General features: G+C 24.9%; 1 protein-coding gene across 1 annotated transcript; it reads left to right on the plus strand.

Moving 5' to 3' along the window:
• The first annotated feature begins 42,362 nt into the window (after nt 1–42,362).
• On the plus strand, nt 42,363–57,933 carry LOC145840164 (gamma-aminobutyric acid receptor subunit beta-1-like). The gene is made up of 12 exons (XM_082947319.1): nt 42,363–42,451; nt 42,722–42,846; nt 45,173–45,240; nt 45,538–45,678; nt 46,832–46,941; nt 49,229–49,311; nt 49,904–50,038; nt 53,252–53,404; nt 53,904–54,124; nt 54,498–54,641; nt 55,550–55,691; nt 57,602–57,933. The coding sequence occupies exons 1-12, from the start codon at nt 42,363–42,365 to the stop codon at nt 57,931–57,933; spliced, it is 1,743 nt and encodes a 580-aa protein (XP_082803445.1).
• The last annotated feature ends 14,156 nt before the right edge of the window (nt 57,934–72,089 follow it).

Here is a 72,089-nt window from a genome sequence, read left to right on the forward strand (position 1 = left end):
TGGTTTGCTCTTTTGTGTAGTATTTTATGGGCACTATTTTATGTGTAGAATTGCTTCAATCAACTATATTAAATGGGTAGTATTTAGATGTTGCTGCAACTAAATGAAAAATAAAATATTTTCTAAGCCTTATATAAATATTCTGGATAGTTTTTGTAGTTTTAAATTTATATACAAACAAATAAAAAATAACTTGAATACACAAAAAACAATAATTTGATTTATTTGTACATTTATTTGAATTGTATTTTGTAAACTAACAGAAGTAGTGGATAGACTTATTAAAAGATTATGGATAGTTTTTTTATGTAATTTTTAATAAAAAAAAGCTTGAATACACTTAAACCAATTGTTTGATTTAAAAATAGACAGTATCTTATTTTTACTTAATTGCAGCAACATCTAAATACTACCCATAATTTAAATGAAATCACATAAGTTAATTGAAGAAATTCTACACATAAAAGAGTGCCAATAAAATAGTACACATAAGGCCAAACCACTACTTCTATAAGTTTCCTAAATGTAAATTACATATATACAACTATAAATCAAACAATTGGTTTATGTGTGTTAAATTTTAGTTTTGTTTATAAAATCTTAAATAAAGAAATATCCAAAATATCTATAATATGCCAAGCCATTACTTCTGGTAGTATAAAAAATATAAATTACATAAATATACTTTTAAATCAAACAATTGGTTTAAGTGTAATCAAGATTTTTTTTCTTTATTAAACCTTAAATAGAAAAATTATCCATAATCTTTTAATAAGTCTAGCCACTACTTCTGTTAGTTTACAAAATACAATTTAAATAAATGTACAAAAAATCAAACTATTGGTTTATGTGTATTCAAGTTTTTTTTATTTGTTTGTTTATAAAGTTATAACTACAAAAACTATCAATAATATTTATATAAGGCCTGGACTGTATTTTATTTTTATTTAATTACAGCAACATCTAAATACTACCTATAATTTAAATGAAGTCATATAAAACTATGGGCTTAATTGATTGAAGCAATTCTACACATAAAATAGTGCCCATAAAATAGTACACATAAGAGCAAACCACTACTTTTATAAGTTTACTAAATATAAATTACATATATACAACTACAAATCAAACAATTGGTTTATGTGTGTTCAATTTTTATTTTTTTATTTTGTTTATAAAATCTTAAATAAATAAAAATTTCAAAATATTTATAATATGCCAAGCCATTGCTTCTGTTAATATAAAAAGTATAAATTACATAAATATAATTTTAAATCAAACAATTGGTTTAAGTGTATTCAAGTTTTTTTTTCTTTATTAAATCTTAAATGAAAAAAATATCCATAATCTTTTAATAAGTCTAGCCTATACTTCTGTTAGTTTACAAAAAATAATTTAAATAAATGTACAAATAAATCAAACTATTGGTTTATGTGTATTCAAGTTATTTTTTATATGTTTGTTTATAAATTTAAAACTCAAAAACTATCCATAATATTTATATAAGGCCTGGACAGTATTTTATTTTTCATTTAATTGCAGCAACATGTAAATACTACACATAATGTTAATGACATCACATCAAATTATAGGCAGAATTGATTGCAGCAATTCTACACATAAAATACTACATATAAAATGACCTATCCTTAATTTTTAATCAACTTAAAACTACCCTGATTTTTTATTTAATAACACTATACTGGCCTAAGTCATCCTAAATACGACTAAAAACTATCTTGAGTTACACTGAGATTTGATAAAGTTTATTCATTCTAAGTTATCTAACTTTTAATCAACCCTAAGTTAATGTTGATGCTTCAAGCTCTGCCGGCTACAATTGATTATATTGAAGTGATGTTAAACTTTTATATACTGTTGTTATTTCATTATCATTCAAAAAATATTTTAAATTCTAAAACCATTTAATTTAACATCAAACAAAGTTTTTGATTAAGCAATTTATTTAGTGAATCTATTTTCATTTATTTTATGTTAGACTCCAGAAAAGACTACAGGACTAAACTTTGAAAAAAAAAAGTTAAGTTTTACCTTAACATAAAAAAACACTAAAAGTTGAGTTTATTAATTTTTTTGAAGCACATGGGTTATATTAAATCAGATTTTAAAGTTCTTATACCTCCCTGAAAACTGAAAAAGATATTAAAACTGTTAGATTTTTAATTTTTTTTTAATTTTATTTAATTAAAAAATTTATGTTTATTTGACATTTATTTTATTGATAAAGTTAATGCCTGAATTTGTACTTTATAAAAATATTTTACAACGTATATAAGTATAAAAATATAAATTATTTCACCCATTATAAAAAGATTTTTTTATTAAAAAGAATTGGAACTTTAATATAACATAAAAAATTCTAAGGACTCTACAACAATGTTTAATTTTTTAATGTCTTACATTTAAGTTTTAAACAATTATTAGAGTTTTAGCTATCATTTCTATAAAATTAGCTGGTATTCACTGATTACGTTAGATGACATACTTTCTGTATCATTTAAATAAATTAAAACCATTGTCATTTCAAATCTTTGTTTGGAAAAAAAAATGGAATTTTTTTTTTTTGAAAATTAAATTATACTTAATTATTTAACAGACTTTTAAATCTTTGGTCAGTTTTATAATTAACAGAATTGTAATTTTAAAGTTGTAAAAACTACTATTACAGAACAAATTTATCCTGAGTTGTCTTAAAAATGTGTCAACCTTGCCTAAAAACTGTCCTGAGTGACCTAAAGTGTCCTGAGCAAATCTGTTTTTTTTTAAATCTTAACATAAATCTTGAATATTTTTTTCAATATAGAAACTTACAGTATCAATAAAAATTAAGTTTAAAAATAATCAGCTTTAAAATAACGCATCATTGAATATGAAACAACAATATCTCATTCCTGGATTGGAAAAAAAGGACTAGGAATTTTAATAACTTTTTAAAATACCATGTTTTTTATTTAATGTCACCATACGTGCCTTAGTGATCCTGAATATTATTAAAAAAACTAGCCTGATTTACCCTGAGATTCAAAAAAGTCAATTTATCCTAGTTATCTAACTTTTAATCAACATTATTTTAATGGTGTTGCTTTATGCTCTACCAGCTACAACTGATTGTATTGTAATAATATTAAACTTTTATATCCTGTTTTTATTCTAATAATCACTATTTAAAAAATAGTAAAAATCCACAAGAATTTATTTTAACATAGGTGTAATATTTGATAAAATTATTTATATAGTGAATCTGTTTTCAGATTTTTCCTTTTTTTAATGTTAGACTTCAGAAAAGACTACAGGAAATCAATCTTAAAGTCAAAAGCTAATCTTTATGTAAATTGAAAAAAACATTAAAAGTTGGGTTAGTTCATTTTTGTAAATCTAATGGTGATAAATATTTAATCATATTGCAAAGTTCTAATAGCTCCCTTAATACTGACCATAGTATAACTGTTGTTACATTTCAAAATATTTTTTCAGTTTAACTAAACTTAAAAAAATTATTTCATTTTATCATGCTAATATATAACTAAGGTTTATGTAAAAATCGTTGCTGTTTTTAATGAATCGCTAACTGTTATATTTGAAAATATTAAAAGAAAATTTCATTCAATAAACGAAATGTTTTTAAGTTTAAGAAGACTGAAATTTTTATTTAGTAGAATCTGTTTTGTTCACAAATTTTTTTCATAAGAAATTCAAAATGTATACTTGATTATATCTGTTTCTTTATAGAGCTTTCTAGAACTTCTATGTACAATATGGCTGTAGAAATTTACAAAATGTTCTAGATGCATCTATAAGTTCAGCATTCTTTTTTTATCAGGGCCAAAAATTAAGAAAAAATGAAGCTACTAACAATTTTTAAATACTTTAAATCAGTAATCGTCAAAGTTAACAAATTGTAAATTGACCCAGTGTACACCAGTTTTGTTTTGGTTGAACGAAATTTACAAGAAACTGGTAAGAATTTATTTTGGTACAAAAAATTTAATTTAGGATGCAGAACTTTTTCAAATTGCGCTAATAAAACTCTAAAATTAAATTCAAATTGTTAATTTAAACAATGAAATATAACATTGAAGCTATTTATAACCCTAATAATCTTTTCAAGACCATTTTGTATAAAAACAACCACTTTTGTACTAATAATTACGAGTCCTTTTGTTGATGTGACGGATCTCCCTGAACACTTGCTGATTCAGCATAAAATAATATAAAAATTTTATGTTCTATTTAGTTTTTAGTATGTTTGAGTAAGGTGGGTTAGGTTTAACAGTAAAAATATTAAATATAGAAAAAAATTGGTGATTCAGCAAATATTAGGGAAAACACCTCTGCTTTAAAATCGAATCCGATAACACCTTCATTGTAAATAAATCAATAACATTGGATCTAATTTCCTGGAAAAGTCTCCCAAAGAGTATTGATCACATATTACAAAACCTTTTTTTATTAAAAAACACACGTTAAGTAGGTTTTAAATATTTTTATACTTATTAAAATAGTATTTTACCTTAAACTTGAATTTAAACCTAAAATATACTCAATAACTTGTACTTTTGCAAACCTGAAATAAATTGAGAAAGCCAGGAAATAATTCCTTAAAACCATTTGGCAACCCTTGGTCACTTAACACAGTCGGAATAACTTAAAGTTTGAGAGTTTAAAAAATAATAGTATGACTCCGGCCAGTCTGATTTTGTTCAGATTTATAAAATTTAGTTCTTTAAGTTTTAATATTTGAATACTACAGAACCAATATTTTTAAAACATCTATTACTTATTTGTTATTTTATTTAAAATTTTGAAAGGAATTTTAGAAGTTCAGGTTTACAGGAGCTTTCATTCAGATGAGTTTTTTTGACCAAAAGAACGGCAATCTTTTATTTTCAAAATTTCTTGGTACGCAGAACCGCCAGCCGTATCTGAATCGGCTAGCCATCTAGCGCTTACTTATTTTTTATTCAAAATAACTTATTCCCAATTATGTTTTTAATATTTCCAAAACAGTAAATTTATATATAAATGTAAACTTGTTTTTTATTTTTTGATATAAAATTAAAAACTGTTAAAAAAGCAACTATGAATTTTTTTGAATTAGTTGTAACTTAAATGTTTAAAACCCGTTATTGAAATAGACCTGATTTTTTTGAAATTTTGTCTCCGATATTTTTAAATACATAAAATGTGTTTAAAAATTAAACTTATTGTTTTCAATTTTAAATACAATTAAACTGGTTGAAAAAGTTTAAAAGTTTTAGTGTAGTTTTGAAACTCAATAGTTTGTATACCGTAATTAGAGTAGACAAGCGGATTGCCTGTATGGCCCAGCAGTTTGACTACACGAATGCGTACCTACATCCCAAGTTCGAGTCCCGGTGGCCGCTCCCTATGGGGACGACTATGCAAGTTTATAAAAATGCGATAAGCGGCTAGCACTCCTGTCAGCCCGACTTGTATTAGATTTTAAGTCTTTTCAGACGGAGATGGTAATTCCATCGGGCCGTGAGCTTGGCACGCAGGACCGGCAGCCAAAACCAAATCGGCTGACCGTCCAGCGCATACTGGTTTTGTATTTTGAATTTTTTTTTCATGTCTTCAAGAATTGACAAAAAGAACATTATTAAGTATAAACTTGTATTTTATAATATGGTATACACTGAAACTGGTTAAAAAAATAAAGAGATTTTTTTTTACATTATTTCTTAATACTGGAATATAATTTTTTGGAGTATTATATATAAGTCGACCCTAACTTTTCCCAATTATGTGTTCAATATTTTATAATACAAGAAACTAAACTTGATAATAATCAACTTAACTTTTAGCAAAACGTCTCTCAGTCCGGATTGAAACATTCCAAGATAAATCTATTTCTTTGCATTTCCTTATTATATTCTATATATTTTTCGGCCATCATCAACAAAGCTGTGATATTCGCGCCATCAACATCAAAGACGAAACCGGTCTTAGATTGACTTAGCTGTTTTGTTGGTCGTGTGTGAAGTTTGTTATTTGTTGTTCATGGCGCAAACATCTTAAATTTGTTGATGATGGCCGAAATTAATATTGGTTAAAATTGATCAAAGAAGCACAGACTATAGTTCCACGAAAGCTGATGCTGTCAGCGACGTTGGGCTGTGAATGGTTTAGCTGTGTCAATTTTTTCAACATTACTTACAAACGGTCACTTCAGTACTTTATACTTAAACCCGCTCGGTAAGATCTCTTTTGTGGTTTCTCTTGACAATGCCTGCCTGATGAGTCCGGATAAGGACGAAACCGGTCGTAGGTTGTTGTTGTTTGTGATGTAGTGAAGTTCATTTTTCATCTTCTTACAATTAAGAAAAAACAAGTTTATAACCATAAATATTTTGTATTCTTGGAGAAAATAATTTGTCTCTGAAAATATTCTTCAATGGTCATGCACTTTATTAGTGTTAGTAAATAAGCTTTAAAACTAAATAGTAATATTTCACTTTAGATCTTGTAGATAAAAAAAAAACATATTTGAACATATTTTTAAAACTGCATATATTCTTAATTCTTTTTATTTGTACTGCTAAAAAATGTTTTTAATTTGTTTTCTATATTAATAAGTTTTTAATCTCATAAACTTCACAGTTTACCGCCACAACAAACCTATTATGACTGCTGTACTTATTATATTTTACTTTTTCCCTTTAAAGCAATAGTTGATAAATTATTAAGGTTGATTGTTTAGTAAGCACAACTTTTTTTTATATTTATATGAAAAATTTAGTTTTTTAATTTGTATTTATTTAATATGCATTTTACACTCGCTGGACTAGCTTTATTGATAGCAAGTTTATTTTAGTAACATAGTACACAAAGTTAAATTGTATAAACTATTTGAAAATTACTCTGAGCAGTTAAATAATTTATGGATATGTTAAAAAGTCTTATATTTTATTAACTGATTTTCAAACTATTTATAATTACTAAATTCTTTTTTAAACTGTTTATGTAAGTTTTATTTGTTTTTAAAACAAACGACACCAAGAATTTTACATAAAGAATGTTCAATACAATGTGCTAAAAATAGTATATGTCTTATCTGCATAAATATTTTCACGCATGACAATGAATCAACAATTTTCAAATTACTTATTAGCTTAATTTAAAAAGAAATGTCTCAACTACTATGTGCAATCATCACGACAAATTGGACACTGAAAACTTTTTTTCAAAACTTCAACTGCACAGCTTTTGCATAAGAAATGATTGCAAGGCAACTTGCAAACTTTCTGATTGTTAACGTAATCATCGAAACAAACTGGGCAAGAAATTTCATCTTCAAAGCCTTTGATAGGTCCATTAAACTTAAAGGAAATCTTTTTTATATGCATGTTGGATACTTTTCTTGTTCCATAACTTAGTGTTCTTTACTGGATATAAGACTTAATATCTTTGTAGTTTGAACATTTCGGTTCCATTTCGTTCTTGTCTACCAGTAAATGCTTTTTCAAAAAACGTTCCACATGTTTGTTTGTAATTGCTTCTTTTTTAAAAGTCTTCTGTAAAGTTTTAATAACCTCTTCTTTTTCTGTGTGAGCAACGTAAACTGCTTTTTCTAAAAATTTTATATCTTTGTTTGCTAGTATGTCAAACTTAACAAAATCACTTCTTTTTAAAAACTGTTCTAAACCATTGGAAATATCTAATTTCAATCTATGCAAAACCGTGTCTCCTACGGACAAAAGTTTAACTTTTGTAACTTTAAAAGCATTTTTGTGGGAAACTAAAAATTCAAACAGTTCTTTTTTAATAACATCATATTTTCTCAATTCTCTTTGTTTGTCACTTGTATCAGCCCTGAGAGTTTGCAGAAGAAAGAAAATGTATTCGTGGATAATTCCAGCAAAAGCATCTTGTAAAGGTTCAATGTTCAGGTTGTCCTCTTTCTTTTCTAAAGACAAATTTTTGCGCTGGAAAAGGCCTAATTTCTTTAATTTACTTTTCATTTTTATTTTTTAAAGCCGTATATATGCTGTTTGAAAAAAAAAAAATATGACAGTTATACAACAAAAAATTGCTTTTATAGTATGTTATTAATCTGGTCAAACTTTTTGATTTTAAATTGAAAATTACATTACTTAAGATAAGTGTAAGCTTCAGAAATGCTTTATTTCTGGCTTAAAAAATTATAAAAATGTTTGAAGTAAAGAATTAGCTTATATATGAAATACAAAATAAAAGTCGTAATTATTAAAGTAATGCTTATTTATAATAAACTTATATACTTTTTACTTATCTAATCTTATATAAATCTTTGTTTTTTATATCGTTAAAGTTGTTAGCACTTTCTAAAAATAATACATTAACGTTTGTTTAAAATACGAAGGTTTTATACACTAGAAAGGTGTAACTAGAAAGTTGAAAAGTTTAAAACTATAAGAATAATTTTAATCTTATAAATGCATTGTGAAGAAAAAACAGTTTAATTCTAGAATTTATATTGATATATAAGATTTAATCGAAAGTTTAAAAAACTTTTGATATACAACAAACATAAATCATTTATTAAATGTACATTACAAGTAAATTAAAATTTATTAAAGGTTTCTTGAAGCTGCTTACCAAATCTACTACTTTGTTTGATTTGAATTTTCTAAGCAAAGCTACAAAAATTATCGTAGATTTTGTATGCTAAACACCAAATCCTCATATAACTAAACAGATAAAAAAAGTTTAAGTATAAAAACTTAACATCAGTTGTTTCATATTTGCAAAAAAATATATAGTGAGAAGCTATATCACAAGACCGTGATTTAAGAAACTGATAATTTTAGAGCATTAAGTTTAAACTTTAGGTTTAATGAAAATTAGTTAGTGTGTAGAAGGTGTGTAACTACTTTCTTATTCAAATTTATTTCCACATTGTAAATTTTGAGGAATACAACAAGAAAAAAAAAAAAAGTTATAAATTATCATAAAAAAATAGTACCAATTTAGTTAAAATAACGGCTGTCCATTTTGTGACATGAAATAAGAAGTTTTGAATAATATATATTAAATTTGACATTAAATCTAACAGAAATATTCTCAAAAATTTTTAAACAAAACTCTCTAGTTATTTATTATATTAATCCAAATGATTAAAACAGTAAGTAGTCATAATGAAATACTAAACAAAAGATTAAACAAACATTCAAACCTGCATATAAAGTAGAAATCATTTTATATATCAACAATGAAATGAAGTATAATATAAAGTTTTGGGGCAAAAGAAAATTTTTAAAATGTAAAATAACATTAAAAAAAAAGTATAAACTTTTAGCAAACAGTCGGAAATGCTTTTGAACAGCCAATTGAAAATAGTGGGGTAAAAATTATTTTAGTTAAACTACAAAATCTGATATAATATTTTACTACAATATATTTTGGCTGATGTAGGAGTTTCAATTAGTTTTATGTTACGTTTAGATTCAATATAAGTTATCAGAAGACTATGAAATTTTATGCATAGATCTTAAAGGTAGTAAAAAGAAAACAATGCAGATCATTATTAGCAACAAAGATTAAAAAAAAAAACACTAAAGTCATTCTTTATATTAAATTATATTACTTTATTTGTCTACAAAATAATTTCTTATACAGCAAGTATATAATTAAGAAAATTTTAGATAGGAATAAAATCCATTAGAAAAATAACTTGAAAGGTTGCAACTTTTTAAGGCAAAAAAGCCAGGCTGACAACAAAAAGATATATGAGCCTCAATCACCATTAGCTTAATTTAAACCTGATTAGCTAATAATAGTGTTAGCAAAAAACTAAAAAAGACAGCAGTAAAGTCTAAATATTTACAAAATTAAAAAAAAATCATTTAAATCACTATTAGAGAGAACGGTTCAAGATTTAGAGCTTAAAAATTCTAAGCTGCGACAAAGAAGAACGAGAAATTAAAAAGACTGAGTCAGTTAGTTTTTTTTTCAACTAGATTTTGCAAGCATGATGCTTTCAAAAAAATATTTTTTTAACTGTGCGTTTTTGAGTAGCCTCAGTTTTCAAGCAACCCTGTTATTATAATAAATTTAATTAGCTTGATAAACGGTATAGTTTTAATTTTTTTTTTTTAACCAATTTGTTGTCAAGAATGTTTTTCTTTTTAACCTTAACACAACTTTTATATTTAATTTAGTAGAATATAGTGAATATAAATTAAACTTTAATACTGAGGATGGACTAACCAGTTTTAATAACACTTCTATAAAGCATTTAGTATAAAAGGTAAATAAATGTTTTGTGAATAGTTTAAGTTTCCTTATTATTATTTAAAAAACTTCTAAATAAAACAGATCAATACTTAAAATTACTTTTTGTACAGAGTTGAGTGTAGTAAAAAAAACTTATGTTAAGCAAACTAAATAATATAAGTATAGAATCTTTTTAGAAATAACAGGGTTTTTAAAATCTATAATAGTTAGTAAATTAGGTGTAGTAAATAAACAAGTTAAGTATTTAATTATATATTTAAATAAAAACTTTCTAAATTTTATGTACTTTTTTGTTGAATCAGCATTGTGAGATATATCAACAATCTACCATGTCAATTTTATAAAAGTATTAATTTTTTAATTCTTTATTCGAAAAAAAATGTATATCCTAAACCAAAAAAAACATTGGGATACTGATATTAACAACACAAAGTTGTTTCTTAAATTCTTTTTAGTAAACTGCAACTATGGTGTTACAACCTTTGATAGTGTTTAAAGCAGGGTTTACCAAAGTTTACCAAGTGGCCTCCTTGGAGGCCATGAGCAGTAAAGGAGCCACTGTGGGCCATGAGGTCATAATTTGAAACTTAAACAGGATATTCTTGAATTGTTGATGACGAGCAAAAAAAAAAAGATCTAAGGGATTTTTAATGGCAGTTCTTAGAGTAATATTTTTGAAGAGAGCATTAAGATTTTATTTATTTGAATAAAGGGGCCATTTGAAATAAAGTTTGGGAAACCTTGATTCTAAAGAACTAAAACAAAATAATCAACTTAATTACAAACTTTTCTAACTAAAACTCTACTTTAAAGAAATTAGGATAGTTTAAATTTCTTCAGTTGTCAATTTATTTGTTGACCTCAAAGTAATAAATGAGAATATTAAATGAGAATGATCAAGCTATTTACATGTTTTAAACATTATTTTAATATGTTAAAATAATAACTTTAAAACTTCCTAATATATTAAACAATTTAAGATATTACTGAAAGCAGTCAAACAAAAGCACTTTAACTTTTAAAAAAATTATTAAAGTTCGTGTGAACTTATACAATAAGTTTAATTTTGATCAGGTAAAGAATTTTTGTTGAAATAAAACTAACGTGAAGCTTGCTTAAATTAAACTTGTTTTTTAATAACTTCTATACATAAATAAAAAAAACTTTCGGTCAATAATAAAAAAATCTAATTTATGAAAATTGTTTTACTATCTATATAAATACACAAAATCAATTTGTCTGGCATTGTAGTTATCAGATGTTTTGGTAATATTGAAACTCAAGTTCTTATAGGAACTTCTAAGTGGACCTAGACATAACCCAAAAGTTAATCTAAAAGTATTAAAATAATGAATTTCTTGTATGATTCAATTGCATAACAAGAAAAATAAAATTTTCAGAAAATGATACTTGAAAAATGTTTAACATATTGGATTTGTGCAGCTACAAACAGTTTGTTTTTTTTCTGTTGTACAGGTGTCTAAACTTTTACAAACACAAAGTTTTGTTCAAATAGATTACAGTAGCCTTTCAGTTAGGTACACACTTCATCAGTACTCACTAACGGTTTGCCACTTTTCTACTTTGTAGCCAATAAAAGCTGAAAATCTTTTTTTCAAATAAGCTAAAATCATACCTAAAATTTAGTAATACAAAAGTACTATATTTTAAAAAAGTGACTTTTATAATATAAAATTAAATATTCCTTTTAATTTAAACACCATTTTAGAAAAACTGAAATATCACTTGAAACAGTAATGGTAAAACTTATAAAATTTGACATTAAAATTTGTAGCCTGATATTGCAAGGGTGAAAAGTAAAAAATCTTACCTATTATGATTTTAAAAAATTACTTTGTTAAACATTTTAAGATCTAAATCCTGTGATCAACACATACAGAAAAAGTATCTAAATTTAAACAGTAATGCAATTAAGTTATCATCAAATGATATTTTATGTGTTGCCTGATGGTGTATGGACCTAGTGTTAGTTTTGTAAACTCTCTGATTTGAACTTTAAAAGATACAAGCTCAGTGGTTGACACTTATACAAAAAATAAATGCTTATAAGATACTAATTCAAATGAAGTTTTAAGAAATTTTAGAATTTTAAATTTCTACTAAATTAATGTCGTAGTCAAGTTGTTAAAATGACATGGTCAATCTTAAAAGGCAATCTTAGCTTTTACTGCATATTTATTGTCGACTTTACAACGTTCAATTCAAATTTCAATCGTTATTTAGTTTAAAAAATAAAACTTAGTTAGCTTCACAAAACAAATGTGCAATAAATTAAATGTAATCTAATTCTAGTACTTACATTAAACATTTTACTTTAAAGTTGAACTGACTACTTCATAAATGTTTAACTACATTGAGTAGCATTTTGTAATAAAAACCTTAAGCAATGTAGTAAAGAAATTTCTTTATAAAAGTAAAACATAACAATATTGTTGATTTTTTGACATAAAAATAAAATTTTTATTTAAGTTTATCCAGCTGACTTCAGAAGCAGCCCTATCTAAAAGTTAAACTTTGTAATTCTAATATCTCTATTTAATAAATTCAATATTCATAGTTCAAAATTTAGCGAAAAACCAAAACTAAGTCTATAAACAAGATTTTTTTTTCTTGTAATCGCACAGGAAACAGGAGAACAATCAAAATACTGATGTTTAATAAAATTACATATTTTTAATTTTAGGATAAGATTTTAGTAAGTTTTAATATATTGGAAAAAGGTTACTAGTTTGAAAACGTTTGATTCTTTGTAAATTAAAGAATTATTTAATATTTAGTTTTTTCATACTAGTTAATATAAACTAACTTTTAAGAGTTTTATGGTTTTTTACACATTACATTTTGAGTTTTAATGATTTTTATAATCTGGCAACTTTTAAATATAAAAAAACTCAACTATACTAATATATACTATTTATCGTATGTTAAATAAGATAAACTTATGTATTTTTATTAATAGGTTTTAATACGCTAACATAATCTACGTCTTAATAAATAATAATTTGTTGGTGTTAACAATTTCTCCATAACTCAGCACGGATTGACTTTCTATGATTGATTTGATTATATATATAATATGCCTAATTTTAATAGTAAATGCAAATAATAATGCTTGGTTAAGTTTTATTACAATTTAGATACAACTTCATATAACGTAAAAAACTAATATCTACTTAACTCCCGTGTTTAAGACGGTTATGAAGAAGTAAGTTATATTTCTAATTTCTTATATGATTACGAGTTTTTAAATTAAATATGTAGTAAAGAAGAGATAAACATGTTTACAAACTAAAAAATAAATCTATTTTGTTCTTGAGTCAAATACCATAAAATAAAAAGTTGGTTTTTAAAGTCTGACAGCAAGATGTGAAGATAAACAACCGTATTTATCTTAAAACAATTAAAATGTTTTTAAATCAACTGATTTTTTTAACTAACTAGCAAAAAAAAGTATGAAGATGATGAAACAATAAAATTTTCCAAGTTTATTTACAGAACGATACAGCACCATATGAAATTACTGTCAGAAATACATAGTTGTTTTTAATAAACAACAACTTAGTTGATAATCATTTATATCAAACTATTATTGAACAAACACACATAGCATGTTTAGTATTTATGGTGCATACGAGTTTGAAATTAATGAACATGTTATATAGTGAAGTTATTTAAGGAAACTATGCTTTTATGCTTTTTAACATTAAGCATTTTTGTGCTGAAAAATTAAAAGATTTTATACATTATTTATAATGAGTTCTATCTAAAATAGGTGTTTAATGACTATTGAAAGTATAGGAAAACTTACAAAACAAAAAAGACTTATAAATATAAAGAACTACTAAAAATTAAAAAGTTATTACACTTAAAAAATAGAAACAATGCCATAGCATAACATGTTTTATTACGCTTCTGGAAATTTAGATTTACAAAATTTACAAATTTAGCTTTTTAATTAGCTTTAGTAATCACTATCATTAGAACAATCAATCAAACTTGGCAGTCTTCCGTCTTCACTAATATTCTTACTGCTCAGTTCTTCACGCGTCTTTTCAAGTTGACTTTCGTTAGAAAATTCGACATTCATATTTTCTTCAACAGATTTCTTTCTCTTTTCAGCCTCATTGAAGGTAGAAGACTCCTTAGTTTTTTCACAAAACGTTTGTTTGGCATAAAGCTTTTTAGAGCTTCCATTCGCTAAAGTTGTAGAGCCTTTAGTTGAAGAGGACTCACCATGATCGAAAAGTATTCTTCTCGAGTAGGAGTTCCCTTCAATTGACCGGCTTCTGATAATATAACTACTAGAAGGTGGAGGTCCGAAAATATTTTCGTACTCCTCCGCAGACCCAACGTTCTTTGTTTTTCTGAATTTAGCTTTTATTCCCTTTGCCAGTTTCCACCTGTACTTTATGTTGTATTCCCTCATCAAGTCCATATTTTCCTTATTTATTATGACGTCATTGACTCTCTGCAAACATATTGTTTATCAAGGCAACTATTTAGTAAAAACTATAATTTAGATATTAATTGCTCTTAAAACCTTGAATGTTAACTTTTATACATATTTAAAAAGTGTTTATCCTATTTCTATTTAGAAACTAAAAATTTAGCCACTTGACTTCAGACAATATTATTTTATTTAGCGAAAACGGCCGAATTAGTTTGAACAAGTTTAATAAATCAGACTTTAAATAAGATTGTATTTTTTTCATATTGAAATTATTAAGCTAATATTTAATTGTTTTAATCTAATTTATCACTAGTTTTCAAAAAGAATAGGTTAGTTAGTTTAAGACTTTAGTACAAAATTTTTTGTTGTACGTAAAAAGCTATTTAAAGACCAATTGAGTTACTGCTGGTACAATGTAATAGATTTAACGAAAACATAAAAAAAATCTTTAAGAATACTTTTTAATTATATAAAAGTACAAACAAGCTACTTACGAACTCTCGTTCTGCAACAAAAAAACATTTACACAAAAATTTATAATATGACATTGATTGAAATTATTTAAAATAGATTTCAAATTATTATCATATTAATTGACTTATTATAAAATTAAACAATAGTAATTGTTTACATAATTATTTAAAACTAGTCGTAGTAATTCATCAATTACACAAGTTTAAATTTTTTTCGCATAAAGGCTATGTTAAGAACTAATTTGTTTAAGCTATAAAGAAGTTATAACGATAGTAATCTAGTTGATAGTTTGTATTAAGTTTTTATTTTTTTAAATGCAAAGATTAAAAAAAGACTCGTTCGCCTTTCTTTAATTGCTTTTAACTGTTTCTGAAAAGTTGATTTTTTTTGCTACAAAGTAGAACTAATCCCTCATGTAATACAATTCTGTAACAGTACTACCTTTTTTACACTACAATAAAATTTCAAGAATAATAAATAAACATAAAAAATAAACTCTTTAACTTTCAAGGAAATTTGAAATAACAAAGAATAAATTAAAACAAATTTTAACTAAAAAATATATGTTTTTATAGTACAACTAATTAATATAATTTTCATTTGTATAAAATTAAATGCTAAAAACGAACAAAACACAATATCACTTTTTAACTACCTGAGTATGTGGTTGTACTCTCTTGGACTTCTCCGCCTTATCGGAGCTTTTGAATACTTTACAAGTCATTTTGTTCAATTACTTAAAATTTCACTAATAATAATTTTTTAATTATTATGCCAATTTTTTTTACATGATTAATTCAATACATGTAAATCATATTTTATAAGTATATAGTTGTTATATGCCTTTCTAAGGACTGAATATTCATTTAATTCCTTTTTTTCTATATTTTCAAGTCAAATATTAATAATATGATTATTGTTATCATTTCGATATAGTAAAGGTAAATAATTCATTAGTTGTTAATTTAAAATAATACAACTTGTTACGTATAACTTTTACTTTAAAAACTGTTTTATGCAGAACATGTAAATTAACTATATCTACCTTAAACCTTATCACCTAAGCTAAATGGTTAACAAAGCAACTTTTGCTCATATGTATCAATCATTTTACCAACTGTTAGAACTTAAACAATTGTACATTTTTTACTGAAATGTCCTTTTACGAAAAATCACAGAATTTTTAAAAACTTGTTTTGCTGTACAGTTTTCTAAGTTAAGTTTTTGTTTGCCTTGAGACTATTTTTTATGTAGTATTTGGGACTTTCGTTTTTTTACATTAATTTAACCGTGGGATTTGCTATTAAGCTAAAATTATTTTATAAAAACGTATTAAGACGGTTCTGTTGAAAGATATTTTTGGAAGTGTATGAAAACTACTAATACCTCTTAACTATTCTGGTTTTCCATAGAAAATAATAGTCTACTATTAATTTTATTTTAAACGCACAGCGAGTTCTCAAACCTAAGAGTTAAATTTTTATCTAAAATATTTAGTTTTTTAGCTCAACGGTTGAAGTAATTACACAGTTGTCCAAAATTAACTAAAGAAACTTATTTTAACATAGATTAAAAAATGTCTAACTTATTATTAGATTTGCTTATTATTTAGTTTCTTTTGTTATTTTTTTTTTAATTAAAAAACCGTTTTATCATCGCATTAATTTTAAATGATAATAAGATAAATTTCAATAAATTCAAATAAATCATAAACAATTCAAAATTTAAGACTATCATACTACAAACTACTACGTTTTAAACCATGTAAATATCTTAGTTTTTAAATGAGAAAATATATATCGATTATTACGAAAACTTGTCAGAAAAAGGTAATATAGAAAACAAAATTATTAATTTGAAACAGATCAAAACCATAACAAATCTATACAGGGGTAAGGAGAAAATCAGTTGTTATTATTCATGTTATTTTCATTTTTTAAATTAGTTTTCAACAATAAAATAAAGGTGAATACAAAAATTTTGAAATTTCCTTTACTTCACCTAAAATGATTAGTATAACTTGGAAGTTTTATTCACAATAAAAAATCAACCAACTAGGGTATGAATACATTTGTTTAATTACAATACATAAATTTGCACTAGGACATAGAAATTTATATTAACTTTTTGTCTTATTCAGTTACACTTATTATATAACATTATAGTGTTATTTTTTATTCAACTAACAAATCACCGTAAGGGCAAAGTTAGAAAATACTTTTTTTTCTCATTAAATTCATTTTATTTTCAATTTTGTCATGGAAGACATCAATTTCAAAACGGGACATATTTATCCTTAATTACATTTTTCTAGTTTAAAAACTGTATAATATTTGATAATTTTAAATCTAGAAAAAAATGGTGGTCTGTAACATCTTTAAATTATTTTCACCTCGACGGCTATTTTTTTATGTCAAAATATTTTTCAATACCAAAAATTTCCTTTTGTTAACGGGATAAAATATGTGTATATTTTTATAAGGTTGTAAAAGATATTAAACAGGATTCAATAGTAAACTAAAACAAAAGTAAAACTTTAGTCATTTATTGGTTTTACTTTTGTATTATTTTAAACTGAAATTAGGGTATTAAAAGGTGATTCATGAAATTCGTTAAACCGTATTCTTTAAAAACAAAGAGTAAGCGTTCATTTAATAATTTCATTTCTGTAGTCAGTATTTTTTATTTAAGTACGTTGACCTAGGTATTTAACAATTGTTGAACAATAAAAAAATTCGTGATATACTTTATTTTTGTACACTAAAACCTAAAATTTTTATTAAAAATTTAGTTTTATTGTTAAAAAAACTATGTTAAAACATTTTATTTATTCTTCTGAAGTTTTTAATAAGTTTTTGTTTTCTATACTCTTTTTTATAATCGCTTAAAGAAATTTAATAACTAATCTCCCTTCCTTACTACTAACATTACTTAGGTATTTTACCAATTAAATAATTATGTTCTTTTACGCCGACTTATTAGCTGCTTGATAGCCAAATTCCCCCGAGGGCCAATTCTCCTATTTTTAGAAACTTTTGTTTGAAAAGTACTTTTTACTTCTCTTACATGAAGCTTTAAAGTTTTAACGTCCATAAATAAACATCTACTTAACAAATTTATTTTATTTGATAACTTTTGTTAATTTTCAAAAGTCTGATTCAAAAAAAGTATATTAAGACACTTTCTTTAAGTCACAATAAAAGATGTCTGTATTTCATGTATCATTTAGTTTTAATACTTATCATATTTTGGTAAACAATGAAAACACTTTTCCGGTATTAATTTATTAATTCTGTTTATACCTTATTAAATTATTATAGTTTTCCAATAGTTTTTAATAATAATTCAAAGTTGTTTTATTTTGCATTATGTTCGTTGTATATGTGTACAGTTGTAAACTGCTTGTATGAGCAGGAATAAACTAAAAAACAAGAACCATATTGATTTAATTTTAATTAATCACATGAAAAACTACGAATTATTCTATATACATTTTTTTGCTGAGAAAAATACTTATGCTTACCATATTTCTGTTATTGTAATTATAGTTTTGTTTGTTTTTTAACATATATGTAATTGCATTATATCATCTATATGCATTCGCATTCACATTACATGTTTATCTAAGCAATTTTTTGTAACTGAGCTATATTTAAATTTCTTAAGAATACAAACTTTTACTAAAATAGAGTAAAATGTTTTGTGCAAATCGAGAAATTATTTAAAAAAAACCTATAGAAGTATAAAATATTTTTAATGTAGATTAAGCACATTAAATTACAGCAGCCGTTACTTACCATATAATTTAACTTTTATTTAATTTAACTGACAATCAGCAGAGTACTTCATTAAGATATCATTATATCAAACAAACTTTAAAAACAATAAGTTTCTTACAAGTATGTACCTAGTGTAGTTTCAGTAGCTTAAATAAAACCTTATAAACTTTCATAATTTGTTTTTGTAATTTATTTTTTTGAGTTTAGCATACAATGGTCAATATTAAGATGACAATTGTATTTATTGATTTGAATTAACATACGATTTCTATTGTTTGAACACAGACTTAGATGTCTATAAGTTATTTTAAATTTTATAACAGTAGACATTTTAGATGACCACTTGTATTTTATGTCTAAAACATGAAATACCTTTTATAATATATACATGTTAACGGTCAATATATATATAAATATAATATATAATATATACAATATTTTTTATACTTACTCTAACAGCTGTTTATTTTTGAACTGATATAACAAAAGACTATCACACGAATCTTTATTATTTCACTGCTTAAATTCACAAAATTATTCTACAACTTAAAAATAATGACAGTAACAATATTACGTTAAAAAAAAAATTAAAATTTATATACTTTACAAAACAAAGTAAATAATACAAAAATATATACTAAATATTTTCAAACCCGAAAAAACTAAAAGTTTTTCAAAAATATATTACGAGTAAATCTTTACAAACTTTTAATTTATCACTTGAATCTTTTTTCTAGCAGTACCCAGTGGGCAGCTGGCAAAGCACGCTTCGCACGTATGGTGTTCCACAACTGATATCGTTTAAGCCGTTCGTGTTGTAGTTATAATGAACGCAATCTTCATTGTATGAGTTGTCTGGCTGCCCGCTGCCCCACGAAAACATCAAGTTTGTAGCAGGTCGCCCGTTTTCAAACTTCCAACTTCCTTCGTACGCTTCATCGTTGACTCCCACCCAAAATCTGGATCCATAACTGTTCACGACTTTCCGTATTTTACTGTAAAATTGTATTTTGCATAAAACAACGCAGTTTAAAGATTATGTACGTTGTTTTTTGTAGAGAGGTTTATTTAAAATACTAAAAACTGGTAATCATTTTTTTTTTGTAAACAACATTAAATTTTTATGAATGTATATCTAAAATACACTTGTTTATATTTTGTTTTAAATTTATAGTTATTAGAGTTTAACTGTTATTTTTGGCTATTGCACCTCTAATTTTTACACTATCTATAAATAAGTATTGATTATTTATAATTTTTTAAATGAGAAATTAATTCAAGGGTCAATTAAATATTTAGAACTAAACTATTCTACAAACCTATGGTAACTTAAACCGTCGTTTCCAAGTAATCTTGAAACAATTTCTCCTCCCATACTATTGCAGTATCTCTTTGACCCATGGAAGCTACTAGACGTTCTAAAAATCTGAAACCGAAAGCAGTCATCTGTTTGATAATTTGGTTAAAGTTAATAACAATTTTTTAAGGTTTTTAGATTCAATGGAACAATATCAATTCTAAAAAACTAATAAGAATCGTGGACTTTGTTAAATATTATTAGTTTTGTTATTTTACCACTATTCTGTGTATACTAAAAACTTCTTAAGTATTAAAACGTCTAGTAAAATATGTATAAAAATAACATATATTTTTTTCCAACAAAGTAAGTATAGCTTTCATCACTGTGTTTAAAAAAAGAACAAAGAAATATTATATATAGTTTTGTTTTATTAAAGGTGTATGCGTTTGAATAACATATTTATCTTAAAATGAATTTTAACTAGTCAAATATAATAAAAACTGTAAAAACTTATTTGACAGTTTTCTCCACCGTATCCATATTCACACTGACAAGTGTATTCCTTGTCAGTTGTTGTACAGACTCCATCGTTTAAACACGGATTTGAGTCCTGGCAATATTCTGAAAATAAAAGTAACTTTTACAAAAATGATTTAAAAACAAAGATTTCTAATACTTGAACTGTTTATTGTATTAAGCAAAACATTTACACTTAATACGTTTTAAACAATTACCATATTGACAAAGATCACCATAGTATTTCGGTACACAAGAGCATTTATAGCTGGTACTATTTTCTGTAGAAATGCATTCTCCTCCATTCAAACAAGGATTTGAGTCTCTGCAGTATTCTAAAATATTAATAATAATATATAAGTGTAAACAATCGAAACTTTATTATTTGATAAAATTTTCAAGAAGTGTTTTTTTAGTTTTGAATACTTCTACTAGTTTTCTAAAACGACTTAGAAAAAAGTACCGTGTTCACATTGTTCTCCATAAAATTTTGGCAAACAAGTACATTTATAACCAGTACCATCTTCAGTTGGATTACATTCTCCGTTATTTAAACAAGGCTCATCGTCGATACAGTGTTCTAAAAATGTTGAAGTATAATAATTTTAACTTAAACTAGCATCCCTGTGACTGACTTAAAATAAGGACAAACTAGGAAAAAAATGATAAAAGTGTTGTGTTATTCTAGAGACAAAAAATAAATATATCTTTAGTATTAATACATATATATAGGAAACAATGTGATTACAAAATTTCCCTAGAGCCCACTTGAAGAACTTTTAATAAATTTATTAAGAAAAGTGGATTTAACAAAACAAACTTTCTATAAAAATAATAAATTTTCTGGTACTGTTCAATATCTAATATTTATACTGAAAAATATTTAATAATCACTTCATAAAGTTTTTTGTTTTAATTTGTACAGTTTTTGTATCATTGTTTAGTAAAGTGCTGTTCATCTCAAACTGTACTTCCTGAAGATTAAAGATAATTTTGTTATTTTTAGAAACGTATGTTTTTTTTTAAATCGAGTTTTCTTAATATTATATATTTATATATATATAATTTTGAACATAAAATTTTACAATTTTTTCCGGTGCATAACTTAATTAAAAAATATAACAGAATACATTTCATTTTCAAAAAATCTATTTTACTACTTTTATAGTAAGGCTTATCAGAAATAGTTTCCTACTAAACTGGAATGAATACAAATTGAAATAAAATCATACCAAACTAGACTTTTTAAATCCTTATACTAGTAATTTTAAAGTAATTAGTTTCATGTTAAATTTTATTTTCAAGTATAGTTTTAATTTTAATTTTTATCGCTTGTTTATGTAGATTGTTTTTATTCTAACGAGTTTTATTAGTATACCAAATGTGTTTAGTATTAGCACTTATTTAATTTTTAACTTTTGATTATTACGTAATTTTATATCTTAAAACTTTAAACTTCAGTATGATTTTATTCCAATTTGTATTCATTCCAATTTAGTAAGAAACTATTTCTGATGAGCCGTACTACGGAAGTACTAGAATAAGTTAAAAGAAAATGAAATGTACTCTGTTATATTTTTCAAATATATATAAAAGTTTATTACTAGAAGTAAAAACTTGCAAAACTCAAGTTTCGTGCTTACTTACTTCTAAACTGCAAAACAAGTAAATATATAATCTATTCGCCTTTTCAATGGGCTCTGTAGAAAGTGATTAAGTTTAAATAATTACCTTATTTTCTAAATATATATATTTATTTATTTATTTGTATAGAATAAAGATTTTATATAAAAGTTCTGGTCGATAGTACTCGACAAATTAAATTCAGATTATCGTTCAATAAACTGTACCTTTACTACGTCACAATTATTATAAAAAATTTTAAATCTAAATTCCTGTTCACTATTATAATAAACTGTAACTTACTGACGATCACATGATATTTTACATTTCATGTGTGAAACAGCTGTATAAATTATAGTTTTTATATAATTAAATAAATATATATATAGATATACAATTAAAAAAATAGCTTGTAACACTACTTGGTGTTTTTTTTTTATTTGCACATACGTTTTTCACAGTTTTCGCCGAAGTAAGAAGCTTGACAGGAACAATTGTAAAACTTTTCAGAACTGAGATCTTTATTGCATTTTCCATTGTTTTTACAAGGTAGTTGTGAGCAAATCTCTGAAATTTTTAACTCAATTAAGTTAAACTTAGTGAATTCGATATGATCAATCGTCTGAATACTAAAGAACAATTTTGTTTTTAGTTGCATTTTTGCATACTTTTTTAGAAAGTTTAAAAACCATATCAATCAGTTTTTGTTATAAATACTAAGAAATCCTTTTAATGAATAGAGTTTTGTTATTTTTTTGAAGGTTTTTCTTAGTTATAAAGTAAAGTTTTACAATATTGGTTGGTTAATTTTTGTAAATAAAGTCAAAGAGAAAGTGATTGAATATATTAAACTAATTTAGAGAAATTTTATATTTTTATTGTATAAGTGAATTACTAATTATTATTTAACATTACATATATTCTATTTTTTTCTCACCTATACAATTAAAAGGCTGGGTATTAAAAGATGGTAAAATTTTTCCTCGCAGACACCTTCGATTTAATAAACCATCGCTTACGTACCCGTCATTACACTTGTATTCTATAACTTCATTATGACGTAATAACTTAGTTGAATTTTCGCTGTCTTCTGTTACGTTGAATGATCCGTGGTCTATTCGTTCAATTTCACATTCTAGAAATTATCAGATATTTTATATTTTTATGATTTGACTAACTTTTTTTTGAACAAAAAGTAAATCTGTTGCAAAAGTGCAGTCATTTTCAGCTTGAGTACGCATTTGCTATAAAGAAAACTTTTAAACATTTTAATTTAAAAATTTAGTTTTGCTTTTCCAGTTTTATGGACTCATTTGTAGTATGTGCAAAGTGCATACTAAAGCTGCAGATCACTGTATTTATAAAAACTGTTAACTAACAGTTAAATTCTGTTTTTAAAAAAAAAACTTTGTTATGTTTAAAAAGAAAATAAGTTATTTACTATGCTACATTAAAAACTCTACAAATGTCTTAACAGTTGACTTATTAGCTTCACGTTTGTATAACAAGAAGTGCGACATATATTTACTTACTTCACATTAAACTTCATAGTCAAAAATTCTACTAAAATAAGCACAAATACTTTATTTTTTTATTATTAAATTAAGTTTACACTAACACAAGACTCACTAGAAAGTTCATCGATAAGTTTAGAATTACTTTGTACCAGTTCAGACAATTTTTCCACTAAAACCGATTTTTTTTCTATCAAATCAGATTGTTCTAGAATTTTCGTTTCCAACATCTCAATTTTTTTTGCATGTTTTGAAATCACGTGTTTGTTATTTTCTCCTTTCGCTCCCGGACTTCCGACATCTCCTTTCTCTCCCTTTTCTCCCATTTTACCTCTTGACAAGTAATTAGGACCTGCAGGTTCAGAGGCTGTTTGTTCGTCATCACATACAATTCTGCACTGACTAAGACTGTTTTGCTGACTCAGCACAAAATTGAGCGAGTTAACAAAAACCAAAGCTAATACAATTGCTGAAAGTTTCATCATTTACGTAAGAGATTATACTCAATAATTGCAGTAATGACTTGTTTATATACAATCTGTTTCATGGTCGAGTAGGCACTTTTATAATGTGTAGTAAATCCAGCGTTCGTGATGTGGTCTATAGATATAATTTTAAGCTGTATACGTTATTAAAACCATGTGGTATTTCAAAAGATGTTAACAAAATTACTTACGTAAAGGTTAAGATACATTACCTAATGTCTGATTTTTTATTTTTGGAATTCAAACAAAAATTACTTTTTGTTATATTTGTTGTTTACATGAAAAAATAAACGGTAAATTATTACTTTTATGTAGCAAAAAATCGCAACGCTTAAACGTTTTACATGACTTAAAGGAAACATATACTGCATAGGTAAGATAAGAACCAATTTAAGAAAATAAATAAACGTTAAGTTTAAACCAGAACAAAATATTACAATGTACTATTTAAAAGTACCTACTTTTTAAATGTGTATTTATATTAATCAAGTTTTTCGGTATGCTGTTAAATAAAAAATTGTTTTTGAGTTGTGTTTCGATTTTTGAAATTAGTTTGTAACTTTAGAAAACAAACAGCTTATAATTTTACTTAAATTTTGTATTCAAAAAACATTAATTTTTATATTTATATTGGATAACTAACATAATGTATATTTTAAAACTTAGTTTAACTTTGTTTAAATTTGTAAAAATTAACTTTAAAAGCAACAATTTAAACTATCTGAAAAATTGTGCTCATTAGTCTTGGTTCTGTTGTTTTAAAACATTTTTGTTTTAGTTTTGAAACTGTTTAACTGTAAAAGATAGTTGATTAAAGTAAAGTTTAAAAATTTTTAGTATTACTTGAAATAAAAAATGTTCTTAACGACTATACAATTTTTAAAAACTTAACAGTTTTACATTGATTCAAAATTCCACTAACTTTTTATTATAATTTTTAATAGTAGTCTCGAATTAAAAAGTATTTTAATCAAAAATCTTAAAATTCAAACAAGTTATGACGTCTAAAACGATGTGTGAAAATTAGTTTGATTTTTTTTTAACATTTAAATATAAACACAAAGTATAGTTTAAGTGCTTACTTTACGGTTTAATATTTCAAAGTAATGTAATTTGTTTTAAAACACTTTATATTTTTAAAAACTAGAATATCAATATCTGACTGTTTTAAATTTATAATTCAATTAGGGCGGTTGAAATTATCTTTAAACGCTTATGTTTGTAATGTTCTAGTGCGAGAAGAATAAAAACTTAACTTTCATTGGTTTAATTCAATGTCTAGAACTCTAGACATTACATAATGAAGACTTTTTTCTAGCCCGTAGAACACCTTTGTCATCTATATTAAAGTTGTAGTTGACTGAATATAAAGCTGAAATATTTTAATGTTTTATTAAACTACTATTAAATTTTTACCAAATAAATAAAATAAACTAGAATAATATATGATAACAAAACTTCGAACAACAAAATGCATGTTGAGTAAACTAAAAAGTGCAGTAATCTTTGCTAGGGTTAGAAAAAATATAAAAGACTACAAATAATATTTCAAAATTAAAATAAAATTTTTACAGCAAAAGAGTATTTTTTAAGATGTTACTACAAAAATCAAGACTGAATACAAACGGAGTAGAACAGTATAATTTAAATTTACTATATAGGCAATAAATTTGAAATAGTTGAAATATGTCTAAAAATAAACAATGTCAGTTCAAGAGTTAAATTAATTTTTAGTCTAACCTAATATGACTAAAAGTTCAATATATTGAATTTATTTTCTTTTTGTGTTTTTTAAATGCTGTTGTAAAACATATTTTTAATATAGTGGTTTTAAAAAATATTATTTGAAAAATGTGAATTGTATTTCATTTTATAAACATTAATAAAGTATAGTAAAATATATTTTTACTTCACTTTCGCACTCTAAAAATTTATTTTACTTTGAAAAATAGCTTTAAAAAGAAAATCTAATATACAGTTGAGTAAAAAAGTTTGAGTAATTTATTATATAAATTTCTAAAGGTAAGTCTAAAGCTTTCAATTATTATTTACATGAATTTTTTTTTCATGATGATTACATTAAAATTTAAAATAAAATTTTGAACAGTGTGTAAATCATGTACTGTAAATATTTTACTTATCTATAATTAATAGCTACATTGTTCATAATACTTAGATTTATTTTAAACACTAAACTTTAATTATACTAAAATATTAGTAAAAACTTATTTTACTCAAAGTTTAAACAAATTAAATAAATTTAAGTTTAAAGTAAAAACAGTTTAAAAATTTTTTTTCATAATCATTGAAAATTAAAACTGTTTTTTAAAGAATAATGCAGTGTTTATTTTTTTATTTATTCAAAGTTGGTATGAAGTATACTTTAAGTTTAAATTGCTTTAGGCCTTAAAAACTTAATTTTCCAAATTTTTTTTTAAAGTGTCTTGTGCTATGAAAAGTCTAAAAACATCACCAAATGAAAACTGCATTATTTCCAGTTGTTTAGCTTCAAAGTTAATAAAAGCACTCAAAATATTTTTTTCGATTTAGAGTAGTTGTCTATTAAAGTTAAACATTTTGAAAATTAAAAATACAGAACTATTATTTCAATGGTCTGATTCAGACTTATAACATTAAAATATTTTTTCAATAAAATTCAAATAAATTGTTGTAAAAAATAAATTTACTGCAAAAAAGCAGTTGTAGCAACGATTTGAAATTCTTATGTTGTACTACAGGCACTAAGTTTTAGTTGTTGAGTATTCAGGATTATTTTCCTTTTGTGTTTATACAAACTTAGTCTATGGTTACTTTGACATTTACAAAGATTTTGTACAATTTTTTTACTGTTTAAAATGCTCTATAACAAAGTTAAAAGTAAATTTAGATCTTGCATACATTTTTTTACCTTGAATATATACAAGTTTATTCTATCTTATAGAAAAATGGTTAAAACTTATTAAACTTACTGTTTCTAATTTTTATTTAATTCTTCAATAATCACTTGATGAACATTTTAACTTAAAAACTTAATAAGTTTATTTTTTTTAAATGTCAAACAAATAAAAACTTTTACTTATTTTGACTTGCTTAATAAATGAAATAAGGAAAATTTAAATAAAAAACTAGACTAAATCGAACTCATTGAAACTGAATATATTAACAAAACAAACGTGCAGACAATGCTGTAATACTATACTTAAATTTTATTTCTGACATAACAATGTTAGTATTAGCTTTTTTAAACAGAGTTATAACATCAAAAATTATATTAGGTTTTGAAGTCTCAAAAGCGTGGGTTGGCAAAGTGAGCCCTAAATTTTTTTAGTGTTTATATTTTTCAGAGGAATATAGTGAAAATTGTTTTGTTTAAATGTTTTTCATTGATGTTCATCTTAATTTACATTTTAAATTTTGTGTTCAGGAATTTTATTCAAATGTTTTCTGTGGTTTTGAAAAAATTTATCAAAAAAAAAACTTTTTTAAATATTATATTTCAACTAAAAAATGGTTACTCGTGTCTTATAGTTTGAATTAATAATATGATTTTTGATTTTACAGATTAGAATTTAAAGCACAAAATTTAGTTAAAAGTTTTATATTAGTTTCTTCTTTTTTATATACTCAAAAATTTTTTATTTCTAAAACCTAGGAAACTAATATATTTTAGAAACTTATTTTAATATTTATATAACCTTCTAAACGGATTCAAATAAAAACTGTTCACAAAATTAGTATTTTAAGTTATTAGCAATGAGTAGATTAATATTTAGAAATGTTGAGTTATTTAAAATAATTCTTTAATTTTTTTTAAATATTTTAATTGAAGTTTTTTATTTTGAAACTAATTTGTAATCAAAATTTGTGTGTAACATTTTTACATGGCTTCAGATAAAAACGAAATATTACGACTAATAAGTATCTAAAATAAAAAACCTAAGTTTTTGTGCCTATTTTAAAAAGTAATTTTCTACCTTTTCTAATTCCTATTTTATAAAAAGAAATAGCATAAAACCTTTTTACTGAAACTTACAATTTTCAATTATTAAAAAAAGTAAGTATCTGGCTTTTAGTGCTTTATAATGGTTATTTTAATAAACATTGTAATTAAATCAACACAATTTAGCTAACATTCGTTGTTTATAAATTTACAAAATTAAATATTCTAATATTTCAATACAGAGCCAGCGCTAAGAAACGAACTTACCATAGTTTGACTAGTAAATTTTTTGTGTTATTTTTCGACAAACAAAGTGGATAATATAAATAGATGTTTTGTTTAATACTAAAGTTATGCTAAATTGTCTTAAACATTAATATAAAAAAAAAAATTATTTCAGCCTAATTTGGCCAATCAAGAAATATTAATAATTGGCAACACTTTTAATTTTTTAAGATTTAGAACATATCTCTAAATTTTGAAATTATATGCTTAAAATTTTATTCAAACTTAAGGTAAAAGTTTGTAAACGTAGGTTCATTTACAACTTTGCTTAAATATAGTTTAAGCATGTTTTCAAAAGTAAAATAAAGATAAATAAAGTAAACCTAGTATGCATACTTTATTATATATATTTCAAAATTAATGATGGTGCGTGTCCCGTGACATTCCAATAAGTACGACAAGTTTATTGTAAAAGAATGACTACCCGTGACACAAAAATAAATCTTTATAGAAGTTTATAACAAAATCTTGAAACAAAAAATAACTTTGGTAGATGATTTACAAATACCAAGTACGCAATACAGTGAAAACTTTTAATTTTTAAATAAAAGAGTAAAACCAGGCGAAGCAAATCTTAAATTTTAATTAACGCGATCATTGGAATTTTGTGTGTAACAAATGATAAAATGTACATTTATTCATTGAACTGTTAACGGCTGTTTAGTAAAAAATTGTTAATGAACAATCAAAATTAAGATATAGTTTTTAACTAAAGTATTACCAAAAATATCAAAAAAGTGGTCATTAAAATAGAAATGTTTGTCCAAATATATACAAATGCTGAATGTTTTCTATGGAAAAGTTAATTTTTGTAGAAATTGATCTACTAAATTATTGTTCATATCTTTTTAGGTTGTACATTTAACTATTTTATACTTTTTAAATCCTTAGGTAATAAACAAAAATGTAAAACTTTAAAAAGAAAGACTTCTAAAGGCTAGAGAAACTTACATTATATAAATTTCTTTAGAAGTTAATAACAACGAAAAACAAATTAATAAAAAAATATCTGTACTTTATGACTTTAAAAAGTAAAAATTTAGATAAATTACTAACGATTTGTTTCACGCTTCAAAGTAATTTAAAACTCGGATAATCAATCTGTTTAACTAAAACTTTACTGGGAAAAATTCATTTTCCTTTTTGCTTTAATAAACTTTAAAACGTATTTTAAAACAAACAACAAAAAGTTACTTTAAGGTGGTGCAATTCATCATTGTGAGCTTTTAAATATTTAAAGTTGTATGCAGATCTTTTATGCAGACTCACTAGCTTTATAAGGAAATAATTTCACAGTGTTTTTTAAACATCAAATTGTACTTTTATAGGATATAAAAAACATTTGAAGTGCATGACATCTAGTATAAACAAGTTATTTACAGTCTTAAAGATGGTTTCAGAATAGTTTTAAAACACTATTTGTTTAAAGTAATAAAAGTTTGTATAATACTTTAGTTTTCATGATTAGCTTGTGGCAACTCTAGTAAATAGTAAAGTTAACGAAAATAACCAGCTTAACTATAAAATGCTGAATTTGTTAAGCTAAACATACTCAATAAATGAAAAAAGTAGGTATTAAACAAAAATAAGTAAGCTTTAGAAAGTGTTTTTAAAGTAAAGTTTGTTATTATAAAGTTATGTAAAAAACGTTTCCTTAAGTACTTTTTTATAAAACTCATACGGAGAGTAAAATGTTCAAAGAAACAAAAAAAACTAAATGAATATTCAATTTAACTTCGAAATTACATTAGTAAAAACTAAAGAAAAAGCACTAATAATTAAACTGTTTATATAAAATTAAGCTAGTTGTGACGACTTTTGATAGTGACTTAATATTTTCTAAATTGAAATTTAAAATATTATCAAGTTTGTTCGTTATACAAAAATTCTGTTTGTTTGACTTTTAATTCATTTCTAAATGAAGTAAATAAAGACAACCGTAACATGTAATTGCTTAACAAAATTATATTTAATTCTAGAAAATCAAATTTAAAACTCTTAGTTCAGTTCGATAGTAAATAAAATTCTATTGCGCCGTGTTTAAACATGTTGTACTTTAAACAGAATTACGTTTTTGTTGCAGAGAAAACAAAAGTTTAAAGACTGTCAGCTTTTATTTTCTGAATGTTTATGCAAGTGTTTTAATATTAATTTAGTTAAGAAAAGTTTAATCACTAGTGAGTTTAATGTACAGAAATCGATTTGAAATACTTAATTCAGTAACTTAAGTTAATTTACTTTAAATTGGAACAAAATTAAGTTTCGTTACAGAGATTTAAAAGTTTTAAAAACTGTCATATTATTGTTTCATTTAGAACTTTGTGCTGAAGTTTATAAGGATAACTACATAAGTGTTATTATTAAAACATCATTAATTACAAGTATTAATTGTTAGCAAGTATATATTATTTTTTTATTTAATTTTTATAAATTACAATTACTAAAAGCGATAATTGTTAGAAAAAACTAATATAAAATATTTGCTTAGAACTATTACTTATACAGACATTAGAAAAATTATTTAATATATACGTTAATTATTTATGATATTTCAGTTATTTCATACACATTTGAATTTATGTTGTTTATAACGTTTAAAGTTTCGAACCACTGTTTTTAAGCTATTTTCTGTGTTTTTCAGTTGAATTTTTTATAAACCTTGTGACTTAAAAATAGTTTTTGTTTAAATATTGTATTTAAATTTGTTTCATATTTTGTTTATATATCTAACGATAACTAATATCTCCTAATTTTTTATTGTACTAGAGTTGTAAGTTCTTATAAAGAAAGAAATTAATAGAGAGCTTTTATTTCTTTATATTTCAAGTTTATAATAAGTTAAATAGTAAAAATATATCTAGTTTAACGATTTAGCATATGTTTGAAAATCTAACTTCAACAATAAAGAAGTTTAAAATAAATATTTTAATATGCTTTTTTCGACTTAGCATTTAGATAATTATGTAGTCTTATCCATAGTTTTATACACTAAGTAAGCTGTTTCTCAAATGTATATATTTAATTAGAAATTACAATACTTTATAAAAGTAAAAAAAATTAGCACCTTTTTACAGAAGGGTTTCCCAAATTGGGCCAAGTGGCTATCTAAAACTAGCAGAACAGATATGTCTATAACAATATATATATTTTTTTTTACTTTCACGACGTATTTTGTTCAAAATTACAAAATCTACAACTGTGTCAAGTGTCTGTAACATTACAGAGTCTACAACTATCACATCACAGTGTCTGTAACGTTACGGAATCTACAACTATCACATCACGGTGTCTGTTTTATTACAAAATATTGAACTGTGACAAGATAGTTGTATCCACCTTATAACTTTGGTACGTGCTATATAATCGCTAATACTAATTAATCGACTTTAAGAAGTCTCTTAAAATATTGCTAACTGTCTGATCTTTTCGACAACGTTTTAAAAGCAGAAAGTAACCTAAATTAAGAAAAACATTTATCCGTATAAATTATACTTAAAAACTGCTGCACCTTAAAATTTAAATTTTTTGTGTCCTTAACTGAAAAAAAAGTGTTAAATAAACTTCAACTTTAACAAAGTTACAGTTATTTAACTCCTTTAACTTTACTTAAACAATATTTTATTTTGTTTATACAGGATTTCCTGAGGTATTATGAATGTGCATCATTTTTCAAGTAATAATTTTACTGTTGCATATGTCTCTAATACAAGTAAGTTTCGGCCATTATAAAACTAACTTCAGATAGTTGAGACTCTTAACAACATAACTTTATGTTGTAAAGTTACAACTGACTTTACTGACTTATTATTTTCATTATTATTTTTATGTAATAATACAACTCAATCATAAACATAAACAGTTTTTATTAGACGCAAAACGAAAAACGAAAACTAACAGTGCAACACAACTTTACAACTTTTAACAATAATACAACTCCAATATAAACATAAACAGTTTTTAATAGACGCAAAACGATAAAAGAAAACTAGCAGAGCAACAGTACTGTATTCAGTTGAAAACATTATTGCACATTGGGCACTTTTTGTTGTCTTTAAACCATTCGTCCGTACAAGGTTTAAGTAAGAGTCCCTTTTACGTAAAAATGAATTTAATATTATAAATTTCAGAAAACAAATTTCAAAGCCTACTCTTACCACTTTGTCATGAAAAAATATAATATATTATAAATGTGCTTAATTATTTAAAAGTAAAACTAGAAAGATAACTAAATTTAAGCATAACTCTTCTACATAAAGGTACTAACCACAAAACTATTATATATAATTTAGGTTAAGTGTCTAGAAGGTAAAGTGGCTGTCACACACTCAGGATAACTAAGGCTAGTTAATTTTTTTTTGAAAAGTTAAGGCTGACATTGGCTTGTTTGATTTATTTGGAAAACCCAGGTTAGTTTTTATAGTTTTCTTAAATGTCAAACTAGTTCTTTGACTATTTTTAACGATCCTTTAAATATTGTATTAAAAAGTAGTTTACACACTTACTAAAATAACTTTATAATAGTGTTTAAGTTTCATTAATCAGAAAACAAATAAATCATTATTTAAAAAAAAAATGAAAGATTTTTAATGAAGAAAGTTTTCATGAAGAAGGATTTAAAATTGATATGTTTTTATCATTTGGTATTAAATCTTATATTACAAAACTTCCATTCCTAAAAAAATTTCGAATATCATAAAGAACATTTCCTCTTTATTTTGATATGAATGAAGATAAAAAATGTTATTTTATTTTAGAATGTTAAGAGAAATTTAGTGATAAACTTTTTTGTTTAAATGTTTTTCATGGATGTTCATTTTAGTTTACTTTTTGATTTTTGTGTTCAGGAATTTTTATTCAAATGTTTTTGTGGTTTTGTACAAAATGAATCAAAATTGTTTTTTTTTAGTTAAAAATGGTTATTCGTGTCTTATAATTTAAATTAATGATATGATTTGTAATTTAACAGATTAAAATTTACTCACTCAAAATTTAGTTACAAGTTTCTTCTTTTTTATATACCCAAAGATTTTTTATTTCTAAAACCTTGGTGACTAATATATTTTAGAAACTGATTTTAAAATTTATATAACCTTTTGAACTGAAACAAATAAAAACTTTTCACAAAATTAGTATGTCAATTTATTAGCAATGAGTAGATTATTATTTAGAAGTGTTGAATTATTTTAAATAATTTTCTAATTTTCTAATTTTCTTTAAATATTTTGATTGAAGTTTTTTTGTTTGGAAACTAAGTCGTAATGAAAGTTTGTTTATAACATTTTTCACAGCTTCAGATAAAAACAAAGTACTACAACTAATAAATATTTAAAATAATTAACCTAAGTTTTAAAGCCTATTTTTAAAAGTAATTTTCTACCTTATCTTATTCCTATTGTATTAAATAAACTATCATAAAACCTTTTTTAGTGAAACTTAAAATTTTCAATTATTAAAAAAGTAATTATCTGACTTTTAGTGCTTTATAATGGTTATTTTAATAAACAATGTAATTAAATCAACACAATTTAGCTAACATTCGTTGTTTATAAATTTACAAAATTAAAATTTCTAATACTTCAATACAGAGCCAGCGCTAATAAACGCAGTTACCATAATTTAACTAATATATTTTTGTGTTATTTTTCGAAAAATAAAGTAGAGAATATAAAGAGATGTTTTTTTAATACTAAAGTTATGCTAAATTGTCTTATAAATAAATAAAAAAAAACTTTCATTTCAGCCTAATTTGGCCAATCAAGAAATATTAGTAATTGGCGACACTTTTAATTTTTTAAGATTTGGAACATATCTCTAAATTTTAAAATTGTATGCTTAAAATTTTATTCAAACTTAAGGTAAACATCTGTAAACGTAGGTTGATTTACAACTTTGATTAAATATAGTTTAAGCATGTTTTCAAAAGTAAAATAAAATAAATTAAATAAGCATAGTATGCACACTTTATTATAGATATTTAAAAAATAATGATCATTCGTGTCCCGTGACATTCCAATAAGTACGACAAGTTTTATGTAAAAGACTGACTACCCGTGACACAAAAATAAAACTTTATAGAAGTTTATAACAAATATCTTGTAAAAACCAAAATAACTTTGGTAGATTGTGTAAGAATACAAAGTACACAATACAGTGAAAACTTTTAGTTTTTGAATAGATGAGTAAGACCAGGCGAGAAAAATCTTAAATTTTCCTTAACGCGATCATGGGACTTATGTGTGTAACAAATGTTGAAATGTACATTTTTCCATTGAATTGTTAAGTAAAACATTATTAATGAATAATCAAAGTTAATAGAGAATTTTTAGTCAAAGTATTACCAAATATATCAAAAAAGTGGTCATTAAAATAGAAATTTTTGAATAAATTCATAAAAATGCTAAAATGTTTTGTGCTAAAAAGTTTCTTTTTGTAGAAATTTATCTACAAAAGTTGTGTTTATTTTTATTAAGTTGAATATAAAATGTTTTTATGTTATTTTAATCTCGTTATATACTTTGGTAATAAACATAAGTGTAAAAATTTAAAAGTAATATTTCTTTAGGCTAGAAAAAATCACAAATATATAAATGTCTTTAGAAGTTAATTACACTGAAGAACAAATCTTTATCTTTACTTGATGATTTAAAAAATTAAAATTTTAGATAAATTGCTAAATTTAATTTGCACGCTCTAAAATAATTTAAAACTTAAGTAATCCATCTGTTCAACAAAAACTTTAATGCCAAAAATGCTATTTCCTTTTTGCTTTAATCAACTTTAAAAATTCTTTTAAAACAAACCACAGAATGTTACTTTAAGGTGGTGCAATTCATCATTGTGAGCTTTTAAATATTTAAAGTTGTATGCAGACTCACTAGCTTTATCAGGAAATAATTTCACAGTGTTATTTAAACATCAAATTATACTTTTACAGGATATATAAAACACTTTAAGTGTTTGATTTCTAGTATAAACAAATTATTTACAGTGTTAAAGATCGCTTCAGAATAATTTTAAAACGCTATATTTTAAAACAACAAAATATTATATAATACATTAGTTTTCATGATTAGTTTGTGGCAAAAGTAAACGAAACTTACTATTTTAACTTTAAAATGCTGAACTTGTTAAGCTTAACATTAATTAATGAAATGAGTAGGTATATTACAAAAATAAGTAAGCTTTATAAAGTGTTTTTAAAGTAAAGACTGTTGTAATAAAGTTATGTAAAAAATGTATTTTTCTCTAAGATACTTTTTTTATTAACACATAGTGATAGTAAAATGTTCAAACAAGCAAAAGAAAGCTTAAAGAATATTCAATTTAACTTCGAAATTACATTAGTAAACATTTAAAAAAAGCATTAGTAATTAAACTGTTTATATTTATATAAAATTAAGCTAGTTGTGACGACTTTTGATACTGACTTAATATTTTCTAAAATAGAATTTAAAATATCAGCAAATTTGTCTATTATACAACAATTCTGTTTGTTGAACTTTTAATTTGTTTCTAAATAAAGTAAATAATGCTTTATAGACAACCGTAACATGAAATTGAGAAACAAATTTATATTTAATTTCGGAAAATTAAATTTAGAATTCTTAGTTCAGTTCGACAGTAAATAAAATTGTATTGCGCCGTGTTCAAACATGTTGTGCTTCAACTTAAAACAAAATTAAGTTTATGTTGCAGAAATAACAAAAATTAAAGACTGTCAGCTTCTTTTTCTGAACGTTTATGCAAATGTTTTATAATTAAAATGGTTAAGAAAAGTTTAACAACTGGTGAGTTTTATGTACACAATTTTATTTGAAGTAGTAGTTAAAGTCAGTAACAAAAGTTATTTTACTTTAAATTGAAACAAAACGTAATTTCATTACAGAGATTTAAATTTTTAAAAACTGTCATATTATTTTTTGAAATTTATTCATTCAAAACTTTATTTTTCGAACTAAGTTTCGGTCGAAGACCTCTACAGTGCTTAATAAATCTAAAAAGATATGTAACAGTCATTGAAAATAGCATTTAAACATTAAAATAAAAAGGAACTTTTACTCAAAGTTCTTACTTAAAATCAAAACAAATTAAGTTTTAATATAAGGATTAAATTTTAATTGAATTTGAAACTTAACTAGAATTGAAACTTTACCATAAGTTCAATCTTAATATTAAAATTTAATTTGTTTTGATTTTAAGTAAAAATTTGGTTTTATTTAACTGTTTAAATGCTATTTTCCATGACTGTTACATATCTTTTTAGATTTTTTAAGCAATAACTAGGTCTTTGAACGAAACTTGGTTTATAATTAAAGTCTTGAAAAGATATAATTCATTATTTCTTTTCTAGTAGTTGAGGTCTCTTTATTATTACATATAATATTATTTTTTATTTAAAATTTTGTACTGAAGTTTATAAGGAAAGCTGTATGAGTATAATTAATAGAAATCATTATTTACAAATATTAGTTGTTAAAAAGTATTTGTTAACTATTTATTTGTTTTCAAATTGCACTTATCAAGTTCGATAATAGTTTTAAAAAAAGTAATATGAAAGTTTGCGTAACACTATAGTTTCTTGTGACATTAAGTAAGATATTTTAAGTCCACGTTGTTTAAAAACAAGATATTTCAGTCATTTCATACACATTTGAACTTATGTTATTTATAACGTTTAAAGTTTCGAACCGCTGTTTTAAAGTATTTTCTGTGTTTTTCAGTTGATTTCTTATAAACCCTGTAACTTTAAAAATAGTTTGTACTTAAATACTGCATTTAAATTCGTTTTATCATTTGTTTTAACTTTTAAGATAACTAAGTTTATTTTTTTTAGTTTGTTATAGAAATTGTAAGTTTTTATTAAGAAAAAAGTAGTAGAGAGCATTAATCTTTTTATATTTCTAGTACATATAAGATTAAAATAAAAATATCTAGTTAAAAGAAAATAAAAAATTATTTAGCATATGTTTAAAAACTCTAATTTCAACAATAAAGAAAGTTTGAAATACTTATCTGAATGTGAGTTTTTCGACTTTACGTCTAAATAATTATGTAGTTTTATGCATACAACATTATACATTATGAAAGATGTTTCTCAAATTGTATAAATTTAACTAGAAAATACAATACTTTAAAAAGTGTAAAAACTGTTTAGCAACTCTTTACAGCGTAACGGTTAAAAAGTTATCCTATCATTTACACAAAGAAATTACGAAATATACATAAATTTTATTATTAAGTTTCATCTACCGACTTTATTTTGATATGTATAAAAAAAAGATGTATATCTAAGGTCAGTGTAATATTATATGCTTTAGTTTATAGTTGATCCATTAAACTCAAATTTGGCAGTTTTTTGTTTGCACAACTTTACCGTTTTAAAAATACTATTGAAGTTAAATCGATGATTAGAGTTTGATTTGTAAACAAACTTTGAAGTTTTAATTGATCTGCATTAGAATGGCGCTTGAATTAGCAAACTTTATTCTATTATTTTGTATTAAGCAGCAAATAAATAAACATTGGAAATATAACTAAACTTAGCTTTATCTATTTAACAGGTAGCTTTAATTAAAGTGGTTAAGAAACATCATACATTTTTTTAGACGCTTATATAGTTTATATTGTTATTAAAATCTTTAAAATTATGACTATTGTTAACTTATTAAGCTCGAAGAAACTATGGTTCAAAAAACATTTTGTTAGTACTTTTAGTAAGAAAAATATTAGATCAGCTGGTTTTACTGAAACAGAAATCCGTTTGGCAAGTTTTATTAAATACCAATCTATAATTTGTCAATACGATAATAATGAAATTATGCAATGTTTATTACCTAACATTTTTTATCAATCATTATATAATTTTATTACTGTTCAAATTTTTTGCTTTTCGCTACAACTTTTTTAGACAATTAGAGTTCTTGGTTACCAAATTAAATAAGCTTAGGTTTATAACTTCAAAAACTTGCAGAGATAAAATAGAGACTAAATTATTATTTTTGATTTTTAGCTAAAAGAAATTTTTTTTTTGCTTAAACCGTTTACATAAAAATCAGTTAAATTAAAACTTGAAAGCATCTTTGTAGATTAAAAAAGTTCATGAAATTTTACACTTAATAATTCAGGTACTAAGAAAGTATCTTTATAAGTGTAAAACTTACTGAATAATTTATATTACTTGATTTATATGTCATTAATCAAAAAAAGAGGTCATTGCATAAACCCTTTTACTGTTACTTTATCATATACTAGACTTTACTATACAAGTTTTAATGCTTTCTAAACTTCTCGTAACAAATCCTAAGCTATAGGTTTAATCACTCTACACTATTAACAGAAAAAAAAGTTGATCTGAATACTTATGCTTATAAATCTGATTAATTTGCTGAACTGGTTTTTAACAAATTTTTCAAGTTTATTGACTATAAATTAAAGTAGGTTCTAAGCTTCGGTTCTAAAACTAAATAATTACTTTAAATGTTAACAAAAAAACATTGTCTACAAAAAGAAAACTGTCATTTAAGTGCTTCATATTTTGATTTAAAAAAGAAAAGAAAATAATTAAAGCTTTATTAGGTTCGGGAACAAACAATTGTAATAAGATTAACAAAAAACATATTACACTACATTACTTCAATTAAAAATACAAAGTACAGTTGTTATATTTTTAAAACCATATTAAAGTATGAAAGTCGAAAAACTTTAAGGGTTGTTTGTTCTTCTGAATTAAAAATAGATTTTAAAGTTGAATTTTTTTTCTAAACCTTTAAGTATTATTTAAGCTAAAGAAACTTTATCATTTTAAAAATTCAGTTTTGATTTTACTTTCATTTTGCGTTATTAGATTAACCTAAATGAAAAATTAATAAAGTTCAAAATTTTTAAACAAAAACCACTACGTCACATATTGTCAAGTTCATTTCAACTTTACGTCACGAAACCGTTTGATTTTCTTGTGACGTCATAAAAGACCGACGATTTTAGTTTTAGCTTTTAATGGAGGTCAGCTGAATGAAAATGTTAAATAGAGGCCATTTAGGATGAAAAAATGCAGATTATTTTTAATAATTCACAAGTAAATTGACACAAATGCAGTGATAGCCGCTTTGTTTCCAGTAAACGGATTTTCGTGCACTTTTTTTTTTCTTCTATTATTTTTTTCTTTTTTTTCTTTCTTATTTGCTAAACAAACCTGCTTCGATTCCCTTTTTAAAAAGAGTTTTAAGTACAGTAAATTTAGATTTATTTTCGCTTATTGTTTTTTTATAAGGTAGATGTTTTTTTTTTTTAATGCTTTTGTTGTGGCCTCGTATAAAACTAAATAACTTGAAGTTCACTACATGTATTATACTTGTAGTTACCTTAAGAAAGCGTCAGTTTTTGTTCTAGAGGTAGTTTTTTTATATCCAAAAATTATTATGCAAAATTTTACCAGCAAAAAAAAATGTGCCATATTTGTTAACTTCAGTAATATGTATGCATTAATCGAAAAAGAAACTTTTGTTAAACACTAAAACACCACTCAAGCGTTGGCATTATATAACTCAATAAATTATTAAATGTTGGTTTTAGTATTGCTTTTAGAATATCACGTGGTGTGCAGTCAAAACAAAGGCAAAAAGTAGAAAAAAGTTGCAGGCATAAAAGTTTAATGTAATCTTTCCAAAAGAAGCTTTGAAATGTATTTCGCTTTTTTTCGTTTTCCTGTGAAAGTTTCCTCACTTTGACAGCTAATTTGTTTTAAAGGGCTAGTTAAGCGGAAATAAACTTTTATGGAGGACTTATGTTGTTACAGTTAGTTTTGCAATACCTTAAGTTGCTACTGTTAAGTTTGTTTTTAAGTTTCTTTGTAGGTAAAGGTATACAATGTATTTACCTCGAGTTTTACATAGATATATTTATTGTAACTTACTAATTAACAGCATTTAAAGTAAACGGAAGAAGGTTAGCCGCAAGTTTTTATCAAGATCTTTCGTTTGGTTTTTGTTGCAGAATAGGAAATGAACTGTAGTTTAATTTAACTTCATATGAAATAAAGTTAATCTCTAAGTTAAACAATAATGCAAAAAAGTTAAACTTTTTTTCGTTCGTTTAATGTCGTAATAGTTTGAAAAAGTATATACACGTAGTTTGTTTATGTTGAATATTTTATAGTTTTCATTATCATTAAATAAAAGTGTTATCATTAGCTTAAATCCTAAACTTAGTACAGTTTTTAAACTGTTTGTGTTATCTTTTCTTTTTCTTATGATTTATGTGTACATAAATACCAACTACCAAATAATAAATTGCTTTATAACTTTAATTTCTTTTAGTTAAAAGGGATGTAACTTTTTTTAGGTTTTAATTTAAAACCCTTAAAATGAAATCAAACTGTTACAATGTTTGTTTAACTCTTATGGCATTGTCAAAGAATTAAACTATAATAAGCTCTAAATTGCATGTTCAGATTATTTTGTTTAGAGTTTAAGTCTTGATTAAGATTTTAGTATTTTCTTAAGTATAAACACATTAAAGTTTGACGATAGCTAAGTATTTTTTTTGGTTTTAAATAAATACTTTTTATCTAGAAAACAATCTATGCAAAAATTCGAAGCCAGTAATTATAAGTTTTAATTAGATATATAACAACGTAAAACAAACTAAAGAATTTAGGCGACATTAGCTTTTTTTTTTAATTTATATAAAAGAATGAATTTTTAACTAGTACTGTTATAATTCAATTTTTCAACTCATTATGTTTTATTGGAAGTTAGTAAAGATATTTGACTAGTGTAAATCTTATTATCTTAAGTTAATCAAATAAACCATTAAAACTTAAGACTTTAAACAAATAAATATATAATTAAATACATAATATGCGCACACCGTCAGAATAATTAAAATATTTAAATAACATACCCGTTTTAATCAGAACCTGAACAGAAGAAGAGAACGAAGAAAGGTCACATTGTGACGTAATAGTCATATTAACAAGATACTTCACACTCTTGCCACCGCGCATGCAAACACGAAAAGTTTCTTTTTGAATAACTTTTCTTTGCAGGTTGGAAAAATTGCAGAACAGCTTCCAGCAATTTTTCACGTTTAGTCTGGCTTTTTAGTTTTAAAGTTATTTGTTAAACATGTTTAAAAAACATTTGCATGCTGTAATAACTGAACATAGTTTTGCACGTACTTAATCTTAGTTTTTTGCAAGCTAATTTGAAAACAGTGTTTGAAAATAACAATTTATGCCTCACTTAGTGTTAAGACATTTTTTGTTCAAAATATAGAAGTGAGTTTTTACTAACAATATTTTAATAAAATAGACTGTCTAAGACTTAACATAATGTATTCATAAGAAATTTATTTTAAATTTTATCTCAATATTTTTTTATGAAACTAATCTGGTTTTTGAATAAAAATAAAATATACTGACTATAAAGTATAAACTCTTTTGAGTAACTGTAGCATTTTAAGGTTTATTTTAATTTTTATTTAACAGTTTTTTCCAAAAAAAAATTCATGCTTTTTTTTTAAACTATATTAAAGTTTAAATAATAAAATATAAATAATAAAATCTAAATAATAAAATATTAATATTTTTGTACTCTGTTAAACATTGTGTTTATTTTATTTTCTTTAATAGAGTAGATACTAGTTCTATTAGAGTAACATGTATAAGAGTTTTCTTTTTATTAATTGTAGCTGTATTCTTAACTTTTTGAGTAACAACAATGAAAAGGGACACTTCAACGTGGTTTTTGTCAATAAATCGATGCTCGTTTCTTGTGTATTTATCATTCCAATACGTTGCTTCACTAACGTTAGTTTTCATTTCATCTGTTAACTTAAAAGTTTTTATAAGCTTTTAACAGAATATCAAGCTTCAACACTTATCAACTAGTGTATGTTTTTTTTTACAGCTGTTACTTCAGGAAATACAATATTCAAAAATAACCTTCTTTCAAAAAACTATAACACTTTTTTTCTGATCTTTGTCACTTATATTTTCAAAAACAGTTTTTTTTTCTGGTCTTATATCATTCAAATTAAAAAAAAATATCTAAAAATAATATTGTTGTTTCAACCTCAGGTTCGAAGGTGACGTCACGAGCTTGAACGACGACAAGAACCACCCGTCCACCCCGCTCAAGGAGAAACTGGACTGCTTGCTGGACGACGTCGGCTACGACATCCGGCTGAGGCCGAACTTCGGAGGTGACGGCTGTTTGTATTTTAAAAAAGTGAAATTGTTTTTTTTAACAACTTACAAGCAGTGTTTGGAAATAACAAGTTGTACAGGACTGCAATTGTTTTTTTTTTTACTCTTTTTAGTTCACAAAACCTAAACAGTTTTTTTTTCATCGAAATCTATTTTTTTTATGTTTCTTTATCATTATTTGTTATTTTCTAACCAGGCGTAAATGCCTGATTATGCTTTAATCTTTTAAATTAAACCAGTTGGTAATAAAGAGTTTGATTATTCAATTATTAAGCCTCCAAGAAAAACTTTTGGTACTTTTTGAAAAGTTTAAAGTTTTTGTAAGAATGTTATTAAAGACTTTCAGCCATAAAAAAATTAAAAAGCTGAAAATGTTATTAATAATTCAAAAGCGGCTGTGTACATGTTGGATTAACTCGATGTGTAACAGTTGAACAATTCGGTTTTAAACTGAAATAAAAGATGAAGCTCTAATAAACATACAAATTAGCCAAACACTCAGGCATAACTTTTTCTTTATATAGCTACAAATCATTTCAGGTATAAAATAAAAAAAATTAAAGCAAAGTTATTGATTTTTTTTTATAAAATGAATAAAATGAATACTGTGCAACATCATACTATTTAACAGAAATAAATATTTGTTATCTATAACTCTATAAAAACCATTCTTTCGTCTTTACGTTATAAACCACCACTACTCGATGGCCGGTAAAAATACTTCACTTTACCCGATTAACATCCAATCGAATAGCGATTTAATGTCAATAATTCTCATCAAGGCTAAACTTTTTTGTGTGACCGAAAAGTTTTAAGCTGTCCGAACGCCGACTTGAACGGAGAACTGCTGCATTATATCGACTCTGCATGCGCCATTGTGAATAATAGATACATTTTTGCATCGAATTGAAACATCGCGCATGAATTAATTATCGCTTTAATGACCTGTCTCCATAACGACTTCTGTGCGCCAAAAAGTTTTTTCATTGTACCTTTTATGTTTTTCCTTTTGAGTTGGTGATTTATGGCCTTTGTTGCTTCATGCTTTATCATGTGTTTTAGTTTTTTTTTCAAAGGTGTTGGTAATGATTGTTTTAGTTCGCATGTACATGAGAAACTAGAGGTTAAAATCATAATAAGTAAAAGACGTTTTTTCATGAAATTGATTAATTTAAATTTTTACACTGAAAAATGTTGACAATGGCTTTTTGAGAAAACTTTTAATAGTTTTGTGTAAAAATATACACAACAAAATAAATAAACAGATATATTTTAATGCGTTTATAAACGGTGCAGTCGCGAAAAAAACTTTTAAAAAAGACTTTGCCTCTTTTTTGAATTTAGATAATTTTTTTTAAATTCAAATAGAGCTCATCTTTTTTAAACTTTAAACTGTTCATAACTTCTGTGTAAAAAAGCTTTAGGGTTAAACTTTTTTTATGCAAAAAATAAACACGTAAATAGATTTGTTTTAATGCGTTTATATACGGTATTGTCGTGAAAAGTTTTTCAGCATTTGTTTCTTTTTGGTATGGAAACAAATTTAAGTACATTTGCACGCATGCAAAGCCTCATTTGAAGGCAAAAGAACAAAAGGTCACGACACGCGTTATATTATCTGCTGAAAAAGTTTAAACAAGTTTGCAAACCGCAGAAAACATTCGTCGAAGCACTTTAAGCGCGCAACCCGCTTTATTCCAAGTTACACGCTCAAATATTGTAAAATCGATTCGTGACTCCACCTTTGCGCAGCCGAGAAAGTCAGCAAATTTACACTTTGAAATCACATTCCAAACTTTTTCCTTTACTTTAATGTCATAACTCTTATCGATTTTGCGAATTGATTCACCTCAGCCGCGACCTTCTAACACTGTGTAAAAAATAAAAAGCTATATAAAAAAGTGAAAAGTGTTTTTTTTCATCCAAGATGTGTTTTTATTCTGCCAAGTTGCTTTTTAATGAAGGCATTTGGCTGAACTCGGCTTTTGCGGTTTTGTTACGTCTGCAACTTAAATTTGTACTTTCGATGCAGACTGAAGTTTTAAAACAAAATTTGCTCACAGTCATTTTTATAGTTTTATATTCTTTAAGTACTTGAAGTAGAAAATAAATTTTTATAATTTTTTAAAGTATATAACATAACGAACAAAATCATAAAAGCATCTGAACTATTTTTGTGGTTAGAATATTTGTTTAAAATTTATATATTTCAATTTAATATATATAAATAAATATATATATATAAACTAACCGTATTGTTTTTGCTTTAATTCTGATTAAATTCCTGGAAAACTTTATTTCAAAAAAAGCTTGTGTTTATAGGCGAACCAGTGATAGTTGGTGTCAGAATCAGGGTGATTTCAATTGACAGGGTATCTGAGGTTGACATGGTGAGATTTGTTTAGTCGAATGAAAACACGTCAAGTTTTAATTTATCAAAATAGTTTCGTATTTCCGTCACAAATAATTCATGATTTTGTTTCGAAAAAAGCATTTTGTGTTTTAAAAAACTTTGTTTACTATTTTGTTTCTTAAAAAGTAAGAAAAAAAAAAATAAATGTTTTATTATTTAAGTAGCTTTAAATTTATTAAGCTGACAATATAAAATAATTAAATTTAAAATAAATTCTATAAAAGTTATACTGCTAAAGTTACCTACAAAAAAACTTTTTCAATTATAATTCTAGGACTACACTTTGACATTTGACTTGCAACAATCTTGGAAAGATGACAGATTGGTGATAGGTAAAGGAAAGATCGGTAAAGATAAGTACGGAAACGACAACACGAATGTTACATTGGACGGTAGAACTATCAACCAAATATGGGTAAGTTGATAACATTAGTATTTTAATAGTTCAACTATTTGAAGTAGCTCTTTTAATTGGTTTAGTCATAAAAAATAAGTTTAACGTTATCTCAATGAAACATTTTTAGTTGTTAACGAATTTTGGTTTAATCAAATAATATTTTGTACTTTTGTTATAAAAAAGATCTGTAAGAATTAAAACTGTTCTTAACTGGTATCTTAATATATTATGTTTTAAGTGTTGCCGGAGTACAATAAGCCTTATAAAACTAAGCAATTTTTTCTAATAATCCTAGTTATGTTTCTTTATTAAATTTAATAATAATTTTAATACTAATATATGTTTAAAAACATTTTGATTAGTTTATAGTTTATTATAACTGTCTTGGACAAGACGTTAAACTGTATCTAAGTGGCTTAAAAATTGTTAACCTAAAGGTTTTTTATTAATTGAAGCACTTTATTTTTTCTTTTTAACAAATATGAGTGTTCCAGTAACTAAATTTAAAAAAGTATTAGTTGAACTTTTATAATAATTAATAAAAATTAAGTAAATTAAACGTTTTGCTTTTTATTTTTTGTTCTAAAACTCTAAATTGTTTCGAAGAATTTCACTTGTTAAACATATTTTTTAGTAACAATATTTTATATAATATTAATAACTGTTCTATCAGTTTTAAAAATTATTAAGAAACAAACTTAAACTATCTTAAAGTGTTATTAATGTGACAGATATAGTTATAAACAATTACTTTATAAAGTATGATGTTTTTTTTTTAATTTGACTACCGTAATTGTTTTTTTAACTCTAAATTTTACTGATTGTTTGCTTAAGTATTTCGATGTTGTTTCAAAATATAAGGTGTATATTGGATAATTTGTGCCTAAAACCTATTATTTGGAGTTATTTTGAACAAAAATATTTTTCTAACGTTATGATGTTATGACACTAATAAACTTATTTTCACATTTATTTTTCATTTAAAAAAAGTTAATGTATAAAAAATAAAATAAAAAACTCTTTAAAAGAAGGTTATTTATCGTTAACTGTTTTAAAAGTTAATTAAAAATGTCTCTTACTTTAAAAACTTAAATATGCATTTTAATCTGTACTGAAATTAGAATACATGCGTCAATAAAGTTTGTAAACTCAAACAATTTAAAAACCGCAGGTGCCTGACACCTATTTTCTGAATGATAAGAAATCTTACATTCACACTGTCACCAAGAAAAACAGAAGGCTCATTATGAGGGATGATGGTACCATCTTCTACGGAATGCGGTCAGTTTTAATTTGCATTAAAATACGTATCCATATAGAATTTGATTTTGTATTAAATGTTTAAAGTATATTAAAGTAAACTAAAAAACAACTATTGCTTTAAGAAACGTATAATTATCTATAAAAAATTTCCTTTATAAGTAAAATTTTTCCAATGGTTGTTTTTTGATACAATAATTCAGTGCTAAGTATGCTAAGTGATACAATCAAGATATTTAAGCAATTTATTAGCATATATCAAAACTTTTTCCATTAATATAAGCAAAAATATGTATTTCTATACTTATTAATTTTCTTTTTGTTAACATTAGTTAGTTAGTAGCTTGTATTCCCTTTGTTATTTATATCAAATAGGTATTAGTTTGTAATACACTATCAAAATATAACAATAATTCTTTTAACTGTAAACTTTTTGAAACGTAAGGTAATAATTTTTTTTAACTTTGAATACTTTCCCTTTTTTCTCTTTTATATTGTCCAATTAATCAATAGTAGTTTGCATCAATACATTTTTATTAATAAATTAAACTTCATGTGGTAGAGAATGAAATGTAGAACCTAATAATTAGTTTATTTAAAGCGCATTAAAATGAAAACTTATCTTAAAGTTATAGTTTTCGTAATATTGCTATTAAGTTATAGAAGGTTGTTGTCAATTAATTATTAACATATTTGTTAAAACCAAAACATATAACATTAACATATTTTTTAAAGTTATTTTAAAATTATCATAATGTTCTATTAATATGGAAGTTCACCTAACTCAAAAAAGTAAAAACTGAAATTTAAAAAAAAGTTATAAAAAAAGTACAACTTTTAAATTTAAGTTTAAAAACGTGAAATAATTCTGAAAACATTTAAACAAGATTTTACATTATGTAAACATGTAAAACATTATTGAACTTGAGGTAAGTAACAGACTTACAAAACAGTAATTGAATTTGACAAAGCAAATAAAAATCTGTTTTACTTGTAGTTACTTACGCTTTTTAGTATTATTTTACATTGCATATTAAATATAACTTTGTTTTATGAGGAATACTGCAATTTCTTTTTGCCAATAAAGTTAAAAGTTTGATCTTAGTAGCATTTATTTGTATAACAAAATTGATTTTATAAATCAAAATATTTTTAAATGAATTTTCAAATCGTTATGCTTAACAAAGTTAAAATTGTTTTAAAGTTTTCTTCAACAAATTAACATTTTTTAAGTTTAACGAGCATAAAAACAGTAGATTAGTTAACTTACTTAGAATAAACTTTGTTATGACTTAGTAAATAATTGTTTTCCAACAAAAAATTACATAAAAACAAATGCTTTTTTAAAGTTTTTAAAGATATTCTTAAAAAAAACATCTACAACATAAAAATAATAAAAATTAGTTTGATTAAAATATGTTATTGGTCATCTGTTAAACCGTCACTTTAAATATGGTTAAATTCTAATGAAATAGTAACAAGTATTAGTAAAACAACCGAAAGCAGATCTAGTTGTATGATAAAAATCGATAAATTTTGTCCAAAACGAGAATACTACGCTACGCATCAGCTTTGCTTGACCTGCTACTAAGCAACGAGTTTTAATTGCTAAGCAACCACTCACTACTCGATTCGAATCTCAAAGTTACATTAGTTTGAGTGGACATTTAAAAATTTGCATCAAGTAGTTGAATCGCCAAGTTAAACTAATGCTTGAAACGGTTTTAGAATGATTAATAAAGCTTGCGTTGCTTATAAACTTTTTTTTAAACGTTACTTCTATATATTGTAACATATGATATAAGTATGATTTTTATTTAAGTACTCAAAAATATGCTTAAGCTGAAAAATTTGTGCTGCAGTATAAACATATTTGATAAACCAGTTCAGTTGTTAAAAACAGTTCACACAATTTAAACTGTTTACTGAAGAAAGCGTGTTACCTGACTTGTTATTATTGTAAAGCGAAGGTCTTTAAATAGATAATAAAAACATTAAAAGTACTTATTTATACAATAGAAAAGCACTTATTAATCGACTTTAAGATCCTAAAATATAATATCAAATAAAAATTTTTAATCGTTAAGATACTTTTTTATTTCAAAAAGTAATTCAGAGCCGTACTTGTAAAATCAAATAAGCTTGTGTTTTTTATCTTCTTAACAGAAAACTAAAACACTAAACACGTTTATCACACATAATAAACAAAGCATGCTAAGATAATAATTCATTTAAAAAACGATTAAGTGTGTCATTTCTATCTAACTCAAAGGGATACTTATAATAATGAATATTATTAAACAAACAGAGTTACAACCGATCTGGCTTGCCAAATGAATTTAAAAAGGTACCCAATGGACACCCAAAATTGTAGCCTTGAAATTGAAAGCTGTAAGTTAAATTACTTCAGTAACAAAAAAAAATTTATTAATTTTAGAGAATTTTTTTTTAATTTTGTTTAGATCATTGAAATTAAAAATTTAAAAAATTAAGATTTTATTAAATGAGCAATTAGAAAAATTATTCCTATTGTAAATTCTTATGTATATTTTAACTAAAGTGTTTAAATGCGTATTATAAAAATAAGTTCTGTACATCTACTATGTTGCTTTAACTAGGCACAATATATACTTGGTTTTTAAATTGATTTATAAACTTTTTAGACAAGTTTAAACAAAAATAAGCACAACACTTACATTAAAAAGTGATATAAGTTATTTTATCGGATATATAGTCTGATTAAATCTAACGATTTGATATTAATTATGCATCACTAAGTTTGACAAAAAGGTGTCATTTATTTAATTTTGTGATTTAATAAAAGGAACTTTAATTAAATTATAGAAGCTATAGACAAATCTTATTAAAACTTAGGGGTAATATAGCACCCTTGCCTCTAAGACTAGACGCTTGTCGATATAACGTGAAACAAGATATTAATAGAATTTTTCACAAAAACTAAACCATGGCAACTATGCAACAGACGGGTACACTACCGACGACATCCAATTCGACATCGACGAAGTCGCCTCGGTCACGGGGGTGGATACCCTGAAGTTTCCGCAGTTCACAGTGGTCGACCACAACCTGCTCATCCGATACATAAAGTTCGCTACGGGTGCGTTTTAATTGACATTCTTGGTGGTGTTGCTACTAGCTTTAGTTGCAACGGTTTAGGGATGGGTGAGTTTTACAGGATCGTCGTACTGATACTTAAGACTATTATTACTGCTGTTAAATCTGGAGGTTTCTAGGTTAACTGGCAGCGACGAGGCATCATAGTAAAAGTTATCTTGAATACACAATAGTGTAATCAGTCGTTTTTCAGTCTCTACATAACTGTATAGTATATATTAATCTAAATTATAATAAGTTTAATTTACTAGGGTTGTTATAGTTGCTGGTCAGCTGCTGTTCGGATTTTTTTATATAACTATATTTCTGTGAGCGAGAACAATATTATAGCAGTAGTACACAACAAAAATTTAAATCTCTAACTACAACTAATTTTTCTAAAATCCTTAAAACTAAACCCTTACTTCTAACCCGCTTTACCCAAAATTATAATAAATAATACTTTTGTGTAATTAAAAAAAATTCAAGTTTATTTAACTAACAAAAAATAGCCGATCAAAGTTGACCAGTATCACTACAGCTGACAATAAAACTCCTTCGCAGCTTCTACAACTTCATCAAGCGTCACGCCTGGTTAACTGCGTAAAATGCGCTTAAACGTTTCATTATTTACTTTGAATAATAATTTTCAGGTCATTTGTTCACAAGTCTAAATCAAACTATTGTTGACCATTATCTTCTTAAACTATACTTATTTAAACTGATACTAGATGAAATATAACGTAAATGTACTGATAACCTTAGAAATTTATATAAGTAGTTTAAATCTTTTTTTTAATTAAAAGTAACTATAGATGGTTGTAAATGATTTTTCTTGTGTATATTTGACATAAGATTATTTTTAGCAAAGTTTAGTTTCTTACTCAACTTGTTGTATAAAAACTTTAGCTTGTAAAAAGCAAAGCCTTTTATTTAACCATAAAAATTTCAAAATGCTGAAAACAAAGTTATAATTTAGTAAAAAAAAGAAAATTTATGTTGTAATCTCTGAAAACAAATTTAACAATTACTTTACTTTATTTAATTTAAATTGACAGTAATAACAACATAATATCTAGATGGTATTGTACTTTTTTTGACTTAAGCCTTTTTATAATAAATTTATAATTACAAAATAAAAATTTCATGAAGCATTATTTTTTTGCAAAGTACAAGCATTTATCAACAACAAAAATAATACATAAAATAATAAATTGCTAAAGGAAGTACATTAACGTCACTTTAATTAATGTACATGAATCTTTGTTGACATGGTTGGTAGTTTAAAAATAATCAATAAATTATTGAGCTTTTAAAAACTATCTTTCAACTCTAACGTCAAATGACTAATTTACGTATACCTTAATTTACGTAAAATTTAATTTACAACAACTTATTTATAATACTTTATCGACTGTAATAAAACACTGTTAAAGTATTTAACTACAGAGTTAAGTTTGGATGTAATCAATTAGAATTAAAAAAATGCATCTAAATTTAAAAGTCTAATATAGGAAATCTAATTGAAAACTATAATGTACTTATTGACTTTTATTTAAACTTTTAATCCTTTATAAAATTATTTGATATGGTTATTCGACTATAAAACCACCATAGATTTTACTTTAGCGCTTTTTAATCATTTTATATAACTAGTATTCCATTAGTGGAAATATCACAAGAAATAAATTTAATGCTTGCACTTTTGAAGTGAATTATTCATTGAAATAATATTTTCACCTCTTAAAATTACTTTATATAGCTACAAAAAAATTTTTTTTCTCAAATTTTATTGATTTTATAATTATCAACCATCAAAACAAATAAAGTCTCTCGGGTATGAAGCTACTCAGTAGTTCTTCTCTAGTTTTATTCCAATTTAAAGTAAGAATGCCTTATCTTTACACTTCTACTTTAGGTTAATTTTTAAAATAATTCCTTATAAAAATTACGCAAAGTCTTCTTTTACTTACATCTTGATATATATCTTTAAAACTTAATTTTATTTAAAAAGAAATTTATTTATTACTAAACAAAATTTGTTCACTATTAATACGAGCATGTTTGTACTTGGAATAGAAAGTTAATACTATCTAAACAATATTTTGTTTTAAATCACGCGATTTGTTTGGCATAGAGCAAATCTGTTGTGTACAAGCTTACTTTCTTGAATTAAAATAATATGCTAAACCTTTTTATCTTTTATAACAAACATAGTAGTATAAAACCGTTTTTGAAAATAAATGTATATTCTCCGTTTTAACACTCTTGCTAGCTATTGTAGTAATACAAAGATCTGATACTACTTACTTTTATTTATATATGTTTAAAATGTATCGTAAGTTTGTTTTTGAACATTGTTGTTTTTCAACTTCAAAAAAAAATCAATATTCAAGTAGTTCAAAATGATTCTATGCTTTAGTTTGTTATAAAGTAATTAATTTTTCAACATTTTTTTTTACAAATTTAGTAACATAATAAAATGTTTTACGGACTTACTGTAAAAACAAAAAGCTTTTACTTCAATTAAGTACTTAAACATTTACTAAAACTAGAATGATAAAGCGGGCAAATATTAAAATAGTACTGTTTTTAAACTATATTTATGATTAGTACATGAATGTACTACAGTTACTATATTGATAAACAACAGTGTTTTAAATATAACTAACATTTATGTAGTTATACTTTTAAACTTAGTTTTCATAAAAAAATTAAAATATTTATTTTGTATTTATTTCAATATAAGTTGTACTAAGTGTCAAATTGTTACAAAAGACAAAAATTTCACTGTATGTAAAAAAGTCTATACCAACTTACAAAAAGGTAATGTAAAAGTACTAATAATACTAAAAAGTTATACTTAAAAACTTCACGTTTAATTAAAAGATATGCTGCTTGATAAATCAAAATTAAGCTCACAGGCATTTATCAAAAAATATAACAAACATGCAACAGCTGTAATAAAACTAACAAACATAGTTAACACATGTATACAATTTTAACAAGTTCTTACCAAAGGGTGTCTTTAACAAATGTTCTTATTTTTATTCTGACAAATGTGACAAACTTATTTAACTGCTTCATAACAAACCACATAACTTCATTATCGTTTTAATAATCCATAGTCGCAACCTCAGTTTTTTATTGTATGAAAAGTATAATTATAAATATATAATTCATAAATAAACAACTAAAAATTAATCAATTCAAACAGGTTCGTACCACAGGGTGTCGCTGTCGTTTTCACTGAAGCGGAACTTGGGTTTCTTCTTGCTGCAAACGTACGTTCCGTGCGCCCTCATCACAGTACTCAGCTGGGTGTCCTTCTGGATCGACTTCCAAGCCACCGCCGCCAGAATCGCTCTCGGTTCGTTTATGTACTTTTTTTTGATTTAAAAGGTTTTTTGCTAAGTTGTGTTTTTGACTTTTTTTTTTTGCTTGAGCTGGAAAAAGTTGAACGGGTAGGTATTTTAAAAGAAAGCTTTTTTTTTTCATCTTTTAGATCTGGTGTTTTGTTTAGTAAGGGTAAAGTTTGAACATGTTGAAATTGTTTGATATAAATAAATCAGGGTGAGATTTAAGTGGGCAGTTTAAGTGGTTTATAAATTTGTGAACTTTAGTGCACTGTTAAGTGATAGACTATAGATTTTATAGTTAAACCAGTGACTGTTCATTATGCGTTAAAAATAAATAAAAATTTTTTGTTACTTTCAGAGTAAAAGGTATAATTTACTACAAAACGACACGTATAACTTAAAAAATAAGGTGTACACAAAAAAACACCACCACAATATTATACTCAGTATTTTTTTCGAGCAAGCAAATAAAGATAATATACAAAAAAAAAAAACTTTCATTTTTCACAGGCATAACCACGGTGCTCACCATAACCACCATCAGCACCAACGTGCGCCAGTCCCTGCCCAAGATCCCCGACATCAAGGCGATCGACGTGTACCTGATCATCTGCTTCGTGTTCATATTCATGGGCCTCGTGGAGTACACCGCCGTCAACTTCTTCCACCAGAGGAACATCGCCCGCGCCGCCGAGAAGAAGCTCATAAAGTCACTCAAGCTGGTCATCAAAGTGAGGATGTTTTGTATTTTTTAGCAGATCCTTAACTAGATTGGTGGATATAGTTATTTTGAGAATAGATATATGCTAAAGCTATTTTAAAGATGGGAAAATAAGTTTAAATTAAACATAAGAGACTAAATAATTTTTTTAGAAGTACTTTTACTCATTACTGCTGTTTTGATTATTTTTAGCTATTTGTTCTAGTAAATTTTAATGCTTTAAATACGTACTTAATAATTGTATTCTTAATTAAAAAATGATAACAGGCAGTATCTTCCATTTATATTTTTCGTTATACCATCTGTAGTAAAAAAAAAATTTAAGTTCAACATGACAAAATAAAACTTTACAAAACCTTTAACAAATGTTCAAAAATTTTCAGAGCGAGCGAAACGCGAAGAAGCAGAACTACACGACGAGGTTCAGGGAGGAGGAGCAGGGGGAGGTGCTGATCAAGGAGGTGAACGGAGGAAGCGGCTGGAGGGAAGGTGAGAGGAGGGGCAACCGGAGAAGCGGAAATAAGAAGGTTGGGACTTTTATTCTTAAAAGAAATTACAAAATGTTTAGCAGATAGTTTACTTCTAACGGGTCGTTTAAGCTATCAATGATCTATTACAAACATTTTTTTTAACAAAAATCAAAAAACATTATGGAATATTTTTTTTACTACTTTATTTTTTTAGTTAAAATCTTTAATAACTCTGTAGATATCAATGAAAATACTTTGAAATATTAAGTATACAGCTAAGCTTACAGGTAATTGTCAATATAGCATGGAGTAACATTTAATAAGTATTTTGAAAATAGTTAAGTGTTTACATCTTTTATCAGAAGCTAATGAGTAGTTTGAAAACAGTACTGTTCGAAAAAACTAACAATATTTAAAAAAAGTATTTTTTGTGTAACTAGCTAACTTAATTAAATACAACTAAAGATTTTAAATTTCAAATAATATTCTAGACTAGTTATAATACTGTTCTTGTTTTTAGGTTGCAAAACCTACACTTTATTTATTCAAAAAAAAAAACAGTTAAAAGTAATCAATACTTCACAACCCATTACCATAAGCAATATAATTAAAAAAACCATAAATATTAAAAAAAATTCCTACGTTCCAATCAATATCTAGTTACCTTAAGTTTTTTTTTATTATTATTATATAAGCTTTACCATCTGTTAAACATATAAAGTGTACATTTGACTCACAAAATTAATCCTTAACCTAATAGACATAAAGACAAAATATTAGAAACATTTTTTATTTTTTAACCTCAATTTCCTTACTACCACACTCTTACTTCTTATGTTTAGCTTTAAAAACATTAATATTAATCTTACTGTATCCTAAAACTTATACTTTATCTAAAACCCGTCCTTTAAAAGTTTTTTTTTTATTGTTTACAACTTCTGATAAAACAGCATATGTTTATACAGTCGGATCGAAGCAGACCGAAGCTTAATGGAGGCGAAATAATAGCAGGAGTCAACAGGCAACCGAAGACTGTCAAGTGGAGAGTCATGAAGTTTCTATCGTCGTTCAAAATCGCCCAAACTGTTGACATTGCGTCGATCGACCGTTATTCGAGGTTCGTTTAAATATAAAGTTAAATAAGTTTTACATTTTTTTGATTTATAGGCTAAAAAAAATGTAAGAGCTTAAATTTTGTACATTTATTTTTTTTATGAATTTTGAAGTATTTAGCTAATGAAAGTTAAAATCAAACTGTAATTTTGTTGTATAAAATAGTATTTACGTAGTAATTTATCAATTTACTTAAACAATAAATTCTCAAACTTTATGAAAATTGGGCTTAAACTTTAATACTTAGTTTTGACAGAAAAATTGATAATTTAATGTCCATAAACAATCTTCGAGTCAATAAACTATATTTTAAGAAAAAAAAGATTCTACATTGAGATACATTACTTTAAGTAATAGGCTAACACTTTTTTAATGTACTCAGTTTTGAGACAAGCTAAAATCAATAAGGATTTATAAATTAAAGCTTTCAGTAGAAACTACAGTTTTACTTTTTTTTTTGTTTAAATAATTTGTTACAGGTTTCTCTTTCCGCTATCATTTTTTGTGTTCAACTGCTACTACTGGACGTATTACAAGTTTTTCTGAATAAGAAACACCTAAATTTATGAAAAGATTTATGAAAAAAAGAGTATTGGCGAAATATATGTGAGACGAAAAGTTAGAAGCCCAAAGAAACTTTGTGATTTTGTTTGCTGTAGTTTTTAAGAATAAAGCTTATTTATAACTTAACTAATTCTTATTTATTATAAAGTAAATATTTTTAAACAACGTCTTTAATTCAATTAAAATAAAGTATATGATTTTTGTGTACGAAAATAAGTATTATGAGTCATTTATAGAATTTTTAAGTACTTATAGTTAAGAAAAATAAAATGTATATTTTACTCAAAAGCTTAAATTAAAAATTTTATTAAACAAATCTACATCAAATAAATTTATACGATTAAAATGCGTCAATAAACGTTGGATAAATCATATTCCTTTTTTTTATAAAAAATTCAAACTCAATAATTTAAGGTAACTAAGTACTTTTTTTAATATCTATAAAACTTATAAATCAATAACAACAATAAATATACATTAGTTTTCTATTTTTATTCGTTTGCCTTTAAACTTTTTTTGATTTAGAAAAAAAGTCAAGTACTTTAACTTTACATCTCGATAACATCTAAGCTTTTCATTTTAATCAAGTTCTTTATTTACAAATTTAAACAAGCCGATTTTTTTAATAAATTAACACAATAGTTAATATTGTATATTTACTTTGTGAAACACAAGTTATTAAAATTGTACGAAGCTTTAACTTCTTAAATTTATGTAAAAAAAGTAAAGTTTCGGTTAAAAGTGATTAAGAATTTATTTTGCTGTTTTTTATATTATTTGCTGGCAGGTTTTTTATGAATTGTCTTTTTAAACTGTTTTAAACTAGTTAAAAGATCAAATCAACATTGTAAAGGAGTTCGTCTGCATTTGTAACTATTAATATTAAATTTACTTAAACAGATAATTTTAAATATCCATTAGCTATGGTTTAAAGAAAATTAATACGTGATTTATCTGTATGAAAAAATATATAATAAAAGCCATAGATCAGTCCGGCCAAATGCGGTTCTAAAAGCAAAACTCCGGAAATCAATTTTTACCTACAAACTATAGTAAAAGCTTGCTTTGTCAATTACGCTAAAGTAAATGTTTAGCAAATTTTTTCATAAAAATTTGGCAACTCTTCGCAGCAGAGAATACTTACCACAGTTTGATTCGATAGACTGATAGATGCGTAGTTTTGGCGCATAACGTGCAAAACAATTAAAAGTTTTACAACTTATGAAATTTAGCATTTAAAATGTCTCGTAATAGAACAACAAAGTCCTGATCAGGGCCCACCACATCAACGACCTCTAGAGCTTGTCAAAGCTTGGCTACAAACCGATAGATATTTGCAGAAGGTCCAGCAGCAATTAGCAAATCTACAACCGCAACAAATCCACAAATGCAGCAAGTAGTGCAAATAATGAACCAAGTTGTGAATGACACAGGCTATGGAAACTATGTCAGTACAGGCCTGTCACCACAAAGAATTAGCAGATTTAAACATTTCTACGCAGACGAATCAATGGTCGGAGAAAGGTGCATCATTTGTCTTGGCAATTTAAAGATCAGAATGGAAATGGTCCGTCTGGACTGTCATGTCAACCACTTTTTCTGTCAATCCTGTACGGACAAGTGGACAAGTGGTCTATGTGCAAGCACCCTTTTTTGTTTAAAAGGCAGATAATGTTGTTGCACTTCTAATTTTGTATCTAATACAATCTAAAACAGTTTATGAGAAAGTAGTTACAGTAGTATAAATCTCAAAGTTAGTACTATACCTGATAAGTCAGTAGAGCTAACTAACAATCGTATAGTTTAACTTTTAACTAGCCAAGTTTTTGTCACTGTTTATTATAAATACGTAAACTGGTAAATATTTTATATAATAGATATAATTTTTATAATTAAGACCTTAATGTATTGTATATATCAGTATTTAAATTATAATAGGTCAATGAAAGTTGGTGCCGTTAAAACTTATGTTGCCTTCCGTGCTGTAGTAAGTTGAAATGAACTAAAAGTTATCACAATCAGTGCTGCTGAATCAAACAACAAACTAATAGTTTTCAATCATGCTTGTGTAGACCAATAACTAAGAAATATTTCATAGTTACAAACAACTTAATTTATTTTTAAAAGGCGTGATTGGTAGAATCGACAAAAAAAAACTTAGTAATAGTTATATAAAGCGCTCAGATGAACGTAATTTTAGTTGATCACTAAGTAAAAACTTCTGATGGAGCTAAAATTAAAAGTTTTGATTAAAGTATAATATAACTTTATGGCTAATTTATTTGAGAAAAAAAAAGAATCTCTTGAAAAAATGTGTCTAAGTCAGACTTAGAAAAAAAAACTGCGCCATGTATTACAAATATAAAAATTAAATATTTATAAATATTATAATACATATATAAATTATCTTTTTATTTTCATTTATAAAATTTAAGTTCGGTTAACGTATAGTTCACTTCCTTTAAGTTATTAAAAGTTATGCAATAGTTTATTTATCTATTCGAATGTAAAATTGTTTTTACTGTTCAATTAAAATTATTAGATAAAATAAAAATAACACTTTTAGCAGAAAATACTGATAAAATTAAACGTAAAAATATTTCAGCGTATTACATTTTTACTTTTTTTAAAGAGGTTTCAACCTTTCAAGTATTCAAATGTTTGCTTTAAGTATTGTTTATCTCCTTTTATAAGTTGATTTAAAATTATATCTATTTTTTATTCCTATCTTACTAAACAAGTTTTTAAGTACATTTTTATACACTACAAAATTTAGTTAATTTTCGTTTAGTTTCTTTTTTTTCATTTCGTTTAACTGATTGTTTTATAACTAAAGATTAAAATTTTTAAATGTTAAAAATTTAAATATGTTAGCTCGTAATAAATTTTATAAGAATGTGGTGTACGACTCGATAACCGAAAGGAAAGGTTCCTTTGTACACCAGGTCCTTGGACCAAACGTTTTGCGCGCTTTTTTTATCGTTCAATAAACAATACTAATATATGTATTAAATATGTTATAACTTTATCTACTTTAAAACTTGTTAAAATGACTACAATCGGGTATTTTGAAATAACTAAAGGATTTCGTAAGCAAAGTTCTAAGTTACCGACATCCTTTTATAAAGTAAAATTTCAATTCATTACAAATTAAAAATTTTTGTGGATATTTTTGCAATGACTTTCAAAAAGTTCTACGTTTTAATAATAATAATTATTTTTTTTGAATAAAAAACAAAACTAGTTTAAATTTTACACGCTAAATACCTGACAACTAAATAGAAAGCATACAACTTATTTCATGTTTTTCTGCTACTGAATGTAAATGATATAAAATTATAAAAGCTTGAATTTAAAAAGGGCTTGCTTTGAACATAGTTATAACAAAACTTATGTTTAGACTTGATTTTAGCGTTAATCAACCTGATGGTAGAATAATCTGTTTTTTGCTATCGTTTAAATCAAGTTTTTAACTAGTAAAACGTTTATATAAACGTCAAAGTGCTCTCTCAAGTTAAACACGATAATTTTAAGTAGTAATTCTTTATGATACTTTTTTTTTTTTATGTATAATTGACTTTATAAGTGTCTACCACTATTGAACAGTATAATATTTTTGTTTAATTTCAGTCAGTTAGGACTTTCTAAACCGTCTGCTAAAGTTAATGGTCTTGAATAAAATTCATGATACAGAATAAATTCAAAATTGTAGAGGTTTCAGGCAGTTCAATTGAAAAAAATTAAACATACCTGTAAACATTCTGCCTCATTTTTTTGAATAACTTAATTTTTTAATTGATAGAATTATACTTTCAAACTCATTTCACTCTTATCAATGTTTGTAGACTTGTTTTAAGACTTTAAGTAAAGAAAAAGATGTTTATTGATTACGTTGATCATAATTGTCTTGATATTAAAAACTGAGAAGCTATATTTTAATCTTTTTTATTCAATTGCTATGAAGTAGTTTTTTATTTTTGTCTAGCTTCTACCTTGAAAACAACAAAATTTTAGTTCTTCTTGATTATAACCAAATTGATGGACATGATATAGAAAATTCAAGAAGTTTATATTATTTTAAAAAGCATGGTTTTTTGCTGACCAAGCAACTAAATTAGCATAAACAAAATTAAGTCAGTTCCTGTGTTGAATTGGGAGGGCATATGAAAATTAAAATTTAAAACAACTTTTCAATACCAGTACAAAACTAATCCGAAAAAATCATACTTTTACAGTCTATCTCGCAATTTTAATGATCATAATAAAGTTTTACGGCAAACTACGTCATAAAAAAACGCTCGAATTTGCATATTTTAAAAACAAAAAAAAATATTTTGAAACAAAATGCTACAAAAACAAAAAAAAACAAGTTCTCAATTGAACAAAAAACTTTTTCAAATAATCCGCTAAAATGTCAGATTACGATTATTCGGGAGACTACGGCGGAAAGGCGAAGAAAGGGCTTTCGCCTCTGATGATTGGCGGGATTATCGCTGCGGTGGTGCTGATTGGCGGAGGAGCTGCGGCCGGTCTGATGCTGTCTGGCGGTTCCGAAGCAGGTGCAAGTAACGGGACCAGAGTCGCGGGATCAAGTAGGGACAAACTATTTTATTTTTTGAAAAAAGTGTTATATTATTTTTATAGGCTTAGGTCTTTGTTTTTTAGCTTGTATTGTAAGTGTGAACTTTAAAAAGCAAGTTATAATCTAGTTGATGATGCTTTTTTGTAAGTACAGCTTTTATCTAAAAGTTTAAGTAAGTAAAATAAATAGTTGAAATAAGTTAGTTTACATAGTCTTGTTGCAAATATTTTAATTATTGCTAACATATGACTAAATCATAATTTCATAGAATAGGAAATATTGTCATTTAAAGGCGATTTAGGCTTTTATGGGATATAAATTTTTGGTGCAAAAAAGTAAATGTATTTTAAAAGAGGTAAAATAAGGAGTAAATTAACTGGTTAAGGGCCGATTTCTGATAAAGGAGAATTCTTTTGAATTTTTGCGAAGTGGGCGATTATGAAAATATGTTTTCAAAATTCTCGTTTAGTCTAGCAACTTAATTCTTAAAAATAATAATTCTTTGTTTTGTAAAACCAGCCCTTTATCATTTTAACTATTTTTCTATTTTCAGACTAAGTTATGTTACTTTTATTTACTGTAAGTACTTTTTAATGGCAATGTAGCTTCTTTTTTTTTTATCGATGCGTTTTTGTCAGTATGATTTTGTTGTGATCTAAGTTTAAATAACCTAAGCTCTATTTGGAACTAATTAAAATTAAAATGGTTATATGTTTTATTTTATTTTTCAATTACTTTTGTTAGCCTTCCATTGATGTTATGCCTATTCATTTAGAAATAAAATTTTAACTTTTTGCTTATACAAGAACGTTGAAGTTGCTTTGTTCTTTACTACCTTGCAAAGTGTTATAAAACTATATCAATAAAATAGTTTCACATTTAGAGTTCATTATTTCACTGTGATTCATGCATTATGCAATAATCACAAATTAATAAACTCTATAAAGCAAGACTGACAAGGTCATATATACTATTATTAAGTAGTATTAAATGTTAATAATGAGTAGTTATTAGATTCTAATGATACCTGAATTGTACTAACAAAACAAAACTGAAACATGAACAAAAAATTAAATTAAATTGATTTGTCAAATTAAAAAATATGCCATTAAAATTAATAATAATTGAATAATAATTATAGAAGTATTATTTAAATTATTATAAGAGTCAGATAAAAGTAATGAAAATTGTTGTTATATATGGCGTACAATAAAAGTACGACTAAGATAAAATTTCAAGCATAAATATAACAAACTTAAAATGTTTTTGTATTGATTTAATTATATAGGTGAATAAAAATGTTTATTTATAAAACACATTAACTTTTTTTTAACTATAAATGTATATTTTTTTTAGCTCGAACACCATGCGACCCGAAAGGCGACGATTGGTGAGAATTTTTTATTTATTAATGAGTGAAATAAAATTTTAACATTAATTTCTAAAGTCGCGTTTGTAATAAATCTAACAAGTTGTTTAAAGCTAGAAAAATTTTGTTGTGGTTTGTTTCCCACCACAAAGGTTTTTGTTGACAGACAAAATTATTTCATGAAAAATGACACTTTTGTTCGCACCAACTTTTTTAATTTTTCACTTTTTTCACGCACTTTTTTTTCATTAAATGTTCCGGATCAATAATAGTTTAGTGGTTTTAATAATTCATAATCAAAATAATTACTTTCTCCTTTTTAATGTAACATACTTCAACTGAAACTTTATTTAACTTAGATGGATTTTAAAGTGAACAAGACACCACTTTTTTTAAAGCTATTTTAACATTTATAATACGGGAAAAATAAACATTTTTTTATATTTAGAAGCAAAGCTATGACATATTTATTTTAATGTAGCTAGCCGCTCAAAAACGGACGCTTTTATGTTTATCCAAACCGGTTTTACATATTTTTCTAAACAGTTGCATTCGAACCCCGGATGGGAACATTGACTTGAGAAGGAGTCCGATTGAAACAGTGCCCAGATTCAAACTTAATGCGGATGGTTATTTGTTTGTAATAGTTTTTAAAAACTTCTAGATATGGTTGGTACAGGTTGTTTATTTTACGATGACAACTTTCTACTAATTATTTTGTTTGTGTTTTCATTATCAAAAGTTTACGATATTCTAAAGTCACTTATTTATAGTTCTTACATTGTCTATAATTAAAATAGAACTTGATTTTTTATTATAATTGTTTTTATTGCGTATTATTATCAAAAATTTGTTGTTTAAATTTTTTAGATTCAACCGCTGTTTTAAGTAGGTAGCATTTTTAGTTTGTACACATATTTTTTCATAGTATTTTTTTTTTTCTACCTTAGTTGAGCTAACAAAATAAAATTGAAAATTGAAATAACGGAAGAAAAATTAAAAAACACTTTAACATTAAAAAAAACTGTCGTCTGTCACTACATTTTCAGTTAATTGCAACATTTATTAATTCTTTTTTTTACCAACAGACAGCGTATATTACTATGACCCCTGTTACGTGTTTCCTCTCAACAAATTCCCAAACAGCTTCAACCCCAAAGACGTCATAGTTTGTTTTTTTGTTTGTTTGTATACATTATTTATTTTTCTATAAATTTCTACTGGCATTTTTTCTTAACATATATTTATTAAAGCCCTAACGTAGTCATAGTTTGTTTCCTGTTTACTGTGTTTCATAATAATATTTTGCCTAGGCTGAATTAGTTTAGAAAATATTATTTGATAAAGTTATTTTCATTAAAGGTTATCAGTTAGAACTCCAAAAAACGTAATTTTCAGTTTTTTTTTCGTACATTTTTTAAACAGTGCTAGCTTTAGCAAAAAGAATAAGTGTGTTTGAAAACTAAGTAGATTTTAAAATATATTTTTTTTGTTTACTCAATTTTCAAATACTGCTGCAGTTTTAGTGTTTTAAGAAGAATTTTACTTGTGACTATACCTATGTGTATACTTTTTATTCTTTAGTTTTTAGAATTATAATTTTACGTAGTAAAAATAGTTATGAAATGCAAATATATATTAGCAGATTTTAAAAAATTAGAAAACAAAAGCATTTAAACTCTTATAATCTTATAGACTATGCTTTTAGTTTGGTTACTTAAAGTATGAATTTATACAGTTCAATAAAAAGGATGAAAAAGTTTGATTAAATGTTTCAAACAATTTAGTTAGTACCCGTGAACTAAAAAGAATATTTAAATGATTAATCAAATAAATAAAAAAAATAAAGATAAAACTAAGCCCATTAAACTTTTACTTGGAAATTAACTTATAAGATAAGTAAACAAAAGTATACATTAGTATTAAGACTTAACTTTGGTTTCAAACAGTTAAGTTTGAATGCCACTGGTAACAAATCAATAAAGTGGTATAAAAAACTGAGCGTCCATCTTAAACAGATACGAAACAGAAAAACATAACATTGGTAACACAAAGTAAAAAATTCTAAAAATAAACAAAAGTAATTTTGTCAACAGTTACTCTTAATCACCACTAGTGGTGAAAATTAAATGGTAAAATAAGTGAGCAGAAACTTACTTGTTTGACCATGAAAAATTGCCGAGCAAGCAAAATATTCGGAACTTTTTAACTTATCAGAGTAACTTTTTTTTTTCACAAACAGGTTTCGGTGGCGGCCAGAGACGGTAAGAGGCCGCTGGGGAGGAAGGCCATCAGGAAAATAGAAATCCACAAAAAGTACGGTCTGGTGCTGATGTACGATGGGTATGATAGGGAGCAGGGGTTCAAACTGAAGCACACTGCCAACATCAGGTGTTTACTACAACTAAAAAGAACAAATTTATCTAACATTAATTATCTAATTAAATTAAATAATTACACACCTCCAGCGTAAGGTCGCTTGGCAAATATTTTTTAGTTTAACAATATCAATTTTGAACCATTGTACTTTGTATTATGTACTTCAACTTTTTTTTTCACAAACGGTCTAAACCGCTGTTGTTGACATTACGAATATTGTATGTTTTCATGTATTCACAATTTACGTCAGAATTGTGTGCAACGACAAGTTGAAGGAAGACAAGTTTGAGAGGTACAGCGCGATGGATCGGGAGTTTTTGAACGTGGAGTGGACCAGGGTAAGCTCTCATAGTATATTTATTTGCTAATGTATATATTGACACCTTAATTTTGGTGCACGACTATTCAAATTCGGACAACTTAAATTCCGACAATTCAAATTCTTAATAAAATATTGAAACGACTAAAAATAAAAAAGTAATGTATATTTGTCTGAAATAAAAACTTCATATTTAAATCATATTAATTTCTACAGGCCATTTTTCTTTTTGAAAAACATTAAATAAATTTTGAGATATGGCTTATATAAAGTAAAAAACATAGTTATTTTTATAAATTTTGAAATACTTTGAAAAATATTTTGGATTTTGAAAAAAGAGTGGCTTTAGATAATATTAAGATCTACATATATATTTTTTATTTTTTTCAAATTTAAACTACTTATTGAGATATAGTCATTTTAATATTTTTTTTAAGAATTTGAATTGTCGGAGTTTGAGTTGTCCGAATTTGAGAAGTCATGTAACCCTTAATTTATTGAATATAATCTATAATGGTATTATGTAGCAACTAATTTTTACAAATCTTTGTACTTGTGGTTATAATAAGGTTTCAATTGAACTAAAGACTTGCTGAAGAACGCGTACTAAACGCAGAAAAAGCTGTTCCAAGCAAAAGTTTGTTTTTTGTATTTTAGTTCTATGTATATATATATATATAGTTAACTTACTACTTAAATGTTTTTTTTTTGTCGCCCTTGTTTTTGTTGCATTTTTCAAAAATTTTTCAGATGTTAATTTTTGCAGATGTGAGGGTTAGGAATCAATGTTGATAAAGTTTGTGCTTCTAATGTGTTGTGAATAGTATACAGTTACCTCTCTCGATTCTACGCGCACTTTGTCCACGAGAAAAGTGTGTAACTATACGAAAAAACGTAATTAAACAAGATTGCAAATATGCCTACTAAATTGGCTGTTTTCTTATAATGCATTTGATTAAATGTAGCTTTGTGATTTTCTCACTTATTTTTACAAAAGTATTTTTCATTAAAGTTGAGGATAAATGTGAAAACTTTTTTAGTACAAAACTGTTAATGTGTATACAACGTATTTTTATCTACTTTGTTCCTTGATCATTTATTATTAAATTTAGCTAGCATAGCAAAGATATTTCTCTAACACAATGCAAGAAAAATTTAACTTAAGGAGGGAAAATAAAAATTAGCTAAAAGTAAGAGGTTTATGCTAAAAATGTCGTGTAGAATTGAAGATTTTAATTGACTCCTTGTGAAATTTCTCTCTTACTTTATATTTTAAAATATTTACTTTCACTCTTAAAACTTCAATTTTCTTAAATCACACAAAAAACTAAATACATTGTTAGTCATATACGTACAATAGATTTACAAATTTAAATATTTTTCAAACTACTATTTTTTGAGAATTCTAAAACGCGTGACTTAATGAGAATGCGTAACCAAATGAGTGCGTAAATTTGCAAGAGGTGACTATACATAAAAAAACTACTCTTTATTGAAATTCTACTTCTGTGCACATCGATTCTGTTTAGATTATAAGCAGAATGTGTTTAATTATTTTTGTATCTCTGCTTCAAAACTAGTTACTCAATTTTCATGTGCTTTTACCAAATCCAGCTTTGTAAAATTCAATAATGGTTTGCTTGTTAATTGAGCTGTTTTTGGTACATGATATTCCAAAATGAGTACTTTTTTAACCCTTTTCACATTGATCGGTTCAAACTTTTTTTATAGAGAACATAAAAGTTATAGAGCTAATTCTTTTTTTTACAGAATTTCAAACTTGAAGGTCCTTGTGTTTGCCCGAATGCAGACTGCCCAAGCGTTCCTGAACCAAAAAGTTACTACTGAAACGAAACATGATTGTTTGTAATAAAAATGAACACAAACAACTGCTTAAGTTTAATAAGTTATGTTTAATAACTAAGTATAAAAACAAAACGTCAACGTGTGAAAAAAATAAACGTTAAAAGCTTATTACCAATTGAAAAAAAAAGCTATGTCGGGAAACTACTGTAAAATTAAAAGCTATAAGCAAACTTTAGAAAGCCGCCATTCAAACAAAGTCTGTTATAAAAGTTAAAAAAAAACAAATAATAAAACATTTAGTATGTTCTTACAGTAAACTACCATACAAGGTAAGTGCATTTTCAAATACGAGTGGAATTTTTTTTAGACTTTTAGTAAGCGAACGGAAACATTGCTTAAAATGATTAAAGAAATTACAATGCAGTTATTTTTTTGATAACAGAAACTCATTGTAGGTTCGTTTTTTTTTAACTCTTACGCACAGAAGTGACTAGTATGGTTTCTTTACTACTTTTATAAAATAACTAAATTCTTTTTATACTGACAAACTTTCTCATTTAAACTCTTTATAAGTTTTGCTTTTAAACTAAAAAATAGTTATATGTTTTTATTAGTTAGCTGCATAAAATATTTTATTATCACACTATTTTAATTTAAATATTCTGTAGAAGTTGAACATTAAGTTAGTTTTTAGACTATCATTTCTTACAATACTGAACCCTAAAAATTTTTTAAGTCTTAAAAAGTTATTTATCAAATTTTTACACTTTATAGTTTACTGTTATATGTTAAACAAATAACCAGTTTTCTTCTACAAAATAGTAGTTTAATAGTTTTCGTTAAAAACCACATGTGTTAAAGTTAAGGTGAGCTTACTTTTTAAAATTTTAACTACTTTTTATAGCACTGAATAAATTAAGAAGTAGTAAAATAAATCACTTTATTTTTTTTAACCCCATGTTTATATTATATTAGTGGAAGAATAAAATATTTTTTTGCAAGAAAACTTTTTAATTTTTTTAGTCTTTAGGAAGTTTTAAATTTTTTAAAATGTTTGTTTTGCTTAATGTTTAATAATAAAATAATTGTTAATACATACATGTAGTTAGTATAAGAACTTAAAGATTATCATATCTAAGCTTAACTAAACAACCTAAATAGTGGTAGAAAACTTTATGGTTTATACAAAAGAAAATAATTTACAAATTTACAAATTAAGTTACATTTTTCATTAAAAGTTTAATTGTTCCAAACAACAAAGTTAAAAAAAATGTATATATAATTTCACCAACTTATTGTTCGTTACACTAAAATTGTTATTAAATTAAGTTATAATAGCTTAACATAGTAACGACTGTTGTTTGGCATAAATTGTTTGAACTTAATTTAAAACTATCTTATTCTTAATAAACCAAACATTTAATTAGAAAATAAAAAAATTGTTGTTTATAAACTGACGTTCGTAAGATTAAATCCCAAAAAATCTATTTGATTTTTAACTAAACACTAGTTTTTTTAGACATATAGAATAGAAATAAATCATTTATTGATGGTTCAAATAAAATTTAAAACATTGAAAGGTATAATAAGATGACAACAAATTTTCAAATATTCTAAATAAACTTCCTGCCACGATATTTTATACAATTATTACTTTACTTCATTCTTCAATATAAATAGTTTCAAAAAACTTTAAAGGTTGATTTAGTTATTCAAGCTAACTAAGACAATATATAATTTTCTTGGTTTCATTTATTTTTATAAAAGTTGTAACAAGGAAACCCAGTCAAGTAAAAAGATAAGTTATAGTTTTTTAAAAGTTTAGACTTTACATGTTAAGAAAAACTAAATAAAGTTTTACTTAAAGTTTTTTAAATATAAACTAAAATCTTCATAAGCATTTCGAGTTTAAACTTTTTGGCTCTAAAGTTCGTAATCAACTTGAAATTTTTACACTAACAATACTTTTTTGCTTTTCTAAAATTCATTTTTATTTTGTATTTTTTATAGTTTAGATTGATTAGCAAAGTTAATATTATGAGCCTTAAGCAATTTTAAGCTTAACTTGTAATATAATTTTTACAATCTCATGTGTTACAAACTATAGATATTATAACTTTAACAATAAAGTTTTGAGTTTTGAAGTATTACCTAAAGATGTAAATGAGCTTAATTTGAAAATAAGTACTTATCATAAGTTTTCATTGTGCTCAATACACAACCAAATCAGACATAGACTCAGTTTTTAACGTTTTAAGTTTATGTTTCTACGTATCATGAAGACAAATACTTCTGCAGTCTTTGAAATCCTTTTATTATGCTTTCAACGCAAAGTCAATTTAAAGAAGTCTGTAACAAAATAACTAACCAGTTAGACCAAATGAATGCACATAAAAATGTTTCAAGTACAAACATATAATGACAAATATGAATCATTAAGTAAATATGCACTAATATATGTTTTTGTTTGAATTTTTATCAATTAAATTAGAATAAGTCTTTGTTATTTATTTTTTTTAATTATTGAAGTTCTGCGAAGCAACAATAATTGCATTGATATAAATGTATAAAAAACTTCGCAATTAATGCTTTATTTTGCAACTACGCAAAGTAAGTCAGAAGTTTTTTTTTCAATTTCCGATATATTCCGATAGCTATTGTAATCTCTTGTTTTATTAAATAGTCTTCAAGAAGTTGCTTTGCTAAACAGTATGTTAAATCTTAAGCCGTCATTGAAAGTTTTTAAGTGCTTGAATGAAGGGTATTTTAAAATTTTTACTCTACTTTACAGGTGTAAAATAATTTACTTTTCAATTTATACCTACCTAAAACTTGATAAACAGCTCATAAATAAACAATAAATAATAAAAGTAATTAGATTAGAGGAAAGAAGTAAAAGTTAAGTATGATTTATTTTGACTTAAAATTACTTATATTAACTTATCGTCTATTATCTAATGTCAAATATTGTATACTAAAAGTGTTGGTAACTTGTAGTTATGTATGAAACTTTGTTTAAAAATGAGATAAAAATTTTTAAAGTTGTGGTAATAAAACTAATAATAAATAGTTTAGTACTTTCTACTTTTTGTAGACTGATTATTTAAACTAAATAAGTTATAAAAGAAAACGTTTTTTATTATTAGCAGGTTAGAAATATTGTAAAGTTTGTTGTCGAATTTATTTGCTCTGCTTTTAACTTTAAAAAAAATTGTCTTATTATTTTTATTTTTTTATATCTTTACAAAAAAGTCTTTAAAAAATTTTCCGTCTTCATAAAACTATTTTTTTTACTTAAGATTAAATACAATCAAACGATTGAATATCAGGCTATCTAATTGTGTTTTTTTAAGTTTATAATTAAAAATTGAAAACTAAATTGTACACTACGCTATTTAAAAAGTTACTAAACTCTTTTAAAAAACAGAATGAAATTAAAAAACATTTCATATCATTTTAAATTAATTTCCTTGTTTCAAAATAGCTTTTTTTTCAGTAGACATTAAGCATTTTGTTTTTGATTAAAAAGATAAGTATTTGATAACATTATAAAAAGTTTTTATAATTATATTACTAAATTACTTATGACTTGAAACTACTTAACCCACTTGTGAAGTTTAAGTTTGTTGATAAAAACATTAGAGATATAGTTTATTTAATAAAATCGAATTTTTTTCTTTATGTTGGGAATAATTTTGCTGTCTCAAGTTTTTAAATTTAAAAGGAAGTTGCAAAGTTTATATGATATTAGGACTTTTCTTAAGCGTTAAACTTAGAGCAATTTTTAGTTGTCCTGTTTATCATTTTACTTTAACAACTGTTTAACAAGTAATCATAGTTTATTTTTAAATGCCGAAGTTCTTAAAATTAATGTTTTAAGTAAATTTGAAGTCGTGTTTTGTTTTACAAGTATGAAAACATTAATCTTCATTAGTTAATTTTCTTTGTTTATTGTTAAATATTTAGTATGACAATACTTAAAAATAAAATCTTATTTGAAAACATTATTTTTGTTTAAAATTGAAGATAAAACAATTAAATTTTGATAAACTTTTTTTATGTCGACAAGCATTGCATTTTTGTTATGCGTTTTCTTCTGGAGACATTGTATACTTTTTCTTGTTTTGTTTTAAATAACTTTGTCTGTTTAAAAACGTTACAAAACAATAAACAAACTTATTGCTGTTTATTAACTAAATTCACAGCTTCAATCTTCATATATACATAAAAAGTTATACATATATGCTGAAAGTTATTTTTACTAAATTCAATAGTTATGTAATAGATAGCATTATGCTTTGTTTTCACAGATACTATTGTTTAAAAACTTAAACATTGAAGAAACAAAAAAATCTAAGTTTACAATTTTTATAACTATTTTAGTTTTTACTAAAACTGTAAACTTAGTTTTATTTTTTCTTTGTTTATGTCGGTCGTTTACTTTAATTTCCATTTGTGTTTGTTGCAGCTTTTTTACAACTTAGTGTATAAATTCATTAGTGTGATTGTTTTAACAAACACATGAAAAGTATGAACGACTACTGAAGAAAGCTAAAATTAAAAACACTTCCTGCAGAATAAAAACGCAGACAATAACGATTAGAATGCAAGTTTAACTACTCATAAAGTTTGCTAATAATTTACATACGGAACTAAAACTGTAAAATGATAATCGACTTCAAGACTTCCTTATAAGCTTTTCCTTGTGATTTGTATAACAAGCTGTTTATAAAGAGTAATTTTTCCGAACCTTTTATTCATTTCAAATTTGTTTTAAAAAGACATCAAGCTAAACGGTGAGAAAATTAAAGTTTTAATTTGCATTTGTAAAACTTAGCTTGTGACTTAAACTACTCTTTTAAAAAATATAAAAAGATATTTTAACTTTGTTAGTCTTTCTAAAGTATTTTTATAACAAAGATTATTTGAAGTGAAAGAATAACCCATTTTTAATATTACTTATTAACTGTTATAAATCATGAAAAAAAAATAATTAAAATAATGCTAAAATAAAAAAAAACTATCATTACGAATCAACTTCTTTATATATTTTTAAGAATTTTGTTGCATTCAAATATTATTTTTTCTTTTTACAGAGAATGACGTTCACAGCCAAGTTTGCTGTGCTTTGCTCGACCATAGTAGTCTTGCTGCTCATTTTAATCGGAATATCTGCGCTTTTCGGATTGAAATACTTCATCATAAACGATCCAACAAAGGTTTTAATCGTTTGTTTAGTTTTTTTTTTCTTTATTTTAAACACTTATACAGTGTTATTGTCGTCGCATTATGTTCTTCTATTAAAATTCAACAAACAATCAGCTTTTGAAACGAGATTCGCGCTAATTTTTGCAGGTGTGCATCAACCGTGAC

The sequence above is a fragment of the Thalia democratica genome, chromosome 1 (genome assembly GCF_965202585.1).
Source record: "Thalia democratica chromosome 1, ktThaDemo2.hap1.1, whole genome shotgun sequence".
Taxonomy (NCBI): Eukaryota; Metazoa; Chordata; class Thaliacea; order Salpida; family Salpidae; genus Thalia; species Thalia democratica.

Bases quoted from the DNA above. Each gene is read 5' to 3' on its own strand.
- LOC145840164 (XM_082947319.1), top strand. From the start codon at position 42,363: ATGAAAAGGGACACTTCAACGTGGTTTTTGTCAATAAATCGATGCTCG. The intron at 42,847-45,172 runs GTGACGGCTGTT...TTGTGTTTATAG, and splicing joins GCTGAGGCCGAACTTCGGAG to GCGAACCAGTGATAGTTGGT. The intron at 49,312-49,903 runs GTAAGTTAAATT...ACTATGCAACAG, and splicing joins TAGCCTTGAAATTGAAAGCT to ACGGGTACACTACCGACGAC.